This window comes from Meles meles, chromosome 2, assembly GCF_922984935.1.
Source record: "Meles meles chromosome 2, mMelMel3.1 paternal haplotype, whole genome shotgun sequence".
NCBI classification, from domain to species: domain Eukaryota; kingdom Metazoa; phylum Chordata; class Mammalia; order Carnivora; family Mustelidae; genus Meles; species Meles meles.
The window spans coordinates 22,083,167-22,155,255 of record NC_060067.1 but is presented as its reverse complement, the minus strand read 5'-3'; the positions used below and the strand labels follow the sequence as shown (position 1 = coordinate 22,155,255).

The following is a 72,089-nucleotide window of genomic DNA, read 5'->3' as shown; positions in this document are numbered from 1 at the left end:
TAAAAAAATGCTACTTCAGAGCAACTTTTAATTTTTAACTTGTGGGTAATAGGTATTGTGTAAATCTTGATGTTTCTTTTTTGGGTTGGCTGAGCATGTAGAGCTAATTTGGAATTCCTACCAACATAAGAGAGAGGATCACTTTGATAGAGCCATTGGACCAAACTGCTGGCTTTCCTATGTCCCCTCTCTTCCTTCCTTTCTTCCTTCCTTCCTTCCTTTCCTTTCCCTCCCTCCCTCCTTCCTTTCTTTCTCTCTCTCTTTCTTTCTTGGTATTTATTATTTCATGATACCATCATGTTTTCTTTTAGGTATGATTTTGTGTGTATATATAATAAAATGATAATAATAGCTACCCAGCATTTACTGAATACTTACAACTTGCCAGGCATTGTTTTCAGTGATCTCTTATTTCAAAAAAGAAACCAATGCAGTAGGTACCGTCATGATCCTCATTTAACAGATGAAGAAACTGAGGCAGAGGAAGGTTACTTGCTTTGCCAAGCATGGTTGCACAGTTAGGACATGGCAAAGATGTGCTTCTGGGCCAGTATATTCAATCATTTTGCTATCCACATGTTTTGGTTTTTCTAAGTTTTCAGAAATGAAGTGGGATATGACTAAAAGCCACTAAAATGCTGTAGGGATTCAGGGATTCACTGACCTGCATGTTTTATTCCATTATCCTTGAAAAATATTTTCTGATTCAGTGATTTAAAAATATGTTTATTACATATTCTTTTCTTTCTTTTTTTTTTTTACATATTCCTTTTAAAATTTTTTATTCTTCTGCTTCTTTAATTCACTTGAAACATGTTTGGTTTAAAAATGTTATATATGTTACCCTACTGGGTATTTACCCTAAAGATACAAACGTAGTGATCCGAAGGGGCATGTGCACCCGAATGTTTATAGCAGCAATGTCTACAATAGCCAAACTATGGAAAGAACCTAGATGTCCATCAACAGATGAATGGATAAAGAAAACGTGGTATATATACACAGTGGAATACTATGCAGCCATCAAAAGAAATGAAATCTTGCCATTTGCGACAACGTGGATGGAACTAGAGGGTATCATGCTTAGTGAAATAAGTCAATCGGAGAAAGACAACTATCATATGATCTCACTGATATGAGGACGTGGAGATGCAACAAGGGGGGTTAGGGGGATAGGAGAAGAATCAATGAAACAAGATGGGATTGGGAGGGAGACAAACCATAAGTGACTTTTTTTTTTTTTTAAGATTTTATTTATTTATTTGACAGACAGAGATCACAAGCAGGGAGAGAGGCAGGCAGAGAGAGAGAGAGAGGAGGAAGCAGGCTCCCTGCCAAGCAGAGAGCCCGATGCGGGGCTCAATCCCAGGACCCTGGGATCATGACCTGAGCGAAAGGCAGAGGCTTTAACCCACTGAGCCACCCAGGCGCCCCCCATAAGTGACTCTTAATCTCACAAAACAAACTGGGGGTTGCTGGGGGAAGGTGAGGTTGAGAGAGGGGGAGAGGGGTTATGGACATTGGGGAGGGTGTGTGCTATGGTGAGTGTTGTGAAGTGTGTAAACCTGGCGATTCACAGACCTGTACCCCTGGGGATAAAAATACATTATATGTTTATGAAAAAACAAAACAAAACAAAAAAAACCTGCAACTCTTAAAAAAAAATGTTATATATGTTACCAATTTTCCCAATTTAGTACCCTTGTCTTTTTCATTGATTTATGTTGCCAAGTTTATCAGATAACGAATTATAGCCTTTTGGAGGGCAATAGGCTTCAATTGATTTGCCTAGCAATTATTGTATTCTTTTACTTTCTGTTGATTTGTATTATTATCTCATTGGCATTTCATGTTACTGCATTGATTAGAAATTACAGAAAATGGTACATAATCATGATGGTATTGCTTTAGTGTTTCATTTTTAATTAAAATAATAGTTCTTATAACTCAGTTATAATGTTAGCATGATGCAAGTTGAAAGCGTTCTATTCCTTTGCCTAAGGTAATGGAGTTAGTAGAGGCATTCGTGGGACTTAGACCCATGCCTGCCTAGCTCCGAAGTCCCCATTTGTAAGTGGTCTTCTCTACTTCATTCAGGAGTTTCAGCACGACTACTACTTTGCTTCTATTTCAGTACTTTTATGATCATCTCAGTAGAATGCAGAGTATGAGTTAAAGACACAACATAGCAATCCTTTCAATTTTTTTGTCATATTTTTAAGGTTTTGAGAAAATATTTATACATCGCTTATATGTTTTACTTATTGTAAACTGTATCATCATTATTGCATTATATACGCTATCAAGTTTATTAAACACTTGCCTAAGTATAAACGAAAACTCTTAGGGGAAAGCCACTCTCTTTCCTACCATTCTTTCAATAGGAGTAGATTAGAGCATGCTGTCTCAAAAGGTATGTTTACTTGTAATATATTTTGGTTTCTCTAAACCCATTCTATAGCTTCTTAAAACTGCATATATTAACAAGCTATCATTTTTATTTTACATGTGCATAGTATAATATTATTAAAATATCTGTGCAAGTGATTCTGTATGTACCAGTCATAGGACTGTCTATAGGCACCTTGGACTCCTACAAATAGAAATTAAAATTAGACTAAGAAAATAGAAAAACTCTAACTGCCCTAAATTGTACAGTGTTATTGTTATTGTTCTGTGAGTGTGCTTATACAAATAAAGGAACCCAGAAATGATGATCTCAAACTATCTCTAAGTATTTTTAACCTAATCATGGAGTATTTCTAAACTGTATATTGTACAGCTTCCAGTTTTAATAGTGAGAAATCTGCACTGTGCACATCTCCAAATCAGTTCCTATAGCCTTACTGTTATCTGATTTGTCTTCTACTTACTAAAGGCATTCACCTTTTGCAATTCTTTTTTCAGTGTTCAGTATTGGTTCCTTTATTTTCTGTGTATATAATAGACCACCTACCATTATTGGACAAATATTCTGTTTCTGGCAGTGAGCTAATTGGACTATTTTCATTATTCCATTTAATCCTCATGAGCTCCTCAGGATTTTGATAGTATTATTCCAACTAATAACAGACTTAGAAAACTTAACTGCATAGGACATGCAAAGAAAAGGCCCATTGCTGCTTTTAAGAACTTAGTGCCTCCAATGTGCCCAAAGCCATTTTAACTAAACCCAACCTTGCCAAAGATGAAGTATCCCTGTTGGCAAGGGTCTGCTCGAATATTCTATAGACATTAGACTCAATTACGAGGAACACAGGGGAACCTCTCTTGATATGACTTCCTTGAACTTGCTTTTTGACTGAAGCTTATTTATTAACGCCGTCATCTAGAAAGTTTGGGAAACACACTGGATGCGTAATACCATGCAAATATCGTTTGTCTCACATAAGACACTGTTGTTGTTTGTTTGTTTTTGTTTTCCTAATGTTTCCTACCCTCACTATCCTCTCACATCTGGATTATCACCATAAATTAAGTTATGCTGATCATTCTGTAGCAATTCATTCTGGATAGTCATACATGTTTACTACCACTCCATCATTATTCTTTATGGCCGTATTTTTATATTCAGAAACTTAATGTTTCATTTGCCATATCGTATTATCCATTCTCAAGATGAAGACTAGGATTCTAAAATGGGAATTGAAACTACTTCGCAGTAAGATTGGTGGCCAACTTCTAAAACCTATTCTTTTCTACTTGCTGGTATTAACTTTAAAGCAGGTATGTTCTTAAAGCAGACTTTATACTTTGCCCTTTTCCTGTCTTCATTATTAGTATTTTCTCCTTATATGGCCATTTTCAACCCATTAATTCAAGATTTATCTGGGTCCATTTCCTCTATGAAGCCTTTTTCTGGACTACAGTGGTCTTCCATCTTAACTCTTATAATTCTTTTCACATGTGACATTAGTTATTCTTATATCTGTCAAGTAACCTACAAGTGTTTAGAAGAGAGACATCATATATGTACTTCTCTGTATTTCCTATAGCACCTAATGCACTACCAGTATATAGTAGATTTTCATTTTATGTTTATTGGTTGATCAACTAGTTGATTGAACAAAAGCAATATAAGTGCTACTTCTTGACCTTTAAGACATAATTATAATACTGGATTAATTTTTTGGCTGGAGAATCCTCGAGGAATTTAGAAGTATTCTTAAATCATAACTCATATCGATGAGTTATGGACACAGCTCAGAATATTTTCCTATAAAACGAGGGTGTTTGTCTATAGTATCCATTACATTTCTTCCTTCTCTTACCTTCTATTCTGTAGGAATGCAGAGAAGAAAGATATTAACATGGTGACATGGAGAAAATGGGACTTTTTTTTTTTAAGTATTAAGGAACTTAGAAGGTCATTGAGCAAAAGGAAAGTATTCTAGGTGGTAGATGGTAAGAGTCCCACAATAAATAGCTGAAAGGAAACAACCAATAGTCTATATTTAAGTTTTGTAAGGAAATTACCCCAATATAGCTACTGACTTTTCAAGTTGCTGTGATGGGACATAAGCTTGGAGAAGAACTGTTGAGACAGATCCATATAGTACTTCCATCAGAGACATGCAATGGGGAGGTACTTAAGATGTAAACTTGAAGGGTTTAAGTTTAAAGATGTAAACTTTAAGGGTTTAAAAGAGAAAGGCTAAATATAAGCCACAGTACCACTCTTAGAAAAAAAAAGTTTCAGACATTACTTCATGGTTTCCTGCTTTGCAAACCTAGTATGTATGGCCTACATAACTGAAACAATCATCTTTCTTCCTTTTTTCTCTGTTGAACTCCTCCAAACTATTTAAAAAAAGAAAAACCCCAGAACTTATAAATTATTTTAGCAAGTACGCAATATGTCAAAGGTCCCCAGAGTTGACTTGGAGAAAGCTCTGAACATGACTTCAACTAAAAAAGAAAGATTTCACGTATTTTATAAATGCTGCTATATTACCTGTATCAGCAACACAGCTGGAGAAAATTACCACAGAAACAGAGTAAGACCTGGTGGCACAGAGAGTGATCTGAGATTGATTGTCCAATAGTTCATGCAAGCAGTATCGTCTATGCTGGGATGAGCTTGCACTGCTAGGAAGAATATTATTGAAAACTGGCAGAATCATTATATCCATTTTTATGAAAAATGAAATACTTAGGTGGAAGGGCTCACAAGGAATGGCTAGAAACTGAAACATATAAATTTTGCTTCATGAAGCTGTTTACTGACTACATTGTATATATATATATAAAGAGAGAGAGAGAGAAAGAGAGAGAGGGTGATGGACTTTACCGATGTCATATCTAAAATGGTGATCTATCCAATCACACGCATTAATCGGGACATGCTCACAATTTTTATTTCCTCAGACAGAAATAGAAGATCTATGTTTTCCTGTAAAGAGGTATTTATTCACCATCAAGCACTCATTTCTGTGCTTACGGGATGAATGGGAAATACTGTGCTTCTTAGATTGTCCTAAGTAAGAAAATACTTAAGAGAAGATTCTCTTCTAATGAAGAAGATGGAATCATGACTTTAGTCTCTTTGCTTAAGCAAGTTCCTCCTGGATCCACCTGTTTTCGCTGCACAGCTGTTCCCAGCATCCAAGTGCAGTTAATCTCTCTGTTTAGTGGACATGGCTATTTTTGCAGTGCCTTAAGAGTTTTGTTGGTTGCCAGATCATTAATGGGCTATGAATTATGCAATAAACTTCTCCTGTACCAATAAAGAAGAAGCCAGCAGTGAAGTCTGGCCTGAGAATAGATGAAATGCAACAATAAAGGCCATAAACACATTTTTTCATTTGGAAGTCTTATTAAGAATTAGAAATAATTCATGTTCAGATGGTTTTGTATGGCAGAGATGCTGTAATGAAAGAGTTGCAGGACTTTTAAAAAATTGAAAAGGAAAAAAGGGAGATCATTGGACTTGAAACAGAGGCTGTGACTGGGAAACAGGGAGCTCTTTTCTTTTGTTTTCTTCTTCTATTAAAGTCTCCAGCTAGTAAAAATTATACCTACAATCACAAGATTATGAACCCATATACAATTTACCAGGCAGTTACTTTTTTAAAAAACAAACAAACAAAAGAAACAAAAGCTTGTTTTTTTCTAAAACACTTTCATGTAGTGTCATCTTAAATTCACATTAAAAGATCTAAAAATGTATTCTGTGTTTGAAGCTGCTTCCACTGATGATTGAGCTCTTTGTGAGTCTGAGAGTAAAAGAATGAGGGATGAATAGCATTTCCTCATCAGCAAAATACCAATTAGGAAGTTGTGGCTGGAACTGCAGTTCATTTTGAGTGAGTCTGCTCTTACATGAAATCCAGTCATTTTATTTTTAGGTCTCTACACAGTAGGAAAAGCACTGGGAATAAGTACGCATAATGCTTCAAAATACTGTTAGGAGATACATGTCATTCATACACTCTGGTTCTTATACTAAATAATTAAGCTTGGGATAAATTAGTTATTCTTTTATGGGTTGAATTGTTTCCCCTTCCTCCAAATCACGTGTTGAAGTTCTATCCCCCAGTACATCACAATGTGACCTCATTCAGAAATAAGGTCACTGAAGATGTAAATGGTTAAGGTGAGGTGATTAGTGTGATCCCTAATCCAATATGACTGGTGTTTTTATAGGAAGAGGACATTTGGACACAGAAGTACAGTCAGGGAAATAGAACTTAAACTTTTCTCTGCACTCAAGAACCCTTCCACAGAGGTAGTATGAAAAGAAAACAGTGTTATTATCGAATGTAATTTAAACTAGAATGTGAGGTGCATCATAGACAATCCACTAAGAGATTGCAAAAATGGAAAGAAACCCTCACATTTTTGTATAACCAGGCAGATGTAGTCCATTGCATACACGTTTTTAAGATAAACAATGACTAGTCAAGTAGGAAGACTCGATGGCACATTCTGTCACACAGAGTTCCTGCTAACTTTACCTGGTAATTGGGGTGACTGTCTGTCTTAGCTAGTTGGCTTTATCTAGAAGGAAAACAAACTTCTCATATCTTTATGACAGCAGGTAGTTTTGCAGCTTGGAACAAGGCTTCCTGCAGAAATTGGGAGATAAGGGTCTACCTCCCTTGAGGATTCTCCTTTATGACACTCAGTAGAAACCCACCCTCCTGACACACTGATCTCGAACATCTAACCTCCAGAATTGTGAGACAATACATTTCTGTTGTTCTGGCCACTCTGTTTTTTTGGAACTTTGTTATCTCTAGCAACTAATATACCCTTTATATTTCAGTTTCCTCCAGCCACCTGGGGTGGGGGGCAGTTTGGGAAGGCATGAGAATTGTACAGTAGATATGGTGACACCATCTACTTCAGTGACGTGTTAATAAAATTAAATAAGGTGAAGTACATAAAATACTTAGCAAAGTGCCTGGAGCGTAGTACTCAATACTTCTTACCTGATATTACCATTCTTTCCTTGAGCAAATTACATAGCATTTTTGGATATAAAACTAAGAAGTTAGACAAAATCCTCTCACTTATTTTACATCTTTGAAATCCAATTTTTCTATTTTTTTCTGTTTTAAAATCATAAACCTCTTTTGTTCATTTGACTACAAATCAATACAAAACTATATTGAGTATCTACTATCCACGGCAATAAATACTCATTGAGTAATTCCTATGGAATACACATGTGAAAATTTAAGTAGGTAGACTAATGGAAATAAAAAGGAATATTTATGATATGAGGGAATGTGATAAAGAGGAAGCATAGAAGAGGGAGAAAGTCCATCTGGGGACAAAAGGATTAAGTGAAGACTGAACAGATTAGATGATGTCTACAGTGGGATTTGGAGTTTGAATTTATCGCCAAAGAAAGAGCAGGAATAGTCACTCCAAGCCCAGGGAGCAGCAAGAGAGGATATTTGGGCCTGAGTATTCCAGAACAAAGGGAGAATGGCGAGTTAAAGATGGAAGCTTAAAAACAAGACGAAAACCGAGACAGCAATGCAGTAGGCAATAGAATTTTGAATACAAATAATATCTAACATGTATTGAGAGCCATATGCAGGGTCCTATTCTAAGGACTTGGATGTCCATCAACAAATGTAATATATATGGCAACAGTATTTGGTAAATATTTTTATCTTCACTTTACAGGACAAGACACTCAGGCACTGAGAGCTTAGGTAATATGTCAATGATTATATAAACTTATAGCAGAGGTAGAATTTGAAACTATATGGTTGTGGTTCCAAAGCAGAAAAATGTGCTCACATCTATTATACTAAAGCAAAGGGTATCAGGTGCCTTCCTCAGACTACATGGAGAGAGCTAGACCAGAGTAGATGGTAATCCTCACGGAGGAATCCTGTCTCTTTCATGGTGCAATTCAGATGCACATTTTCTGCAATTTTCCCAGAAGCCCTCCACCGGAAGTCATCTCCCTGGTTGTAAATTCAGTTAGTACGTTAAAAAAAAAAAAAAAAAAAAGAATGTGTGGTTTTTAAAACTTCTAAAATCTGTGCCAAAGTGACCATATAATACCATATGTCTGCCTTAGCTTCTTTACACGAGTTAACACTTTAACAGAATGAACTGTACGTGTACAGTGTTTTGAAAATAAGAGGAACAAAATGAGTATGTGGTAGATGAATGATGGGAGGGGAAGAAAAGCAAGTAAGGCACCAGCAGTATGTTTTGGGAAACTGTGAAGGAGCTGAAAGAGTGGTCACGGAGTGACCTGAGGCATTTTCCGAGTAAGCGGGGAAAGCTGGAAAATAAAATGATTTCCATAAGTAATTTTCCATAGATTTAGAAACTGATAGCACTGGGATTTGGGATTAGGAGGAGGGGCTGTAGTCAGCAGGGAAGATGGGATAGAGCTAGTAATTGCCGTCTGGTATCCTGATGGGCTGCGTAAGTAAAGGTGGGTATATTGAACTACAGGCAAAGAAGGCATAGAAAACACATTTTTTTTAAAAAGCAGTCAAGGATTTAGAGACTAACTTCATCAAGTGTGTGGCATTAGATAACAATGGATAAAATTTTGCTAGCAGAGTGGCCAGAGAAGATTTTGTCTGATTATTTAAGAAGTGCTTAAGAGAGGATCTGATTCTTAGATTTTTATTTCCTCTCCTTTGCTACGCATTCTCTAATTCTTACTAAAAAATTCTGTTGTTGTTTGATCTAAATGAACATTCTGACCATCACAGAGGCTTCTAACTAAAGCAAAGGTCAGAAATGATGAAGAAACATTGTCCTTTCATAAAAATCCAAATGTCTCACTTGGCTGGAAACCGTGTTTTGACCTTTCCTTAGCACATTTTTCTGTGACCAGCCCTCTTCAGGTTCCTCTCAAGTCAGCATCCCACTCGGAAGTCACTTAGAGTCCTTGCTTTCATTTCTTCTTGGCACACTGCTCTCAGTTCCTGTGCACGGTCTTCCCTAGTGCATTAGTTCCAGTTATCTGGCTACTCTGTACAGCTTCCCCTCAATTGTCATCAAGCACGAATTATGCATGTGAGGTGACACTAATGAAATTTGCTACATGTCAAGAAACACGTCAAGATTTTTCTGGAACATGAGATTTCCACACACTGATCTGCCCTTTCTTTGCTAATTCAGTGTCAGTGAGGAGTCTTTGAGGAAATCGATTGAGAGACTCTTTCATGATTACATGGTAGATTCAAATCTGCATCCTCAGTGGACAAATAAAACACATCCCTTAACTAGGAGTTTTTATTCTTTATCTCTCACTTAGCTCTATAATTTTTTCTTTTAATTTTCCAGGTGTTTACACAATTCTTCCCTATGTTCTATTCTTGAAGGTTTTTTTTTCTTCTTTTTTTTTTTTAAAGATTTTATTTGTTTATTTGACAGAGAGAGATCACAAGCAGATAGAGAGGCAGGCAGAGAGAGAGAGAGAGGGAAGCAGGCTCCCTGCTGAGCAGAGAGCCCCATGTGGGACTCAATCCCAGGACCCTGAGATCATGACCCGAGCCGAAGGCAGAGGCTTAACCCACTGAGCCACCCAGGTGCCCCCTTTTTTTTCTTCTTGTTACTTGTTTTACTTTAAGACATAATGAGAATGATGGGGTGCCTAGGTGGCTCAGTGGGTTAAAGCCTCTGCCTTCAGCTCAGGTCATGATCCCAGGGTTCTGGGATGGAGCCTTGCATTGGGCTATCTGCTCAGCGGGGAGCCTGCTTCCCCACTGCTGCTCTGCCTACTTGTGATACTGTCTGTCAAATAAAAATAAAATCTTTAAAACATAATGAGGATGAAATTGAGGGAAAATGAAACGATATATCACATTGGAATGAAGTCATGATTTTAATTTAACAACTTTTCAATATGGGGTGCCTAGGTGGCTCAGTCGTTAAGCATCCAGCTCTTGGTTTGGGCTCAGGTCCCGGGATGGAGCCCCATGCTGGGCTCTGTGCTTGGTGGGGAATCTGTTTCAGTATTCTCTCCCTCTTCCTCTGCCCCTCTCCCTTCTCTCAAACAAATGAATACATTTTTGAAAAATTTAAAAATAGAAACTTCTCAATATCAAAACAAACTTCTATAAAGGAAACAGGTAGAATACACATATTTTGAAGACTTCTAATAGGATAGCAGCTTTAGGACTCTTATTTAAGTCAACATCTCCATAAAGTGGTTAGTCTATCTCTATTTACAGATGAGATTAACCTGAGAGTCATAAGATGAAACTGTATAGTCTTTTCAGAGCTATCCAAGTGACATAGGTATGATTTGAACCCGGCTGCCTGACTTCAAAGTTTTTCGGTTTTGTTTTAAATGCCACCTTGTTTTCTATCTTCATGAGGAGCAAAGTACTATTATAAAAGAGAATTAGATGGTAGTTGTATGCAGAAGCATCATAAGTTAACAGAAAGGTCCTAAACCTAGAAGACCTGGTTTTAATTTCCTTCTCCATTTTCAACTGTTGGCAGGACCCTGAATGGCTCAGTTTGGTATAAAATTAAGATGGCAGGGGCACCTGGGTGGCTCAGTGGGTTAAGCCACTGCCTTTGGCTCGGGTCATGATCTCAGGGTACTGGGATTGAGCCCCACATCGGGTTCTCCGTAAGCGGGAAGCCTGCTTCCCCCCTACCTCTCTGCCTACTTGTGATCTCTCTCTCTCTGTCAAATAAATAAATAAAATCTTTTAAAAAATGTTAAAATTAAGATGACATTATTATGCACACTCTTGATGTGAGAATTTAATGAGGGAATGTGCATGATCATGATTTATAAATTCTAAAGCTTCATATAAACTAATTTTATTATTGTACAAATTTTAATATAGGTAATTCCTAAGGAGATTAAATCATCACAATAAAATGTGAAGATTCATATTTAAATCTGATTGATAATTAATTTTATAAGTTATTATAACATAATATTTAAATGAAACATATGATCTCAAACTAATCTTGTTATCCCTAAGGACTACTCCCTTTTTAAAAAATATTGGCATAAGAATTTTATTGCATTTGAGGTATGTGTTTAATTTTTCATGTATTTTCTCATTTTGAATTTGTTTTCTCTTTCTGAACTTACATAAAATTAAATCTTTCTTTTTTTTTTTTAAAGATTTTATTTATTTATTTGACAGAGAGAGATCACAAGTAGACAGAGAGGCAGGCAGAGAGAGAGAGAGGGAAGCAGGCTCCCCGCTGAGCAGAGAGCCCGATGCGGGACTTGATCCCAGGACCCTGAGATCATGACCTGAGCCGAAGGCAGCGGCTTAACCCACTGAGCCACCCAGGCACCCATAAAATTAAATCATTAATGTTCTCAATATTTTATAATTTATTTGTTCAACCACAATTTAAGAAAACACCTTCATACCTAAGAAAAATATCCTTATAACTGCCATAGATTTTACATTCTTTTAATAAGGAAAAAAAGAGAATGAGTGTAATAAATAAAAATCACACACACACACACACACACACACACACACACACACACACCCCAGATAACAGAAAATGGGGCAGGGTATGGACTGTTCTATAAATCAGTTACTATTCTTTAGAAATTTGCATTTACTGTAGCTTTTTATTACATGTTATTTATTGCTTTCAAAAGTAATATGATTTATTATTAATTCAACAATTGTGTCCGTGGACCATTATATACTTTTATTTTCTTAATGTAACAGTGACAAGAAATCTTAATCAGGGATATTTTGAGAATACAGGATTCATTAAGTGATAGATAATGATCTATAGATAAAAATTAATATATAAATATCATTATGGCAGTTATTTTTAACAATGTTTATGAGATTATATAACCTACATGATTATATTTTGCTTGCTACGTTACCTAATTCCACATAAGGGGGCATGATCTGTGGCTAAAAGCCAAAATCTAGCAGATATGCCACTGGGCATGTGGAACCTTCCAGCTGACTCTAACACATAAGAGGCCCTCAGTAAGTGTTGAAGCCAAAGAAAGGAGAAGTTTTAAAGGATTTTCTATGTGTATGAGAAGAGCTTCATCTTTTAAATTTAGGAATTTGGCAATGGATGTGCAATGTACATTTTAGTGAGTACAGTCAAAAATAGTTTTAGTGAATAATAACATTGCATCTTAGGTACCATTGACGCATTCTTTCAGGAAAGATGATGACTAAGAATGAACTCAGATGGATAGAGAGTTTGGTTTGCTTATGGTTAAATGGGCTTTAATGCAGTGGCAGGGGACCCTCCACTGGGAAATAATTTCCAAGGCAAAGGGGGAGGGGAGTCAGTGACGAGGACACTGTTTTTCTGTCATGTTCCGTATAGGATTTAAGAGTACCACAAGGGTAGTGTGTTTTTCCAAGTGTATTTCTTGGCTATACCTAGTGCTTTATACCACAAGGAGCCATTCAGGTTTTGGTGATACTGTTTTCTAAATAGCCTCACTGTCATTTTATCTTGCCAGCCCCTAAACCCTCTGAGTTTGGCTTATGCTTTTGATTTTCATTCTAGCATCCAAAGTATTTGCCAGCACAGGCTTCCAATGGTTCCTTCTACTCTGAGGCCCCCAATACATTCTTTGAATTTTATCTTTAATTACAGTTGGACAGAGTTAACATTTTTATATATAATGCAAAACATCTTTCTTTTTTTTTTTATAATGCAAGACATCTTTAAGAGAAAGGAAGCAAGTAAAAATAATGAGAAATAGAATTACAAAAAATCTCGTTATGTGTTGATTCTCTATCAGTATAAACCAAAACATAGTGAGTATGTATACGAAAAACTATACTCTTTGAAATTTTGCATTTCTGAAATGCTTACTCCTATATTGATTAGCTGATTAGTGTTAATAATAAGTTATGGAGACTTGGGAGATATTACTGGGGAATTTATTATTCATTGTATAATATGTGCTTAAGGCACACACGTCTATTAGGCTAGATTTGTAATGACTTGCTAAAAGGATGGGCTTGGGGGAGTGGAAAGAATTACCTCCTGGGTCCTCGTCTGATTAGTTGGAGAGACTGATCAAAATAATGAATTTTATCATATTTTTTAAATTACCCCGAAAAGTAGAATTCCCTGCCTTATAGAAATTTTAATATTTATTTTTCAAGTTGAGATTAATAGGTGAATTCAGGCAACTTTTTGTGTATGTATATATGATTACTCATTTATAGTGAAATTTAAAATTCTGTATTAATTTAGTTTGCTAACTGTCACCCTTTCCTGAATTCGGACGTCTTTAGAGGGATGCCTGGGTAGCTCAGTTGGTTAAGTGGTCCATTTTTATTTTGGCTCAGGTCATGATCTCAGGGTCCTGGGATTGAGCACCCCCCAACACCATAGAGCCCCTATTGAGCTCTGCCTTCAGCATGGAGTCTGCTTGAGATTCTCTTTCTCTCTCTGCTCATCCCCCCACTTGTGCTTACTCTCTTTCTCTCTAAAATAAATGAATAAAATCTTAAAAAAAAAAAAAAAAAGAAGTCTTTGGGAGGAATCTGGTACCTGCCAACAGGACTGATGTCAGCCTCATGGTATCTCTGGGGTTTTATTCAAAGATCACAGCTTCTACTTTTCTGCAATACCATAGTGCTTCTGATTCCTAGAACCCACTTTTATTATGGCATCTGCATGTTTTCTCAAAAAATTGTATTAGAAATAATCATTTGTGGGGACCATCAAGAGCCAAATATTGAGTATTCTAAACTCTAGTCTCTTACTTATCCTCTCACTGACAAAGCTGTTTTTTCCAGCCATTAGCATTTGAAGTTTGTCTTTGATGACTTGATAGTGTGACTTTCAGTTTAATCATTTAAGAAACTTAAGCAGTTTAAAAATTATTGCCACTCACTAAGAAGCTGCCATTCAAATTTAATCATTCATTAAAAATATACTGATAACATTTTACTATTAATCGATACTGCTTACATTCTGTACATAATATGCTATGCATTCAACCAAATGTTCTGCATGCATTGTTTCTAATTCTTATGCCTGGTCTGAAAGAGAAGTGTTACTATACTCTCTCATTTCACATATTGGATAATTGGGACTGACTGAGGCTGGGGAACTTTCTCACTCTGTTAATTTCCTGAGAGTACCACATACTGAGCAAGACCTTGGGGATACATTAGGTGCTTAGGGCAAATTACTACAAAACAGAGAGGAAAACATGCCATCATTGAAAGTTCTGGAATTTTTGTTCCACCTTTCTGAAAGAGCAGCTAAGATGTTTTAACCTTCGACTTTGTAACTTCCAAATGTCTATGTTGCCTACCTTGTATCTGTTTTCTTTCCTTACCAGTTAAAGAAACACAACTCAATGTGGTTGAAGGCAGAAAGAAGATAAAACCAAATAAACAAAATTGAATTTTATCTGAAGGACACTGAAACTGTTCAGAAAATTGAAGGAAGAGCCTTAGAATCCTAGAAAATTGTGGGAAAACTGTAGTTGAAACCATCACTCACAAGCCAGTATTTAAGGATCTTTGCTGTAAAGTCAGGGTACTCCTAAACTCAGAAGCTGCTTCAACTTTTTTTTGCCTCAGTAATCTTTTCCCGCAGAAATAAATGCACTCAGAGATAAGTAATAATAAAAAGAAAACAACACACAATCTATGCATAACATAGTAAATTATTATAGCCCCCCCCCAAATTAGATGATCATTCAAGCAAAATATGTCACCTATGAAGGGGAAAAGTTCAGAAACTCAGAGTACAGCAGCAGCCCCATGCTAGAATGTGATGGCCACTATATCTACAAAAATCTCCAGGGAAAGGAAGTGTGGTGACATTTAATAAAAGATAAAAACAAGAATCTCATTAAGAAGAGCCATCCTAATATAAAACAGTTTATCAGGACTAGGATGAAATACGTTATATCCATAAATGTGAATGAACTAAACTTACCTATTAAGAGAAAATTGTTTTGGGCTCAGATCTCAACAAAAATCTCAACTGTATGTAATTTGTAAGAGAAATATTATGAAATGGACTCAGTGGTTGAATATGAAAAGACTAAGGAACAAAATAATAAAAATAAAGAAGAGTAACTATCTTAATATTGTAAGTTAATTTCTGATGTAAAAACCAATGTACATGACTAAGAAAGATTAAAGAAGAATCCATAATCCAAACTAATTATCTTTTATGGTATATATGTACAATAGTTTATTACATCAAAATGCACAGGGAAACTCCTGAAAAAATCCAAGGTAAAGTCATGCCTAAGAATGTATATATTCTCATCTCAAGTCACTTTTCCCTAAAGCCAATGACCCGATGCACAGGTTCAGCTGTTGGGAACAATTCCCTTCTCCACTATCTTTCAGCGGTACCCTTAATTTTGCCAGCAATCCATTCACATCTGGTCTGGACTGTGTGCACATAGTGAGCTAACCTAGGCGCAAAAGAAGCTCAGTCTTTTTCCTTCTCATTTAACTGGTTGGTGACACACTCATGGTTCTAAGTACAAGTCCGAAGAGGGGTACTTCTCAGGCAAAGCTTACTTGTATACCTTCTAGCCCTGCTCAGGCTCATTCCAAGGTGTATTATTTCTATTTTATGGTGGGCCACTACCGAGCAAACCCAACTTTATGATGTGGCAAGTGCAATGGAATCTAGTTTATAATGGCCATGATAGGTGAGTGGTCACTTTGTGTCTTATGGTCAAGTATTCCATTTCTCCTAGGACTCATTAACATGGCAGGTGCAGTTTCTCAAAGGCCATATAATTCTCCGTGGGAGAGGCCATGGCCTTAGTCCAGAATCCCATGAACCAGTGTTGTGATTCTCACACTGAGGCTTGCCATAGTTCCATACGGCATCTTTTCCCAGCACTTACCACCAACACCATAGTGTCTGCTGGATAGGATGACTCAAGCAATAATTCCTTTTACACCACAGTCTGAGTTTGTTGCAGAATTCTTCCCTCTATGGGACTCACTCAAAGCTGGGGACTTCCATGTCACTCAGTGTGCAGGCTGACTGATTATTATAAAATATGTTACTTCCAGAAGCCAAGAGTGCATGCTTCTTCCTTCACTGTGGTAGAAAATGAGTGCTGAAGTAATTTGTCATTTACTTTGACATTTTATCTGATGATTGGAGCTCTAAAAATTTGACAGAAGTTCAGATCTCAAGCTTTCATAGGGTTTATCTCCCACTCCCTGCAGATCCTGTATTCACCAAGGACTTCAAGCATGCCAGCTACCTCTTGCTCATTTTATCAATAAGTATGATGTCATTGCTGTAATTTTTTTCCCTTAAATTGGATGGTTTACTCTTCAGACTGTATTATGACACTGGGCAGGAGACCTCAAAAACTCTGAGGCAAAAGCCCTATAAATAATCCTCTCTTCTAATGGAAAATAATGCATTCACTAAATCAATAGCTTTATTAATTTGTTCGGGCAATGATACCAAATTTAGCATAGCAGCTCTGATAGGGGCTACTATTTGGGAAGCATGCAGTCGTCTGCACTCCTTCTCCAGAACCCATTCAGTTTCTTCAGGGGCTAGATTTGTGAATTAAATGGAGATATGGTAAGGGGCTGCGACCCAGGCATCTTGTAGGTCCTTAATCACATCACTGGTTTCTGTTATTCCCTAGGCTTGTGATACGGTGTTTCATTCATTATTTGGGCAAGCTAGAGGGTTTAGATTTAGAGATTTTCACTTGACCTTTCCTTGAGCTCTTACATCACAGTACAAGAACACAAGGGGGGAGGTATGTCAACTGCCAAGCTTATCAATTCCAGTGATATATTTGGAGTCTGCAGAAATAACCCCTATGTGAGTCTGCAGATTCAGTGAGCCACTGGGAGCGGGACTTTTGCGAGGACTCTAATATTACCTGACCCCTTAAATCCCTATGCTAAGAGAGGAAGGGCCATGATGATATCTATGCCAAATCGGACCCTGTGTCTTATAGTCCTTAAAATAGCTGGGTAATCCTTATTCCTCAATGCAACCTGAGTTAATTACCATAGTTCCTTTCGAGACTCAGGGAATCATCATGGGTGTTACAGAATATTTCCTCTTTTAGCCAGTGGCCTCCAGATGTGAAAATTGGCCTACGAATCAGAACTAAGCAAGGGATCATAATCTGGCATTGCAGCAATAACCTTTAGCCTCCCACTCCTCCATTCTTGCCGCTTTCTGTTTGCAGATGTTGTAGAAGTCATGACACCTTTGTTGGCTACCCGGCCTTTTGCCTTTATGGTTGCCATGCTCAATAAATCACTTCTAAAATTTCCTGCCTATCAAGCCTCCTTATCAGCCTTGTCTCCTTTAGCAACTTTGCAGTAATTATGACCTCCTGGCTGCTGGTAATTAAGTCTTGGCACTTGACTTCTACCATTTTGAGGCCATATCATCCCTATAGATTTTCACGAGCCCAGCTCTGTGGTCACCACTCTTACTGTCATCCTTGGCCTGCAGCCTGCCTGAAATTCTGTGTCAAGCTGATGTCTCTGTCACCAACAGTTCCTAAAAGCTTTGATGAAAGTGTGTCCTTCGGGCCCTCCTGTGGAACATAGTCTGATGAGTCTTCTGATCTCACGTATGTATTATTCCAACATGCCTGTAACCCTCAGCGTCTTTACTTGTTTCTCTCCCATTTTCCAGGGAAATTCAGATCTTCACTCTTTTCTGAGTGCTTTACATCACCTTTTCCATGTTTTAAAGAGCCATACCAACAGAGTTAGGCACACCCCTGGTATCCTTGCTGGGCTGTTAATCCCATGTCCTGAGAAAACAACCCTAAATGGACTCTTACCCAGTCTTAAATTCTAAACACCTTGATCAAGAACCAATGTTATCTATATTTCCCTGATTCCTGCTGGTACATGTTACCTACCTAATATATGTAATCCTTTTAATGTAGTCTATTTTCTTTCTTGTTAGTCACAGAATATTCTCATAAGAGCCAGTTACTCCATTTTAGAATCTATTGTTCACTGTAGGCCAGTCCCAAATCCCCATCTAACTGCCCATTTTCTCTGACCATTCTGGGGACACTTGTGATAGTCTTGAGTTTTCTGAGAAATGGATACCAAAATGGGATTTTATATACAAAATATTTACTAGGAGACATGAACGTGAAAGAGAATGGGAAGTGAGTCAAAGTTGCTGGCCAGAGCCAGGAATCTGCCATGCATATCAGATCCTTACCAAGGAGAGAGGGAAATAGAGGTTGGAAGGATGAGTCTTAGATTTCAGCACAGTTCTGAAGAGCAAGGTCAGCCAGGCCAAGAGAAGGCCTTTGAACAAAGTCACTGCTATATCCCTGCTGTGCCCTGTTGTTGGTTGGGAGTAGCCCAGGGAATGTGTGGCTCCAGAGCAAATGCCATGCTGGATTGGAGAATGTAGAGCTGGGGCCATGACTCCGTTACATTCCTTAAGTCAGAGATTTGCTAAGCGAATTTCAGGTCTGGCACGGACTCAGCACATGTGTACATCCTCACAGATACATGCATCCTCTCATACAAAAACACGTTGGCAGAGCAATTGCACTTACGAAAGTTTATTAGAATATCAACTACTTGGGCGCCTGGCGGCTCAGTGGGTTAAAGCCTCTGCCTTCGGCTCAGGTCATGATCCAGGGCTCCTGGGATGAGCCCCACATTGGGCTCTCTGCTCAGCAGGGAGCCTGCCCCGCCCCCCCCAGCCTGCCTGTCTGCCTACTTGTGATCTCTGTCTGTCAAATAAATAAATAAAATCTTTAAAAAAAAGAATATCAACTACTCACTCGTGTTTATTATGCTGCATCACAATATACTCTATAATATTATTAAGTGGCATTGGTAATTCTGGCTCACAGCAGGCATGTAGTGATGTTTGAATGATTTAAATTTAACAAGTAGAAATCTGTTAATTCACAGTGTTAATTCAAAATAAAAATCAGGATCGCAAGGATGCTAAACTTGCATTAGCTGAAAAATCTGTTTAGCTGTTTTAGATTTAAAAAAAAGTTCTTAGTAAAATAGAGATAGGTTGTCTTTCTGTGTAGCGCTCTATCCTTTGCATTGTAACTTATAATGAAATACTGGAATTTCACAATCAAGGTGGTGCAAAAATGTTTAATTTAATTTTAGTTAATTAACTTAAAATTGTTCTAGAGCTACTAGTACTGTAATTTGTTGTAGAAAGATAAGATAGCAAAAGAAAAAAATATTTATTATTGGAGATACAATTATACAACTCAAGAGAATGACATGGGATATTATGATGATTAATGAGAACATTCAGTTGTAGTTGCATCCAGTATTTACATGGAGAAGTATTTATCTTTCTATATACAAACAAACCCAATGAGAAAATATAATGAAGGAAATCACCTCATTTACAATAGGCAAATAATACATAAAATACTTAGAAATAAGCTTCACAAAAAAGCGAGACCTATGTGTAAAACTAATTATAAAGCTACTTAAGGTCATAAACTAGAGCTTTAGTAAATAAGAAGACATAATCTGCTATTGGCCTGGGCATGTGTCACTTCTCTCAAATAATGTATTAATTTAGCAAGATACACCCCAAATATAATCTCAGGAAACAAACTGAGGGTTGCTGGGGGCTGCGGGAAAGGATGGGTTGTCTGGGTTACAAATATTGGGGAGGGTATGTGCTATGGTGAATGCTGTGAATTGTGTAAACCTGGTGATTCACAGACCTGTACCCCCAGGGCAAATGATAATACATTATTTGTTAATTAAAAAATCAGATAATCTTTTAAATTCTTATCAATAAAAAAAAGAAGAAAAGAAAAAAAAACTTGTCTAAATAACCAAGAAGTTTCTGAAACTGAAAAATAATATGGGCAATTCACAAAAGACCTTACTGCTTGTCCAGGATCTGATTAACATAACTCTCAGTGACAAAACTGACCCTTGTCCCATTTCTACAGTTATCTATAAGATGTTGAGAGTGATGGACAAAGAGTTGTTTTCAGTCAATGTATAGTATGTTCTTTCTCCCAGAAATCTTTTCATTCATTTTTTCAACATTCAGCAATTGTTTATTCTTACTCCATTCCAGGCTCAGTTCTTGATGCTGGGAATAAAGTAATGAACAAAACAGATAGTTCCTGCCCTCCTGCTGTGTACATACTAGTGGGGATCAAGCAGTACATTGCATAAGTTTAAGGATAAAGAAGTGCCCTAGCCAGGGACACCTGGGTGGGTGGCTCAGTTGGTTAAGTGTCTGCCTTCAGCTCAGGTCAGAATCCCAGGGTCCTGGGATCATCAGTCTCCTTGCTCAGTGGGGAGGCTGCTTCTCCCTCTGCCTGCTGCTTTCTCTCTCTCTGACAAATAAATAAATGAAATCTTAAAAAAAAGAAGAAGAAGAAGAAAAAAAAAAAAAAAGAAGTGCCCCAGCTAGTGGCAGAGGTTTCTAGCAGGAGACCTTTCCAGACAGGATTGTAGTGTTGTTACCTTTTGCATGTAAGTCTGCAGCAGAAAGGGGGGTAGTCGAACCTCCTCCTATTCTGACTCTCAGCTCTCCCAGACTTATATTTAGGATCTGCAACTGCATATCTTTTCTGGAGACCCCAAAAATTAATCCTTCACCTCTCACTGGAGAATAGTTCTGCCCCCTCTCTTATAAAACCTACTGGCTCATTTCTTTGTGTATTTTTAGGCAGATTTGTTTGATTTACCAATGGAAGTCTCTGTCTTGGTGTCTTTCAAAATGAACCTCCTACCAGCATTTGTCAATTAAATGGTTTATGCAGGAAACTATTCTTAATGAATGTTAGAATAAATTTCAGAGTTACAATACATAAAAGAGTATAACTGATTCAAGAAATAAAAAGTCGTAACAATGGAACACAGTGGAGGTCAGAAATCTATTCAAATAAATATGTGGTACAAGTGGCATTGATTACAATGGGTCAGTCATTTAAGTAGCGTTGCTAGAAACGTTGAAATAGCCCACAGGAAAACAATAAAAAGTTGTATTACTTTTTTATTATTACTGTCAGATAATTGTTATCCCACAGTAAATTTCCAATAAACTAAATATCTTACTATTTTTTTATTGTGGTAAGAACACTTAATGTGAGATCTATTCTCTTAACAAGCTGTAAGTACACAATCCATTGTTGTTGACTGCAAGTACAATGTTGTACAACTTACCTCGGGATTATTAATCTTACTTAACTGAAACTTTACTTGATTAATAACACCCTTCCCCCCCTACCCCGCCATGGCCTCTGGCAACCATCATTCCAGTCTTTCATTTTATGAGTCTATTTTTGATACCTCATATAAGTGGTATCATGCAGTACTTGTGACTGGCTTATTTCACTTAATAAAAAGTCCTCAGGGTCTACGTATATTGTCCCATATTGTAGATTTTTCCTCCTTTTAAAGGCTGAATATTATTCCAGGGTATGTCTCTATATCATGTTTTCTTTATCCCATCATCATTAGCTTGTTTCTACAGCTTGGCTATTGTGAATACGCTGCAGTAAACATGAGAGTGCTAAAATTTCTTTGAGATCTGAATTTCAATGATTTTGGATATATACCCAAAAGTGGGATTGCTGGATCATACTGCAGTTCCATTTTTAATTTTGTGAAAAACCTCCATACTCTTTCATAACAGCTGTACTATTTTACATTCCCATCAACAGTGTACAAGAATTAAAATTTCTCCACATTCTTGCAAACACTTGTTGTCCTTGTTTTTGTTTTTGTTTTTAATAAAAAAAAAACATTCTGAGGGATGTGGGGTGATATCTCATTGTGGTTTTGAATTGCATTTTCCCGATGATTAGTGAAGATGAGTATCATCATATAAAATGGAAGCCATAAAAAAGTACAAGAAGAAAATATTGGAGAATTTAATTGTATTTATTTCTAAGCATTGCAAAATATCCAGAAGCAACAATAGGGATAATAGTTGAGTTGAGTTGCATTACAAAATTTCTTCATAAAAAAAAACAACAAAAAACAACTCCTTAAATAAAGTCAAAATGCCAGCAAAACTGGAGAGCCAAAATATTTGCAACACATATGAGGGCAAAAGTACTAAAATAGAATGTGGTGTTTTTTACTTCTGATATTTCCTTCTTGTGATCCCTTTGCTTTTAATGGCTGCCCTTTTGAGAGTTCAAGTGTATTTTGCTATTATGTTTACTTTGATACTCTTAAAAATGATTTGTAGTTATAAAAAGAATATTTGCTTCTTCCTTTTAAGTAATTTAATTATAGTAAGCTCAACTTTGGTTAAGATGAAAATAGAACAAGTTCACTCTAACTTTGGCCTTTACAGTTTTTCAGAAGTTTAATTTAGAAAGTTAAGTAAAAAAAAAAAAAAATCACTATTTCATATTTAAATAAAGGTGTGGGAGATACATTTATATGTATATGAATCTACATAAGGTTTAATCATCTTCAGAAAAAGATAAGTCTTCAATGAGAAATAACATGCCAAGTTATGATATACTTAAATGTCAATTTTGTGGACAAAAAGGAAAATGCACGCTATTTAGAAAATTGAGATGTGGTGTGCTATTTATTTTGCTCTCCTTTCCATCCAATCAGTACTTTGGCAAAATATTATTTTTTTAAAAATCACCTAAATATTCTGTAAATTCTGATTTTGTATCAAAGCATCATATGAGAAGAAAGAAACTGGGAAATCCACAATAAAGAAAGGAATATTTGATAATCACTGAAATAAATACCCATTTCTCCAACCTAAAGACGTGTTGTGTTGGCATGCTAGGACTACTGTGTTCTGACCAATATAATTTTTTTTTAAAGATTTTATTTATTTATTTGACAGACAGAGATCACAAGTAGGCAGAGAGGCAGGCAGAGAGAGGGCGGGAGGCAGGCTCCCTGTTGAGCAGAGAGCCCAGGACCCTGGGATCATGACCTGAGCTGAAGGGAGAGACTTTAACCCACTGAGCCACCCAGGCACCCATATAATGGGTTTTGATTAGGTAAAATTACTGTTTTTTTAAAGACTTACATCTTCCTTCTTAGACAACCCTTTGTCACTGGTCCTTACCAGATAATCTTTGATATATCTGAGTGTTTGCCTATCACTTTATTTTTCACAAGGTACATTGTACTGTTAATAATCATGGACATTTATAGGCAGTCCGCAAGTAGTTAATGGTATTACTATGAAGAAAGATGCATATTTCAACTTGTAACATAGAGATTTTTCCTTTTTGTTTTCAGAAAAACCCAAAACATGTTTAACCTATTTTAGTTACCTTGTTTACACAGGAGACATGTTGATATAATTCCAGGAGTGACACATTTATGCTGAAAGATTATGTACATTGTATATAATTGGTTTAATTAATAATTTCTTTACCAATGTCAACTCAGCCATCAGATTGATATTTCAAAATAATGAACAGATCATGTTTTTTTTTCTGATATTTAAAAATTCCTACTGTTCACACAAAGTTTCTAATGTTTAACCTAATTAAAATACCTTACTATCTAGAATCTGCCTACTTCCACAATCTTTAATGGTTGACACTTTCTGTCTCTTACTTCCTCACTTCCTAACTTTAAAAAATTCTAATTACAGTAGTACTTCTTACCTCTTATTGTATGGTTCTTAGCCTCCTTCTCCTTACGATGATGTGAGATGATAAAAATGCCAACATGTTGAGATGAAGTGAGGGAAATGACCAGCATTTTGATGTAGAGTTAGGCCATTATGGACCTTTTGACAACATGTTGGAACCAGGATCACCCTCTTCCCTAGGCGACTGACCATAGGTAACAAACCTTGCAGTACAAAACCTTAGATAAGTGGAATTGTTGTATATTGTTCTTCTTCATCTTCTATTTTGCTTTTGTTTTCTTTTTTAATTTCTTGAACTGGTCACAGACTCTCTTACCTCAGAACACTCACACAATCTCTCCAGAATTCTCACTAAAATAAATGCTCATCTTGATTTTTATTAAGGAACTACATGTTCATGTCTCTGGTCACCCAGACTTGAGAACTTTGAGCTGAAATTTTTTTGAGTTCTGTTTTTTTACAGCTTCTCAGTCATGTCACATCCCAAATGTTCTCACTTAACCTTCTTCTTTTCTTTGTCACTATACTTCTTCCCCAATTGAGGATCATGTCTTCCATTATTTCAGCAGTGTTCTACCTAGAATCCTGCGTCAAGACTCTTTCTTTCAATCCCATATTCCCAGTTAGATTTTTTCCTCCCACTAACTATTTTGGTTATTTTAAACATTTGTTCAAAAGTCTTTCATTTTCCACAGAACCCTTCGAAAAAAACTAAACACCCTTTTTAAAAAATATTTATTTATTTATTTTAGAGAGAAAGACAGACAGGGGGAGGGGCAGAGAGAGAGGGAGAGAATCTTAACCAGACTCCCCACTGAGTATAGAGCCTGATGTGGGGCTCATTCCCAGGACCTCAAGATCATGACCTGAGCCAAAATCAAGAGTCAACCACTTACCTGACTGAGCTACCCAGGTGCCCCCAAACTACTTTTATTTTTATTTTTATTTTATTTTTTAAAGATTTTATTTATTTATTTGACAGGCAGAGATCACAAGTAGGCAGAGAGGCAGGCAGAGAGAGAGAGAGGTGGAAGCAGGCTCCCTGCTGAGCAGAGAGCCCGATGTGGGGTTTGATCCCACGACCCTGGGATCATGACCTGAGCTGAAGGCAGAGGCTTTAGCCCACTGAGCCACCCAGGTGCCCCCCCCAATACTACTTTAGAAAAGTATTTTAAAAAATTCTGTAACTTATATCCCGCTGTTCTAGTATTTCTTTACATAAATCATTTATTCTACATCTAAACCTTCCCTGGGTTTTTTTGTACACATTTCTTCACCTGCCTTCACCCACTCCCCACATCTCCAATTATAGTCCTTTCTAATTTTTAGAGGAGTCCAGATACTGTAAATTCAGGTATTACACTGCTTCACTGAAAACTCTGAGTGGTATATAATCACAATTTGCAATGGCTATTTGTTTCAAGGCATGTCTAATACCTTGACAAAAATTTTTATTTCACATAAGCTTTATCAATTCTGGTTCTATACTAAGATAATGTTTTTTTTGCTTGCCAACTGCTAATCCCCTCTTCAGACTTTATGTATTTTCCACTTGGTGGTTTGCTTCATAGAGGCCAGTTTTTCTACTCCTCTATCCATAGTTTTTACTACCTGACTTTGCAGTTCTTCAGATTTGGGAGTCTAATATACTTCCATCTCTCTTGACTTTGAGTTTGGCTCTATGGCTTGTTTTGGCCAACACAATGAGGTTGCTGTGAGAAGAAGCAGAGCTTTGCAATTGTTGAGGTCTAATGTAGAACTGCCCAGCTGAACACAGCCTAGGTTGTTATTGAGTTTGGGGGTAGTTTTTAATTCAGCAATACCAATCAGATTCATCCATACTCACATAATTTTAGTATGTGCTTCTGTTACTGCAGTTATCATCTTACTCTGACTATATTTGACAGAGGTAATTCATTCAAAAATATTACATGCCCTGATTATTATATTTAGATGAATTAATTAAATGGAACATATCATGTATATTTATTTTTTTTTTTTAATTTTTAAAAAGCTTTTATTTGTTTATTTGAGAGAGAGAGAGAGAGAGAAAACACAAGCAGGGGGAGCAGCAGCCAAAGGGAAAAGCAGGCCCACTGCTGAGCAGAGTCCAGACGTCAGGCTCAATTCCAGGACCCTGGGATCATGACCTGAGCCAAAGGCAGATGCTTAGCTGACTAAGCCACCTAGATGCCCCTGTTTTTAATATATGCATATATACCCTATCTGGGGAAAGGTGATTGCTTAATCATCACTGAATTCCTCCAAGCACCTGCTATACTCAGTACTCTGCACAAAATAAGCATTCCTTAGTGCTTGTGAAATGAATGGACTTTAAACTCATAATATGTCAAATGATACAAATGTATATATAAATTTAAAAATAATTTTGATTACCAGGGGCATAAGAGTTTTATAATTTGATCACTGATTCAAAATGTAATTAAAATGGTTATTTTTAGTTAATTTATATAGTGAATTTTGAGGATTCTCTTCTGCACTTAGATTGGGAGAGTACACACTTGTTCGTGGCAGCCCTGTTCACGATACCTAGAAGGTAGAAGCAACCCTAGCGTTCATTGACAGACGAGTGAGTAAACAATGCAATCTATCTACACACAGTGAAATATTACTCATGCTAAAAAATGAAGGCAGTTTTGTCACACTACAACATGGTTGAGTCGGAGGACATTATATTAAGTAAAATAAACCAGTCACCTAAAGACAAATTCCGTATGATCCCATTTCTATGAGATACACAGAGTAGTTAAATTCATAGGGACAGACAATAGAATGGTGGTTGCTTAGGCCTGGATGAGGGGAGGAGTGAGGTAGTTTAATGGTTAGAGTTTCAGTTTTACAAGATAAAAAGTTCTGGTGATGGATGGTGACGGTGGCTACACTACAATATGAAGGCACTTACTGCCTCTGGATGGTATATTTAAAATTGTTAGAATGGTCAATTTTTGTGTATATTATAGTAAGAACAATGGGGGGAAAAGAGTAGAATAAAAAATTTTATTAGCTATTCATAATATGTAAGTCAATGGATATGGCAAGGCTTGGTTAGATATTTAAATTATTTAAATCTTGAATTAAGTTTGATGCCACTGCCAACATTGGCCAACTTGTCAAAGGTCTATGTGGTGAATGAGGAAAAAGAAGCTTTACATAAGAATTGCCCTTGAGTGAAACCACATATCTGTGGTCCAGACTGTGCCCTGTGTTTGACACATGGCTAAAGTATGTTGATCCCTATAGCAACAGTTTTGCAGGATGGTTGAGAGCCCAGGCAGGGTTTCCAGTTCAAACTCCAACACTTAGCAGCTGTGTAAAGTTGGGCAAATTGTTCACTCTCAGTTTCCTCATCTCTGTGTAAACTAATAGATTAACATTCATATACAGCACTCAGGAAACTGCCGGGCATGTTGCAAATATCACAATATCAGCTATTACTATTCTTGCTGAGAAATCTTGGAATTAGAATCTAAACTCTATCATCATTCCTAAAAGTCTGGCAATAATGATGTTTTAATAAAATATTACCTCTTCCTTCAGGATCATGTGGATTCTGAAGGAATGACTGTTGTTTTGGAGGAGTGAACATGCCAAACTCTTCTCCCTTTGACTTATTTCTGTGCCATGCCTAAGTAGGTAGCTGGAGCTTCTAAGTGCTTATCCAGTCAAGCCTATGCAAAGTAAAGGGACAAGGATTTACAGCTCAGAGCCTCTTGATTTCTGTGTTAAATGTGCCCAATCTGGAGTAAAGGGGGGAATGAATCTTTTACCATGATATGGGTATTTTGGCCTCTTTCTCTCCTTTTAAGTGTACTTTCCAATAGTCATCTCTCCTCCTTAATCATTTAAATAATTGGCAAGCCCTGCGGCCCTTAGCAGAAGGTGGGAGCTTATTTATGTCTCCTCTTTGTCTGTAAAGACAAAAGAGAAGAACAGATGAGATCAGATCAAGGAGTACTTTGTTTTATAATCTCTCTGGAGAAATCTAGGAGTTCCCTCCCTCCATGCTCATATTTCTTATTGTGAAGCACTAATGAAGACACTAATTAGTCGTTCAGCATGGGCTCCCCTTGGATTTTTTCGAGACCTACTTCTTTCCATTTTGCGTATGCTTCTCTTGTATGTTTCCTATTGCTTTTCCTAAATTCTGTTTGTGGGATAGAAGAGAAAACTAAAGCAATGGCAATTCTTCCTCTTTTTTAAGATACAGTATATGTGTCTAAAAACTCATATTGAATGCATGTCAAAGAAAATTTACTGCAGTCAGATAAACACTAAATTGACAACCCATCAGGTAAAAACTAAGTGCCACTGATTACAATAAAGCTCAAAGATGAGAAGTCCAAATCTTCTCCTGATACATGTCCTAGCTAGAATATTTATGCTCTCATTAGCATATTGCAATGCTGAGTGCAGAAAGTGATATGACAAAGGAAGTGTTCCCAATGATTAACACCAAACCTGTGATTCCGCACAGCTCTGATTTCCTATTCATCCTAAGTTTGAACTGCATTGGATCCATCATTGATTTCATTAGATTCACTGATTTCATTAATTCAAAAATATTCAAGAATACTTCTTCTATCCAATATATTCTTGTATAAATGTCATAATAGGTAAGAGTTTACCAAATTCATCAAACTAAAAGATAAATGTGTTGAACAGTAATAAGAAAAATTAATATGAAAAATTATTACGTAGTTAATATGAAAAATTATTTTGAAAGTCTGGATAAATGGATCCAATTTAGCATTAGGGATCTTGATATAAAATATTATATATATAAATATATTATATATGTATAATATATTTATATATAAATATAATGTATTATATATATTATATTTATATATGTGTGTGTATATATATGTATATATACACATATATATATAAATACCTGCATAAGTACAGTTTTCGAGAACATTCTAGCGTTTTAGCTTACTCTATATGCATTTTGATCAACAATATTATACACAGAAATATACAGAAATACTTTGCTGCTGACCTCAATAAACAAAAAAGAATACAAAACAAAAATTAGTAGGACCTATAATGAAGTCATAGAATTATAGAACGATATACTTCTGAGGAAACATTAATAGATTAGAATGGATCCTTAGAAGAACAAACAAGATAGTGAGGAGTTTGAGTAACAGTTTGAAATAAAAAACTTTTGAACTTGAAAAACTGAAGCCTTAGTACAACAGTTATTTTTCAATACTGGAATTATTCTGCATGCTCTCAGAGATCATATATCCATCTGTTTATTTATCCATGCATTAATTTATGATCTCATTTATTCAGAAATATGCATTGGCACGTATAATAGTCTACACACTTACTATGTAATCTTAATACAATGATGAACACAAGAGACTTGGTCCCTGGTCTGTTTGAGATTATAGAATGAAAGGATAAATACCATTGGCCAAAACAAAGCCAATATAAGCAGATATCAGATAAATATAAAGAAAACTTTCTGAAACAGTACTGCTCCCAAATGGAATGGAGTCCTCAGGGCTGATGTTCCCCTGTGTTTGTTACTAGAGGGATCACATGCACCAAATGGCCACTTATTTGGAAATTTAAACCCTGAGTGGAAGTCCTATACCAAGTCTCTCTCTCTGTATCATTTTATGAATATGTCTTTACTTTAGTTCCTTTGTTGATGACAATTTAGTAGGCACAGCTCAAAAGGAAATGTTATGATAATAAATTAATCAAATATGAAACTTTTTTTTCATGAATAAGCTTGGGCTCATTGATCAAAGCATATCCTATTTTTAGGCTTCCTATATACTTATGATATTTATAGTTGATCATTTCTGAGTTTTCAGAAAAATTTAACTATAAAATTCCCAAATGACAAAGATTATTATTATACTTTTTGATAGGGAATGGAGGAAATGAGGATGGAACAGAAGATTTCTATTCCATGGCAAGTAGAATTTATAAGAAGGTATTAGTCAAGTGCAAATTACAAAACCCAACTCAAATTCATTTAAGATAGAGGCAGTGGATTTACACATAACTATGTGGAAGTCTAATGATGGTTAGTGGTTACAAGAACAGATATCAGTGCTTTCCAACCATGCCATCAAGTATTTGCCTTTTTCTCTCTCCATGTCTCAGATCTGCTTTCCACTGTGGTGATTTTATTCTCAGGCAACCTCTCTGTATGTGGCAACAATGAGATCCTGTAATTTAGTCTTATAATGTCCAAGGGACTTTGCAATATTTGATTGAAGGAATCTTTCATCCATGAAATATGCTTATTGATTCCCCCAACAAGCTTCTGATGGGACCTCCCTGGGTCATGTGTACACTTGTGTGCCCCAGCTTATGATGAAGATTATAGTAAAGGTGGGAATGTGATAAGTAGCTGTGGGGGAGGGATAATTTCCCCAATAGAATGATTGCTCAGGAGGCAAAAGTATGTCAGAGAACTATTAGAAATACTCTGCTGCTGACCTCATTAATTTTGGAGTTTGCATGATTCAACTGGATAAAATAATATCAACAAAGTTCATCATTGGATGAGAAATTTTACATGATATTAGTTCAAGCCTCACATCCTTTTCCAAGATCTAAAAACAGGTAAGGATCCAAGTCATCCTAAAATTACTAAACCAGTGAGATAGGTGTAGTAAAATAAAATAAAAAAATTATCTCACAATTTTCTCTGAGTATCTTTCTGTATTCAAGCAGATTTCTGTCTATGTGAATAAGACCTCAATGATGTTACTTCGTCTGTGCTTAACCTGCTCAGGTATCAAATGACAATACTTCATATAAAGATTTTTTTCATGTAAAGATGGTATCTAATCTTCATAGCATCCTCTTGAAGATGATAGGCATTATTCTCATTCTCTAGGTGGAGAATTGGAAAGCTTTCAAATGGCTCCAAATCACTAGCTAGTTGAGAGTGAAGTATAGTAATTCTAACTAGCACTTCAGTGTTCTATCTGCCAAGCCCAGAAGGCAAAATGTTATGAAAATTTCTTTTTTGATTCATTTCAATTCAGTTCAGCTCAATTTGATTCACTAAACAGTATTAAAAACCTACAATGTGCTCAATGTCATTCTACATACTCCGGGCAGTGCAAAACATGCATAAGGCAAAATCCTTGATCCTTAAGTGTTTCATAATTTAATTGCAAGTACAACACATAAACTCAAGGAATAGTTGCATAATATTTTCAGTTATCATACACTCTAATTCTTAACTAGAAAAAGTGGTGGAGATAATAAGTGCAATTGTACTTAACACATTATATAACAAAGTTCAACTTTCATTCTTTTACATACAGAAGTCCTCCGTAACACAATTCTTGAAATTTTCTTTTGTAATTTATCCTTCTTAAATTAGTTTGTGTATACCTACAGGAAGACAGCCAAGGCCTTAAGTGCTGCATGCACAATAGTGACTAAAAAAAATACCATTCTGGTCCTCATGGAAGTACAATTTACAGGAGGAGATATATTAAGCAAGTATGTATATGGACCAACAATACAACTTACTATATGTGCTCTGAAGGGAGAATCTAACTTGCTAGCAAAAAGTATATCAGGAAAACTGACTTGGGTTTATAGAAAAGGATTAAAATGGTTAAGGTGAAGGCATTTAAGCTGAAATTCGAAGAATGAGTAAAAATTTGTCAAGTAAGGATTTGAGGCGAAGGAGCATCCCTGGAAGAAGAAAGAACTTGAAAGATACTGTCCCAGGGAATAACTTAGAACAGGTAAAGAAAACAGACATATCTAGATACACAACAGTGTGGTTTCTTATAACTTGTTCTTTCTATTTCTGGGGCAAATTAGAATCTGATATTATGTTTGTTCAGAAAATTAGTGGGTGTCTGGGACTAATGAAAATGAGGCAAGTTCAAGTTCAAAGAGAGAAAACAGATGATTAGCAAGATTTCTTGGATAGGATTGTGTGAGAGCTCCAGGAATCAGAACAATGAGATATAAGGGATCCATAAGGCTGTGCTCTAACGAAGGACTTTGAAGTTACTTGTGAATATTTTAAACTCAATTCACTAGCTGGTAGAAATGTGCCATAGGATGTTAAAATACCTTCCTTATGGTATATTTTCTCATTAGCAACTTCAACATACATAAGAACGCATCTTATTTCATGTTTTCCCACCAATACTTAGAACATTGCCCTGTACAGACAATGTATTCAGGTAAATTTTGTGAATTGGTTAAAACAATGATTTCATAGGATAAGCTTAGTCAAACCTGATCTAAGTAACTATGATGTCTGGAGTAGGTATATGCTTTCAAGAAATTGGTTATAATGGTTTTCCATTAATTGATCCTTTTGCCTGTTGCATCTTGGGCATCACAGCCCTCAACCTTCTGCAGCAGAGTAAGTCTGTCATTGTGAGCCTAGGTAGTGACTGTGCTTGATTCGTTTGTATTCACAGTATGTGGCATGAAATAAGTGCTTTATATTTATTGAGTGGCAGAATGAGCAACTAAATGAACAAATGAATCAATGGAAGAATCTAGTCAGCTTGGATTATCAATTGGTTAGAACTGATGCAGATGAAATACAAGAGAAATACAAGAGAAATACAGACTGTATGACCCATATTAGTCCCAAGAATTGTGTGCTGAATAAATAAAGCTTCACTGAAAAACGTGGACATGATTTGACCATGTAATAGATACGTGAAAAGCAGTGATGTGTTGAAATATACAGAAGATTCATACTTACAACGGATTTTGAGCTTTACATGCATCAGAATCACTTGAGTTTTTTGTTGTTGTTTTTCTTTCCTTCTTTCTTTTTTTTTTTTTTAAAGATTTATTTATTGGACAGGTAGAGATTACAAGTAGGCAGAGAGGCAGGCAGAGAGAGGGAAGGAAGCAGGCTCCCAGCTAAGCAGAGAGCCCGATGCGGGGCTCGATCCCAGGACCCTGGGATCATGACCTGAGCTGAAGGCAGAGGCTTTAACCCACTGAGCCACCCAGGCGCCCCCTCTTTTTTTTTTTTTTTTTTTTTTTTAGCACATTTACTGAGGCCAACTCATAAAGGTTCAATTCAATAGATTTAACAAGAATACCAGCACTTCTAGTGCAGGTGGTCTGGGACCACACTTAGAGATATTCTGCATTAGATATAAATGGTAGCATCATTTACTCTATTTGAAAAATTGAAAGGAAGATTATTTTGTTCCCTTTGAATTGGTAAAGCAGCAATTTAAACAACTCAAATCTTCTGGTCCTCTATAACAAAAAATTGTTGGAAGAAAGAAATAATGTATGATGCTAATTTCTACCTTTGATTCTTGACCCAGAGAAAATCAGCATGATTTGTAAGCTGACTCTCGGTATCATTCATTACTTACACACCTTTAAGTGTGTAAGTATTTTGGATATATTTCAGCAGTTTAAAAACTAATGCTCTACACAGAATCCTGCTGGAGCTTTCCTTATACCTATGGTTTCACCAGCAATTATGTTCTTAACACCAGGCAGAGGTGATCAAAAAGAGATCATGGAATCATTATAAGTAGCAAGGCTAAAGGTATACCTAGCATGGCCAATTTATAACAGAATTTCTAAAAGTGCTGCTATTTTCTGTTGAAAGGAAATAGGTGATAGAGCCATATGAAAATGAATTGTGGGTCTGTTTGGCATTCATTCTCACATCTTCTGGGAAGAGCTAGTTTTCTCACTATAGCCATGTGGTTTTAGTGGGACTTCTGTGTTTTCATATGACTCCAGGTTTCTGGTGATAGTTAATTTCAATAAAAATAGCCACTCAGCATGGCTTGGATCTTCAGGGGCATGTCTTGGGAGTTTTCAGCTAGGAATGGAGAAATGTGTTCCCACCTCATAGCTAATAGTGAGATGGATATGCCATAGCAGTTTTCTGCATTAAAGACTGGCTTTGCCAAGGAAAACCAGGAACATATGCCTAGGTATGGAGGAATGAGGACTGAAGGAAAGAGAGAGGAGACAGACAGATCAGTAACAGTCTAGTCCCTTGGTCCTGGTGTCTTGAAGACCATTTGCCCTTATCGTGGCTACATGCACTCTATAAGAACTCTCCCAATCTGCCTAAATTAATCTGAGTCAGATTTAAAAAATATATATATACTTTATTTTTTAGAGCAGTTTTATGTTCACAGAAAAATTGAGCGGGAGGTCTGGAGATTTCCCATACACCCCCTTCCCCATGCATGCACAGCCTCCTCCATTATCAGCATCCCAAACAGAGTGGTACGTCTGTTATAAGTGATGAACCCACATTGTCACATCATCTTCTCCTCAAGTACCCACTTTACGTTAGGGTTCACGCTTGGTGTTATATATTCTGTGCATTTGGACAAATGTAGAATGGCATGTATTCATCATTATACTATCATTGGGAGTTGCCTCACTGCCCCTAAAAATCTTCCGTGCTCTGCCTAGTCAATCCTCCTTTTCCTTAAGGTGGGTTTTTGACATTGCAACCAAGGATTTCTAACAAGTTTGTGTGTGAAGTCATTCATCGTTGGTTCTGTTGAATTGGACCTGTTACGTGGATTGTGGAAAGTTAACTCTTTGGAGGTTTACTTCTTCTATTGTAAAACTAATTTAAAGTTTGATATAATTATACACATTGTGTTATATGGGAAACTCCTTGAATGAAAGAAAAGATGAAAGTCTTGAGGTGCCTGGGTGGCTCAGTTGGTTAAGTATTCTGCTCTTGATTTCAACTCAGGTCCTGATCTTGGTGTCCGGATTTGAGGATCAAGTTCCACATTCAGCGGGGAGTCTGCTTGATATCCTCTCTCTTCCCTTTCCCTCTGCCTCTCCTCCCAAGCTCTCTCTCTCTCTCTCAAATAAATAAATATATTTTTATCCAAAAACAAAAAAGAAGAGAAGCTTTTTTCCTTCTGCTTCCTTCCTATACTATCTTTTTTTTTTTTTTTTTAAAGGTTTAAGTAGACTTTATTATCACAAGGAGGGCCCTGCCGAGCAGGGCCTCATAAACCAATATACGTGGTCCCAAGATGTCACCAGGAGAAATGGAAAAGTCACGATTGAGGAAGAGGTCACTGTAATTGAAGGACATGATCCGGCCAGGAATGCAGCAGACATGATCAGGAGAGGCCAGGGGTGGTCAGGTCACAGGGTGAGGGACAGGACAGCCCCTTTCACTCCCGCTTCTTGTAGCTCTCCAGATGCGACAGGACCCAACCCGCTGGCAGGAGGCAACACAGGAAGCAGGCGGTGAGCCCAACAGCACATCCATGGTCCCGAGCTCCTCCCGCGGCGGCTTGGAATGCATCTGGGCACGCTGCACCGGGAGCCTCCGGGTGAGACCCGTCAGGCCCCTCAGCAGCTGCACCGCGGGCAAAGACATAGCTGCACGGAATGACTACGGACAGTAACGCGCAGCAGCCCAAGGTCGGGAAGTCAAAATGGCCGGGCCCTTCCTATACTACTATCTTAAAAGTAAACATTAAAGAGACAACATTATAGAGGCCTTGGATAAGGGAACAACATACTACTTTAAAATCCCATTTTCTTAGATATGCTTCTATTACACTTCACTGGCCAGAAATTACACTTTTAATTCTAATGATTCTGGACCAAGGTCTATTTTAAGTGTCTCCTTATGTTGCAGAAGTATTTTGCTCAGATCTTCTCTGGATTATGTATATTTTATTAAGTTATTCATGTTTTCCTGTCTCAGTAACAAATGATCCACAGTGTTTTTCTAACAATCATAAATAATCTGTTCACTAAATGCCCAAACTTTGCAAAATTCAATCCCTCAAATCTCATTGTCTTAAATTTAAAACTCACTCAAGCAATTATCTGAAGTTCATACATCATCTTTGATGATGTTCTGGTTCCCTTGCCACTTGGTGAGTGATGCTTACCAACTTCTCATTGTCTTCCTGCTTTTATTGTTAAGATTTTTTTCCTTCAGATTTGAGGTTTCCCTTTTATCAGAAATTCCTATTAATTGTTCCTTGAAACTTTCTTATCTTTGAATCTTGAAACTGTATTGCAATTTGACATTTTGCTTCTATGACCCAAGGCTACCTATTACTTTTTTTCAAAGTTTTGGGAGGAAGAACATGTCAGAGAACATCATATTATGTAAGCCCATGAGAAGAAACAGATTATCCCCAATGTTTTAGAAAAAAGGAGCTCTATTCCTCTGTAGACTTCATAAAAGAAACAACAATACAAAATAACTGGGGAGAATGGAAAGAACAATTTGGAACATCAAAGTTTCTGAAAGAATGAACTTGGCCTCTCAGAATTCAGTAACTGATGGAGATGATGTAGCCAAGGTAACATTGATTTTAAAAGGCATGGAAGCCTAAAAGGTGAGGCTTCAATATATGTAAATTTTTTATATACATACAGGTTTGGAACACATTACTATTTTGCATAAAGTGGACATGTACTCTTTAAACCCTAATAAACTAGCCTGTGAGATATACCTGAGACAATTTCCCATTATTGATAATATTAGGAAAGGGTAAAGAAGGAGAAGACTTTCTCATGTAAAGTTTATTACATGTGAACATGTTTTATCTTTAGAATGAGAAAAAATATTAAAAGAAAGGTTTTTATCATTACTTTCTAGAAGCTATGCCTGTCAGGTTCTTACTTACATTGGTCTCCAGATATTCAACTGCTCAAACTCAGAACACTAAAACTCTGACAAGCTTCCCTTTGAGTTTTCTAAGCTTTTGAGAAGAATAATATTTCAATGGTTTGTTGAATTTTAACTGCCATTTATTGAGTGCACTCTAAGTGAAGACTTTTACACAATATTTTTTTTACACACTTTAATCAGGAACCTATAATTATTCTCATTTTTGTTACGGAGATTTCAGCACTTTGGGAGGTTGCTTAAATTGTCCTAGTTTTTGAAAATGGGAAAAGCCCACTAGAATACCAATCCCTCTATTAGCTTGTATGCTCTTTGAAGGGAGATTCTAAATTTTACATCCCCAATTTAAAATAGGTAGTTATGGGGGCGCCTGGGTGGCTCGGTGGATTAAGCCGCTGCCTTCGGCTCAGGTCATGATCTCAGGGTCCTGGGATCGAGCCCCGCATCGGGCTCTCTGCTCCGTGGGGAGCCTGCTTCCTCCTCTCTCTCTGCCTGCCTCTCTGCCTAATTGTGATCTCTCTCTCTGTCAAATAAATAAATAAAATCTTTAAAAAAAAAATAGGTAGTTATGTTTACTTGACTCACAGTCTTTCTATTTTCCTTAGATTACAGGTCAACTATTAGAAGGGTTTTTCCCAAAGTATGGATGCCAGATGACATTTGGAATGGAATTTCTTTATAAGTATACTTATTTTGAATGAATTTATAGATGTAAAGCATTTAAGGCATTCCTGGCTTGGTATAAAGACATAAGTGTCTTATTCTTTTGCTATTATTATTATAATATGTCTATTTATGATTTCAATTTACATAAATGCTGATAATAGCCACTTTGTACAGAAGAAACATTAAAAATTTTCTTAAAGAATCAAACCATTCTCTGGACTGTTAATGCTACTTTTCTCTTGTGAGAACACCCTAATTCATATCATAGATTATGAATTTATTCATGCCTATTTGATTAAAGAAACATCACTTTCTGTTTCTGAACATGATGAATGGCTCCCGCTCATTTGAAAGGTGACAATGCAACATTAGTTTGATTTTTGTGTAGGGCTGTAATGATCTTTGCTAATGGCCTGTAACAATAGATTCAGATGAAAAATTAAAATGTTTACTATTCTTCCTCTGTATTATGTAAGGAGAGTTCCTCAGAGAACATCGTTTTCATTATCGGGGATGATTTATCCTTTGTGATTTATTTTGCTGTGAAATCAAGAGGGCAGACACATTTCTGATTTTATATATAGTTTCATCTCTTCATGAGGCAGCAAGAAGTGAAATAACCTCTCAGGAAACATTGAAAGCAGACACTTATTATGTGAAACAGTTTGAACTATTCAACATCCAAAGCTAATTCTGTCGTGCTTTGCTAAAATAGTGCAGCATTTAAATACTGAAGAAGCAATATACTGATAATGAAACCATTTCCAGGCAAAGAACTTAGAACAGGTATTTAGTCTGGATAGTTTCATTATAAATGTCTGTGTCTCCTAAAAACATTTCAGGCTAATGTAACGCAGGGAACTGCATCTGGAGGGGAAGGCATATACATAACTGTTTTAATCAGAACTTCATATGAGAAGGACCTTTTTAAATGAAGATTTCCTTAAATAGAAAAACAGTGCTTTGTTGGGCAATTAGTACACACATCTAACTAATTCAGCTGCCAATATTATTCACTTAACCCAAAGTTATAAAATGACTTCAGGCATTTCTTTTCTTTTCTTTTTTTTTTTTTAAGATTTTATTTATTTATTTGACAGACAGAGATCACAAGCAGGCAGAGAGGCAGGCAGAGAGAGAGGAGAAAGCAGGCTCCCTGCTGAGCAGAGAGCCTGATGCCTGGCTCCATCCCAGGACCCTGGGATCATGACCTGAGCCAAAGGCAGAGGCTTTAACCCTACTGAGACACCCAGGCGCCCCAGGCATTTCTTTGATACTAGAAAATTCTGAGGTAATAAATAGATCAGGTTAAGTGTATTAATTAGCACAGTAGAGCCCACAAATACAAACTTATGATAAAAATTAAAGTATTAATCTTGATTATAGTTGAATGTTTTACTGGTTCACAAAAAGGAGTTTTTGATTTAGAACACTGTCTTGTATTCTTCTTTTGTGTGGCATCCAATTGTGGTGTATAAACGTTCAATATAAGCATGATGTGCAATTAGTTCACAAGAAAGAAAGAGTAAGAAGAAACAGCTCAGATTTTAAAGTGAACTAACTCTTGCAAATTAGGTGATGGAAGGATGTTAACTGCACTATAACCAGATTGTAAAAAAAACATTAGTGTAAATGTCTTTTTTTATAATAATGATTATATTTTCCAATAAATTCTTTTTTCCCCCAATATGCTTTCTCTTTCCCTGCTACCTCCTTCCCCTTTTCTGGTAACTAAATTAAAAAATGATTATTTTAATGGAATTTACCAATTTTGTTTCTTTGCCTTAGATCTTTACGGTAGTGGTTAAATGGCATCAGGCACATCAGCCCTAGTCCTGTGTCAGTAGGGGCTGCAGAGGCTAGTACTTAACATTTCTAAGCTTTGACTTCCTCATCTGCGCCTAGAGATAGTCAGAGTGCACATTCCATTGTATGAAAATTAAATGAGATAATTCCCATAAACTCCATATAACGTATGTATTCAGTATATACTATTTACTTAAAATCTTTGATTTTCTCCCATTCTTATTTTAAAATTGTACAGTCTCAAACTGAATTTTAGGAAAAGGCAATTTTCATTAGGCTCCAATGGGCCCTATCAGATTAATGACCACACTGCTTTGAAGTCTGTCCAGGAGAATTACATTTTATTCTTTGAACAAGGTACCAATGGGCAATTGTAGGTGAAGCCAGGAAAAAAGTCTATTTTTACTCAGTGCTTTGGTCACAAGTGGAGAAAATTTGAAATTAATTTCTGAGAGCTATATTTCTGAGCCATCTACCCTCCAAAAAAATGAGTATTTATGGAGACACAATAAAAATGAAAATGTTTGTTTTCTACCCAGTAAAAGTACCACAGTTTTTTTTTCTACTTTTGTGTCAGATTAACTTCAAAATTCTGCTCACAGAATATTAGCAAACTTAAAAAAAATTGCATTTACAATTCAACAATTTTTAAATATCAGGGATGTCTACCAAGTTACTTGTGGTAAATTCCCAGTATGACTGAGCAGAGGCATTTGCTTTTTCCTAAATATTATTCCCTGAAAGTTACCTCAGAGTCTGGTTTGGGGTGTTCTCTTTAGACAATGCTTTGAGTTTTTTGATATGTGAACTCTGAATCTATAAAAATGGTCAGATTATATCTGTGCTTATTTTTATAAATTCTGCATATAGGAGTTTTCCACTTCCATAAATAAATATCCATTATTGGCTTATCAGGTAAGGTGGATTTTGACACATAGATGAGTTGGTTGCTAACAAAGCCACTGTCCCCATGGTTCAGGGACTATGAAAAATAATAAGTTTTATTATAGACCCCAAAGACCCCAGTATATCAAAGTCTTCCCTAAGGGTTTTCCTAGATTGCAAACATCACATAATCAAGAAAGTGAGGGATATCTGACAGTTGTAGAGTTCAGTGGGATTTACCTTCTGGACAAGAAATCACTTGAAAGAATCACTCAAAACTTCACTTCATGAAAATAAACAGTAGTTTATTTTTGGTCAAAAATACTAGGTTTCCAAGACTGAATTCATTTTCCTAGGAAAAATGGGTGTTTGAATACAAGAGTGTTCTTTGGTAGATTAAATTAATGTTTAGCTGGTACATGTATAGAGAGGGTAAGATGGTATCCAAACCATAATTTACCAGTTGAAGTTAAGTCTGCCTGTGTTTATTGCCCTCATGATGTTATAAATAGCTGTTTCTAGTACGATAGGATGGTGGTACCCATTTTCAGTAGATCTGAAGTCCTGTTTCACATCCATTTTGCCAGCACCAAAGCTATGCTTGTTGCAGTTAAACTCTGTTGGCCTGGATTAGAAATAACTCCTTTATGGTGACTCAAAATAGTTTACTAGGCTTGAAAACTAGTTAGAATGAGAAATTCTCATAAATTTTTTTTACCAGTCTTTACTTTTCTTCTATCATCTACCCATCATCTCTTTATCAATCAATCAATCAATCAATCATTTATCTATATTTTCCTCTCCAAATAATTTATATGTGTGTATTTGGTATGGATCTTTATATTGAACACAGATGGAGATGCAAAATTAATCATTTATTTGTTTAGTGGGTTGCAAAATTAAACTCAATCTGCAACACGATAGTACAGAAAAATATCATATCTTTATTTGGGGTATGAACAATTGTTCTTCCTTTTCTAAGCCCTTCTCACTCATTAACACTGAAAGCAAATTTAAATTTCCTACTCTGTTTAAGTCATAGCCCAATCTGATCTTTTAAATAATATCCTCAGATAATATCAGATTCTTCAAAAGTAGACATTCTCCAACACCATCTGTCATTAAGGAGGTTTTGTTTGGGGTTTGGGTGATCTTAGCATGGAAGAGATGAGTTACTAGGTAGAGTGATCCCTCATTCCTTTAATCTTTAGGAGACGTTTCTTGTCTACTTTATGACTGAGCTGTCTACTGGTCATGAAATTAAAGCCTACTCCTTGTAGGCTTTGGACTTGATGATAATCCTAAGGCATTGCCTGGCTCAGCAGATTTCACTGTCTCCATTAGGATTTGGAGACTCCTTGAATGTGTCTGGCTGTGAACTTCATTCAGTCCTGATGTGGGTGATCTGCTCTGTAATTCTCAATACACAGCCATCTGTTCTTCTAGTAAGTCCTCCACCTGGTTTCTCTACTATTTCTGGGTCCCCTCTACTCGCATATCCTGAACGGTGACACAGGAAGGTAAAAATTTGGACTGTCAATCTGGATTGAATGACCAGACTACAATAACTAAATTGATAGTTCTTTACTCCATCTAGGTGAGGAGGCAATCTGAAATATAATCTCTTTGAGGATATACAGGGAGAAAGAAGACAGAGGTGAGGTGAGGATGGCAAAGGGATGCATTATCTTTGCTCTTGACATTATCCATACTGCTCCAATACAACTGTCACTTAGCCAGTCTTGAAATGGGAATGTTGGAGTACATATAAAAGGGAAATATGGGATACATATGAATTTCTTTCTTTTTTTTTCCCCCCCTCTCTCCCTGTAAATCCAAAGCTTGAAATAGACAGGTCAAAGGGGTTTGTTTACCTTGGGAGATTTCTTTCTTTTTTAACCTCTTAATTGCCTTCACCTATTTTGCCTATCTCCCTGTTCCCCTCCCTTCTGGCAACCATTGGTTTTTTTCTCCATATTTTTGAGTCTGTTTCTGTTTCATTTTGTTTGTTCATTTGTTTTGTTTTTAGATTCCACAGATAAGTGAATCATACAGTATTTGACTTTCTCTGACTGACTCATTTCAGTTAGCATCATACCCTCTAGGTCCATCTATGTTATCGCAAATGGCAAGATTTCATTCTTTTTTTATGGCTGAGTAACCTTGGGAGATTTATTTAGGGAGAACTCTGTGTACATAGATATCTCAGGCTTGATCGTTTAAATGCTAATGAGGAAATAAAATAATTTAGAAAATTTTCTTCCGACACCGTAATCTGCCATGTGTAGTACTGTAATTGGGATTGGTAAAATAATTCTGAATAAGAGTGCGTCACCTTGATGATTACTCCAGTCCTCATACTTCAGATTGACTTACTGGAGGTCTATTAAAGAATTTAATGAGGAGCTGGAGTTTCTCCCCTCACATCTTAATCTTAATTGCCTGAAGTACCTTACAATGAAGGAGAAGTCACAATCATAATTGGGGGACTAATTTTCTCCTCTTAACTCTCAGTAATTCTTATGAAAATTGGAATGACTTACTGTTCTACCCAGTTCTTATTTGCCCTTTATCTTGTTTATGGATCATGAAGAAAAAAGATGCAGGTATAATGACTTTTGAAACCAACTGCTAGAGCTGGGCCACACCTCCCAGGTTAAGGGCACAGTCTTCCACCATGAATTTACAGTGGCCACAAGTTTATGGGTCCATAGGTCATCCTAGCTTCTGACCAGCTGGCTATAAATTTATGAGTTCCCACTACTCTATCAGTTTTGATAATTTGCTGTAATGACACACAGAACTCAGGAAAGGGCTAAGCTTACATTTAAAGTTTTATTATAATAAGTGATACAAATCAGAACTGACTAAAGGAAGGAATACAGAGGGTGAAGTCTAGAAAGGAAATACAGAGATTTGTTGCCCTCTTCCTGTGGATTCCTGGATATATTACCTCTTCCTAGCTATAATACTTGGTACTGTGAACTAGGTACTCTTACCTAAGCCTCTGGTGTTCTGAATTTCTACTGGGGTTCGAGCATATGTCGCTCCTGTGGTTGACCTTTAGTTTCCAGCCCCTCCTTGAGGTTCAGTCTCTAGTTCCTCTGGAGATCACAACTGAAATGCCATATTCCAAAGCCCCTATCATAAGTCACATTGTAGGACTGCCTAAGCAATGAAAGCAGCCAGGCAGACAGAAACATTCTTATCAGGCAGGGCATTCTGGGGGCCTAGAGATCACCTCTCAGCAGTAGCCCTAGGCAAATGTCAGACCTCTCTGTGGCAGGAACTCAATTCTCCACTACACAGCTGGATCATTTTGTAAACAAATCCAAGGACTTTTATGCTGGACAGTGCTTGTAAGCACATCTGAACTTGTACACGAATCTGTCCTTGTCTTCAAGAGTCTCAAGTAAGTTTCTGGTTAAACTTTATCTGCTTCTGTTACTTTTACTTCTCTTTAAAAAAGAACATTCATCCACATTAATTGCTTGGAAAAGTTCATTTTATTAATCTAACAATGTATTTGTAAAATGCTTTTCAATTTCAAATTCCATTTGTTAATGTAATTAAACACTGACATCTTTAAAGTAGTTCAACTTCAGTATGTTTTATGAATATGGTTCCTTGTAAAATGATGGCCTTCTTGAGGGCAGGGATTATACATCTTTTTCATTTTTGATTCCTAAGGGCCTCAAGAGTATGTGCTTCCTATTATTGTTATTGGTACACATTTATTTGAGTGTTAGTGAATGCAGTCAATTAGCAAGAGAATTACATTACAGCCTACAAAAAAGAATTGGAATCTAACCACAATGCTCAAAGAAACTTCATGTTTCAAATTAACCAGATTATTACAGTGACAAGTCACTACAAAATGGGAATCCAACTGGTGATAAACATTGCCAACTCTTATCACCACCAAAGACATCACTACCATTCCGCGTATGATGCCGCTTTGTATCATTTAGTGTTGTAACACATCCACTTCCGATAAAGCCAGGAGACACTTCCAATGTATTCTTTCTCATTTTCTATCTGATACTTTCTTTGTGTGATGGGAGTTTTAGCTTTCATTTAAGCTGTTCCCAACATAATCAGACATGTTTCACCCAGAATCGAATTTACATGAGGATATTCCAAAGAAAGTCTTACAAGTATCCAAGGAGGGGGCGTTGGGAGCTCAACAGAGAAGGTCATCCCCAGATTCTAACACTGTAGAGAGAACTGCTTTAAGTGGGAGCTGAAAGGCCTTATCACCATGGGAAACTTGAGCTGCTTGTGGCCCAAGAACCCCTGCACTGGGTAGTGATGTGTGAGTCATGGTAAGGTAGAATCTTTTGTTAAGCTTTTTTTTTTTTTTTTTTTTTTTTCCCCACTTTATGAGGATGCAGTGAGGCTTCTCTGCACCAGAGAAAGCAGGCTACTTCAGGGATTTGAAGGGTCTGCTGTAGCAATAGCATTGGCAGTAGCAGTGGGAGATTGGAAATGCTTTATGGGAAGACCTCAGAGTCAGCCAGGAGATGATTCAGAGGTGGATGCTCAAGGTAGCATGAAGGTACCTTTGCCCTGCATCAGGGCAGTGGAAGACACGGGGACAAGTTGGAGTTATCATCCCTGATGCTTTCGTGGTAGAGAGGGCTTCTGATCAGGAACTGTGTGACATAGACTGCAGAATCTCAGAAACTACTGTTGACAAGAAGCTAGAGCTCCTGTGTTACCTAATAAGGGAAAAGGTAGACTCTGTTAATATGTTTTCACTTTAAATACCATGATGATGAAATATAGGTTATTTTTTTCTAGCTTGTATTGTCTGTAAAAATGATACAAATACTGTCTGTTATTTCAAAGTTTATACCAGATTTATGATCATTTTTTTATGCAAGGCAGATCACCAAGAAATCATCAGCAATTCTACATAGCTCATTGACACCACTCGTCTCCATCCCACTGAATCCCCTTTGTTCTCACTGAACCCCCCTGCCTAGGAAAACTCATTCACCCAAGGTCCTGATTCTTAAATTTCCCTTGGGAAAGGGATGTATTTCCTGAAGGCAGGAGTAATGGAAGGAAATAAAAACAAGATGAGAAGAGAGCAAAGGAGGAGGCGTGCTGAGAAGGCTTTTGAATCTTGAGTTTTCTCTTTTCTCCTCATAATGACAACTCAGAGTGGATTTCAAGTACAGGAGCTGCAGGGATGAGCTGTGAGTTAATATTCTGGGCTTAAGCTAGAGGGGAAATAGGGAAGCTTTTGGCGGAAAGCAGACAGTGGCTGAGGGAAATGGAAGCATGTTGTCCTGCCACCTATTGAGGCAGAGGGAGACTTATCAAGGGCTAATGATGAGGTCACTATAGGCAAGGACTGAAGCTCTTATAGTAGTCAAGGCTCTCCAGAGAAAAAGAATCAATAGGATATACAGAGATACAAGAAGAACTTCATTACTGGCATTGGCTCACAAGATAATGGAGGCTGAGAAGTCCCTCAATCGGCCATCTGCAATCTGGAGAACTAGGAAAGCTAGTGATACAGTTCAATCTGAGCTCAAGGCTTGAGAATGGTTCCAGTGGAGGCTGCTGGTGTAAGGTCTAGAGTCTGAAGGTCAGAGAACCAGGAACTCTGATGTCCAAGGGCAGGAGAATATGGGTGTCTTGGCTCAAGAAAAGAGAGAGAGAAAATTCACCTTTCTTCTGCCTTTTTATCTATTCAGGTCCTCGAGGGATTACTTAGTCTACTAATTCAAATGTCAGTCTCTTCCGGAAACACCTTCACAGACACACCCAGAAATAACACTTTATCAACTATCTGGGCATCCTTTAACCCAGTCTAGTTGATTCATAAAATTAATCACCACGACTCTTTTTGCCTTAGTACCTAAATCCCATACTTGCTCTAGTCTCTTCACCCCAGTCCTGATCATGGATTTAAAGTTGCTGAATTTTGCAACAATTCTTAAAGCTAAATTCGGTAAACATCTTTTGGCACTACACTTTCTCTGTTTGTTCATTTAGTGCATTTTTATAGTTGAGATATATTATGATTTAAATAGTTTGTAAATTTTTTGTGGATTTTAATCAGATATCATTCACAACTATGTGGCAGAATGACATCCCAAAGGTGTCCACAGCCTAATCCTCAGAAGCTGTAAATATATTACCTTATATGGCAAAAGGGACTCAGCAGATGTGGTTAAGGCGAAGGAGGTAGAGATAGGGAGATGATCCTGGATGATCCACGTGGGCCTAATCTAATCACCAATCTCTGAAAGTAAAAAACCTTTCCCAGCTAAGTCAGAGGCTGTGGTCAGAGGAGGATGTGATAACTCAAGTGTGTCAAAAAAGATGCGGTGTTCCTCCTTTGAAGGTAGAGGAAGGGACCCAGGAGTTAAGGCACGTGGGTGGGATCTAGAAGCTGGGAAAGGAAACAGATTCTCCTCTGGGGCCTTCAGAAAGGAACACAGCCCTGTCCACACCCTGATTTTAGCTCACTGATTACCCATTTCAGACTTTGACCTCTAGAACTATAAGGCAATGCATTTATACTGTTTAAAGCCACTAAGTTTGTTGCAATTTGTTGTTTCTAACATAACAAACAATTTATAGAATATATTCAACTAGTAAGTTGAAGACTGCTTGCATTCCTTGCTTCCTTCAGGTTTAAAAATACGGTATTTCTTTTCACAAAGATCCTGCCGCCTGCCCTACGTGCAGGTACATACCTGCACGTATACAAACAAGCACACACATTCTGCTACTTTGTGAATCTATTTAAGCACAGTACTGAGGGTTTAATGTATGTTCTCTCATTTAATCTTCAACATCCCTTCAGATAGGGACTAGATGGTGATTTCCTTAAGGTTTTATAACTACTAAGTGAAGGAACTGGAAGTACTCAGGCCTGCCTGACTCCAAAGTATGCTTGCTCTATGTACATTCACACAATGAATTCAAAACTAAAACTCACGTGCAATGGTATTTGTGTTTTATTTAAATCTATTATGTAAAACTCAAATATTATAAATCACCAACAGGCACTCCTAATGATAAAGTTAAATGATGCAAACATAATAATAAAGGCTCTCATTGCACAGTGGTTTCCTTATCCCAAATATTCTTTTGTAACCTTAAAATGACTTTTTTTTTTTTTAATGGGATACCAGAATGTGTTCTTTTCCAGAAAGGCTCTGCCTAAGCATTATGTTATTAAAATCATTTTGATATGTGCAATCTCCGATCTAAGAAACATTGTGAAATTATGGGCTTGCTTGTGAAGAGCATTATCTGAGATGCAGATGAACAAAATCTTATAATACTTGTCATATGTTCCTCTCTCGTGTCTTATCTCAGCGTATCCCCGCAACTCACCCTGACAGACGTGCTGGGCTTGGCATTTGCATCCAGCTTTGGAGTTCTGTGCTCACTCCTGAGACAAAGGTCTGGAAGACAGGAAGCTCAGCTAATGATTTGTGTACATTGAGTGACCAAGAAAGAGGGAACATTAAAATTAAAATAATAATCAAATAAAAAAACAGAGTATTTATGGTGGGAGTGAGGTGGTGTATTTTTTTTTTTTTCCTTGACTCTCATCCCAGTCAGCAGAATGGTCCTAAGAAGGATTTTAAAGGCATTATAAAGAACTCTGAAAGACTGAAATATGAGGCCCTTGTTAGTACTTATAAAAGCAGTCTGCTTCTGAACTCACATGAGAAAGAAAAATTGAGTCATTATCATTCTATAAATTAGTCATTTTGAGAACTACCTAGCTCTTGGATTGCCCTCCTTATAATAGAATCTTTTGCTACTACTTAATAAATCTTTATTGTAAAGCCAAACAATGTCCAACTTGAGAATTTTGCTGTCAGGAAGAGAACATCTCATCGATTCAACAGGTCCCAGTATTGTTGCAATTGAATCTGAAGAGAATATAGTCTAACCCAGCGGAGTATATATGATGTCTTTATTTTTTTTTTAAGGCTTATTAAAGTAGACCAGTTGGTGCCTGTGGAGTGCCAAGTGTGATCTAGATGCTGAACAGCACAGGGATGAAATAGTGTTTCTTGTCCCATGAGCTAATCTTTCAACACACATTGGTATGATAGGGGGCTAATGAATGAATAAAGTATAAAAAAGATAAAAGAGCCTTTGTCATAAGTGTTAAAGAATTTTTCTCCTTTGAGGTTTAATTATATTTTGCTTAATAAATTCTTTCAAAATATTACATTTGGAGCTTTATACTCTAATGAATTTTATCAGGGTAGTTGTCAAAAAATAAACCTGAGAATCAGTGTCTAGAGGAAAGCAAAAACATCATGATTAAGACAATACACTCCAATACAGATATATCTCCAGGGTCTGGGATTCATTGTCCTTTTAATTTGGAGAAACAATACTCATTGCCAATGGAATTATTTCAAAGAGTTTTTCAAAGCATATTAGGAAAATAGGAATAGAAGTCAGAAATTAGAGCCTTTGAAGAAAAGCAAACAGGTACCAGGAAATGAAGACTTGGCTGGGGCATTCTCACTGTCATTGTTTACAACTGGAACTTTTTCCAGAAAGAATTCCCTGGGACAGGTGACTAGTAGCATTCTTCCCATTTCCGTGGGTGCATTTGTGTTCATTTAAGCCAATCTCCATGAGGTCAGTATCTTTATCTGTGTTTCCCTCAAATGCACTAGGAGAGTGGTTACCACATACTGGGCACAGAGCACAGTAACTCCTGTTGTAATAATAAAAGAATAAGAGGGATGAAAGGCAAGGACAAAGTATCTCCTGTATCTGAAAAGTATCTGAAAGCCGCAAACCCTAAGCCTGAATGTAGGACTTGAAAATCTCTTATTAAAAAGTCATTCTTATTATGAAATACTTAAAACGGTTTGGGTGACATTTAAATGAAATGGAACCAAATTGTTACTGCTTTTAAAGCTCTGCATAGTGAGTTTGCAATGTGACCTACTCCACAGCAGTATTTTCATTTACACTTCCCATTCATTTCTTATGTCTACTGACATTGTTCTCTGTGTTGTGTCTGCCAGAATGGATCGAGGCCATCCAGAAAGAGACAGATATTAGAACCAGCAGAAAGTGATTATAGGGGGCATCTGGCAGGAGTCATTTTCTCTTAAGGCTTTGACATGTCATTCCTGGTAAATCGGTTCTATTAGCTATCTAAAGGCACCAGATGTACCATAGGAGATTATGCCAATAAATCTTTGGTGGATTATATATATTTTTTGCTATTGCTGATTCATTGCAGTTCACATAAGCTCAACTATGTTTGTCCAGAAATGGATTCCAATTTAAGCTTCTTAGGTGCTTCCTTCCTGAATACGTATTTCTGAAAGTTGTTCTTGCATGATATGACCCAATACTAGAGATAGATTCTTTTAGCAGATATTTATATATTGATAAGCTATACTATCTGCTTGACTTTGAATTTTTCAGTAGATTGTTATCTTGGTGAATTCAATAAATAGTACAAATATATTTTGTAAAATATTTTCATTGATTCCATCTATGTAAAATGACTAATGCCAGAAAGTTCAAGCCACATAACAAGAAAATGAATGTATTAAGGTTAGTATTTGGGGACCTACGTTTGTCTGATGACAGACTCCGATTGGAGTCAGGATATTAGATAGTGCTATACACCCTCACTGAGTAGCTTTTCTTCACTTTAAGAAACTAGCCACAATTAACCTCATTTGTAAATAAGTTTGTTACATAAAGTCATGCCTACTTTGTACCTGTATTTATTTACATTCTATACATTATGAGTTCAATTAATGTTTGATTCTCAAAAATTCTCATTAATTTGCAGTAATCATTAATGCCTCTCTGTCTTAGTACCTATGGCAGTTTGCAGAGCCAGAAAATAGTTACCAACTTAGATTCTCCCACATAGTAACTGAATTTCTACTCCTGCCTCAAGATCCAGATCAAGTTCTTCCTCTTTGATTCATCTGAGAAAACTGATCACTGCCTCCTTCATGCCACTCTTGTGCCTGGTATAAACCCTCCCCTATGCAGGTATGTCATACTGTACTAGTATTTTCTATTTTTATTTTGGTCTCACTTACCCTTCTTTTTGGAACTCTTTTGGCATTCAATACATAGTATAATAGAAGGCAAGAATAGAAGAGACTGTGGGAGAAATATGAGCTTTTCTATAAATGGGTTTTTATTTTACCTAATAGCACTAAAATCTATTAATATGTTGATGTGTTTTAAACATTTGCTTAAGCACTGCTCTTAAGCAATTCAATCACTCAGTTTTCATTGGTTTTATAGGTATTTTTTTAAATAGCGACCACAGTGCTCATTTCTCTACTTGGTGCTTTAGAGATCACATAGTATTAAATATTTACCTCAAAGGGATTTCTTACTCTTTAAAGAGACAAAAGATACATTCCTGGAAAACACGCACTAAACAGAACCCGAGTTAAGTGCCAAATTGAATGAGGCAGCAAATTAATGACGTGGGATTTTTGGAGACAAAGAAGTAGATCCAATGGCAAACATAATAAACTGAGGTTGCGGGGTGGGGGGTGATGTAGAAGACCTTCAGGGGCTCAAGTTTGCTTTTACATCCTTCCCATCCCAGGATCCATTGCTTTGCACAATATTGGGAGTAACTTAATTTTTGTCTGGAAATTCCTTGACCTTTTAATTTTTACACTGAAGTTGAAAACACATCCTTCCACGAAAACTTAGAAGCAGAAAACGAGAGCTAATAAAACATCTCTGTAGAATAGTGTGGTCATTGTCACTATTCATCTCTAGCTCTCAGTCAGTCTGTGAGATTTAATACTCAAGAACCGGTGGATCCGCTTACTCAAAGTTGTCTCATCTGCGGTGAAGTCATCATTTTCAAGCCTGACTTGCTCTTCCAAGAGTCAGGGCAGGAACACTACCACAGTTAGCTTCTCCAGTGCTTTCTTACGTAGTAAGAGGAAGGGCCTGACTCTCCTATTTTTTTTGCTTTTGAGATGTTGATACATGAATATAGTGGTTGATGATGGCTTTAGGATGTCAGAGAAACTTTCATGTTACTGAATCCGACACTATTAACTTCTCTCCTATAATTGTGTCAATAGCGTTTTGTAATTTAATATTAAATCTTTTTTTTTTTTTTTTTTAATAAATAACAGATCGGGCTTCAGTCTGCCTTACTCTGATGTCTATGGGACGCCTGCCAAGGATATGGCTGATGAAACACAACCTTAGACAAGCTCCATCTGTCCCATTTAGACGATATACAGTGTCAGATCTCAGTGGTGGAAATAATAACTACAAGCTGCTCTCTGGACAGACAGCAAGAAAGGGCTACTGATCACACCGATTAAAATAAACAAACCCTTAGGGTGCATTGTAGTTAGTGTAAATTTAAACTAGATAAGCACTTTGAAACAGACTTCTGCATCTAGGGCTAGTGTCATGTAGAAAAATGAAGTGAATATAGGTCAGCTCATTTCAAATATATATAATTTTGATTTAACCATTAACAAAATATTTTGGAGGTCACATTGTTTTCTCCCTTTTAGAAAATAACATTTAAAGGGCATATTGCTGTATAAAATGTTTCCTAAAAATATCAGAATTCAAGGGCATCTTTGAGCTGGGTCAGAAGCTTATGATTCAGTCAGGCTTTACTGAAAAGTTGCCAAAACCAAGGTCAGGATGGAGGAATGTGTTTTATCCGGGGTCAAACAGAACCCTATCATTCCATTCTGAGTTTTAATGGCAGTTTAAATTACCACATAAAAGCCATTAATGCAGATGGACCTCTTGGAAACAGAAAACTTCTAAAAAACCTAAAATGCATTGAATGATGTGAGAATTCTTCCCAAAAAGGTTTCCATTTGAGGTTACCAGCAATTATGTAGAAATAGTTCAAGTATGGACTTTTTGTGATATCATTTTACTTTATATTTCTAGTAAATATTAAACTAGTTTATATGTATTCTAGCTATCTAGTCAGTCCGTAGAAATAAAATTTGAGATCCTTTTGAGAAAACTGAAAATGAACACAGGTGATTAAGTCCAAACTGGGAGTGAATATTTTTTTTTGCCGTCACAAAATGAAGCTTGATTATCCATTTGTGTGTAATTGAGGTCAAAGTCTGTTTTAGTCTGTTTTTTTTTTCTTCTTTTTTTACATTTCACTTCAAATCTGGTGAATAAGAATGCAGGTGCATTTGTTTTACTCAGTGGTGATGGTTCATTTTCATAATCATCAGCAACATTTACTGAAGATCAACTAAGTATCTGTTTTCTCTTGACTTCCAATGAGGATTTTATTCTGTAGAAAGGAGCATTTTACTTGCTCTGAAACAGAAAGCTGTCTAGTAAATTGAACTGTAGTGACACAAGATGCTAACGTAGCTCTAGAAATAGAAGGCATTATCATAAGGAAGGAAGCTGAGATCTAAGTGGGCAAATAACTTAATCATTTTTAAGCTTCATGTTTCCTTAACCATCAAATAAGAAGGCTGAATTAGATGATTTCCAACGTTCCTGCCAGCTCTGACATTTCATTTTCTTTGATCAATGAATTTTCTTTCTAAACCAAAATAGCACAAACTCAGTGTCATCCATGTGTACAGCTTTTAGCAGCATAGAAATTTTAGGGTCAGATTCTACTAGTTCAGAAATTTTAGGGTCTCCTCTAAGTCAGAGTTTCTCAGCCTCAGCACTATTGACATTTGGGACCAGATAATTATAGGAGCTGTCCTGTCTACGATGGGGTCTTTAGCCCCATCTCTGTTCTCTGGCAACTAGATACCAGTAGCAATCTCCCCTCTCTCACCCTGCTCTTCCCACACTTCAGTAGTAATCAGGGAAATACAAGTTAAAACAATGAGGTTCTATTACGCACACAACAGTTTTGGTTAAAAATAAAAATGCTAGATATTATCAGGTGTTGGCAAGAATATCAAGCATTGAACAATAGGAGTTCTGATTAAAAAGGTAGTGGAAATGTAAGTCAATTACACTGAAATCAGTTGGATGGTATCTACTAAAGATATTTCAACCGTTTGATGAGCAGTTTTACTTATTTTACACATTACTAAAATGAGTGCTTAGTTTCACCAGAATGTGTATGGTCAAGAATGTTCATAGCATTTTTTTTTTTTTCTGTAAAAGCTCCAAACTGGAAATGTCTTGTATTATGGTGGAATGGTTAAATAGAATATGTATACATTTAGAGTACCATACAGCTATGAGAATGCGTTAGCTATAGATACACAAAACCAACAAGGATGGGCAATAAGAATAGGTTTGAACAAAATAACTCAGATATAAAAGAACATATACTTTATGATTCCATTCATATAAAGTCCAAAACAGTCAGAAGAAAACCATATAGCTTGAGGATATACCATAAGAATAAAACTATAAAGTCAGGTTAACTTTGGGAGGGAAGAGGTATTGTCTGGAAGGAGTGTTTGGAGGCTTGGCAATATATTTTTCTCTTTTGCTCTAGTGTTGACTGTATGTGAATTCATATTATAATAACTCATCTGGTCATATATTTATATTTTAGCTTTTTTCTTAATGTGCATTACTTTTTAAAAATCAAAATAAACAAATTACCTTATTTGTACTAATACAGTGGAACTGACATATTGATAAATTATTACTTTTGAAAAATTTTTAAGTTTTCACTAAAAGGAAACAGTTGCAATTAAGAGTTCAGCTGGTAGGCTCACCAGAATTTCAAAAATTTTAAGGAGTGTGTTCTACGGAGATTTTGAGGAAACATGCTTTCACCATTAAAACAAAAGGATTAAGAGTGTATTATAATAAATTGAAATTTTAAGACCTTTTAAAAGAAATCCAGAGCCTTCATATTCTACTCTAAGCGTCCTTGAGATATTTCTTGTTCTTTCACATTATTTTTGGAGTTGCCTTTTTTGACAAATATCAAAAATGAAGTAATAAGGCCAGTTATAAGTATTTTCCATTAGCTGGGCCACTAACTTCTCTAGTTATCATTTTATCACCACTATCTATCTCATTCTCTAGCCAACCCACACTTTTTCAAAAAAGCATCGTTCCTTATCAAGGCTTTCCTCCTTCTAAATTTCCTGACTTCCAGCCACTAGCTGTAACCTTTCTCATTTCCATTAGTCAAACCTAAAGTCAAAGCCTTTACCTATACTTATTTTCTGTGCTTTTTGTTGTTCAAATGAAAGAAATAAATCTGTTCAGAGGAAATCTAAATCTTTTTGTTTCTCATGATTCCATTGACTTCTTTTTAAAGACTGTGCTCTTTCTTAATTTCCAGTATTTTTCTCCAGAATCAATCGTCTCTATCTCTCTACTCTTTCTTTTTTTTTATCAGCCTATAATACATACCATTATTTCCCATCTTAAGAGAAATCATTAATTTGCTCTATGTTTCCTTTCAGTCACAAGCCTTTTTTTCTGCATCCTTTCCCAGCAAAATTGTTCAAATATGTTATTTACACTGTTATGTCTCTACTGCTTCAATTCTCATTTATTATTACTCCATCCCTTCTTGGTTTTCATCTCTATATTTTTCTCAAACTGTTTCTGTCAGGGAAAACCAAACATTCCTATTTTCCAAATATAATGGATACCTTCACATCCTTACTCCTCTCTAACTAAAGTTCATCTAAAAACATTCAAAGTTGACCATTCCTCCCTGAAACACAGTCTTCACTTGCCTTCTTTTATACATTTTATTATATTCCTTTTCTTAGGTGATTTTGTTCTTTGCCATGGCTTTAAAATTCATCTATAGACTGATGTCTTTCAATTCTATATTTTCATCTAGTTTATCTCCCAATAGTCATATTTTTATTTCCATAGGCCTACTTGATATCACCACTTATACATCAAGCTGGAACCACTCAGATTCAGTATGACCAAAATGGGGTTCTCTATTTCGTCCTCTGCATGCCTCCACTTCCCTTAATCTTCACCATTTCAGAAGTGGCTTCACTGCCATCAATTCGTAAATTAAAAATCTAGATAATTCCTCTGCCTATCTCATCTCCCTAGCCACATCTGAAATGTCAACAAGCCTTTAAATTTAGCTGCCAAAATATCTCACTTCTGTCTACTTCTCTCCACCTCTTCCACAACACTTCCAAACTGCCATCATCTCTTGTCTAAATTTCTTCCCTAGCCTCCTACTTACCTTCTTTTATTTAAAATTTATTTTTCAATCTATTTAGGTACAAAAGAGTCAGTTTGTAAATTTAATTTTTTTAAAAAGATTTTATTTTTATTTATCTGACAGAGAGAGATCACAAGTAGGCAGAGAGGCAGGCAGAGAGAGAGGCAGGAAAGCAGGCTCCCCACTGACCAGAGAGCCCGATGCGGGGCTTGATCCCAAGACCCTGGGATCATGACCGGAGCCGAAGGCAGAGGCTTTAACCCACTGAGCCACCCAGGCACCCCCTGTAAATTTAATTTTTAATTAAGTTATGTAACTCCCTACTTAAAACCTCAGTGGTTGCCAGTTATTCTTTCAACAAAATTAAAATCCCTTACCAGACTACATGAACCAGCATAACCTAAATCCTGTCTCCCTCTTCCACTTTATGGGTTGCTACTTGTTGTGCTTCAAGAGTGGTGATGATTCTGTTACCTCCATGAGCATTCCGAGTCTTTTAGTATTCAGAGCCTTTGCACTGGCTCTTTTGCTCAGAAGCTCTTCTCCCAACTCTTCCCGACTGGCTAATTTTCAGTCTTCCAACTGTAGCTCTTTAAAGCTGCTTTTCAGAACTATCCAGACCTTCCAGTTTCTTCTAAAATGACACACAATTCATTCCCTTTATAGAAATGATCACAAACTTTAATTATCTTGTTTGATCATTTATTAGTTCAATATAAATTTTCCACACTAGGGATGTAAGCTCCAAGAAACAAGAGCCTTGTCTGTCACTGTACCAATATCTAGGGAAGTACCACACACTTAGAAGATTCTCAGTCAATACCTGCTGCACCTATGATAGCCTGGCTGAGGGAAGTAATTACCTAAATACCTGATTAAGGAACAAGTAAAAGAAACATCCAATTTCTAGAAGTATGAGATCCTTCAGTTTTTAAAAATTGCTGCTGGATATAATGAATATGCAGTATTTCCCAAGAAGACAATAATCTAGGAAATTCCTGATCTGAGTTATACATTTTTGCTCAAACTTTATATTCCTTTGAGTACAGATAGTTTGGAGTGAAATGCAGAGGAAGACGAAACATTTTGCTTTGAAGATGTTATTAGAAGCAATTAAAAGAGAAGATGTGGTGTAGGATTTCTTTTCCTGAAGGAAAATTAGATTGTTTTATATTTCTTGAAATATTTTGATCAACAGTGATTTAAACTAAATGTTGATGACCTTGTCCCTTAGTTCAGTCCTTTCATTTCTCACTCATCTAAAACGGGATCAGATTTCAAAAGTAAGTAAGGCTCTTAGAGCATTGATTTTCTGTGAACCAAATTGCCTTAAAAAAATTTTTTTTTTTTTTATTATTTTGATCTCAGATCTTTTCCTGGATATTCAGGAAGTGAAAAGGAGAAACAAGAACAATAACAACAACACACAAACCCTGCAACCTGCTTGTTTTAAATAACTGTGTGAGTTAATAGTGTAAAACCTCCCTACTATTTCGTACATAAAAATGATTTTAGATATGCAGAGAGGAAATTCTAGAGCGTTCTGACTTTATATAGCAAACACATGCAATAAATTAAAAAAAATAGCTTTTAGGGTTTTTCACAATCAAGGAAATCATCAGTTACAAAATTTGTAGTTCTTTTGATTTTCTATGTTTTTGAAAAAAATTCTGCCTTTTATCTCTCCAAATGTGGCAGATTTGTGATACTTTTCTAAAAGGTCATCAGTTTTATAGATTCATTTATGGACTCATGAATTTTAAAGATAAATCTGAGGAAGATACTCTATTTATCTCTATTTTACAAATGCAGAAACTAAGACTCAGAAAAGTTAATTAACTTACTTTCGGTCACAGAGTTGTGACAGATCAGTCTCACTTTGGAATGTCTCTTACCTTCTGTGCTGCAACACTATTTATTTGTTCCCCATTTGCTTTTCTGATAAATTTGATGTCATAATCAAATATTTAGAGAGATGTTTTATATAATGGAATTTTTCAAATTTCGCATTTTGAAGTTTTTCTATGAAATCACATGAATTAGTGGATACAGTACGGGATTTGGATTCTGATTGTTTTCTTCAATATGAAATGAGAATAATAACAGTGACACTTGTGCAGAATAGGACTTCGTAGGTGTTCAAAATGTAAGATCTCTTCCATCACCTTCAATCAGGGATATGAATTGTCTTAGGTCTGATTCCCTAGCAAGAAAGCCCGAGATGAGATTCAAGTGCAAGTGATTGAAGATGTCCTTCAGGAGAAAGCAACTGAAGTAAGCAAAGTAAGATTAGGGAAGCTTCTAAGCAAGAATGTGAATTTAACCTTAGCCTGATTGCAGGGGAGCTCTGGAGCACCAGCTGCACCAAGAGGCAAAAGGAGCAGCCATTTTTAGAGCCTTGTCTGTGATGACCAGTCCTGGCTCCCAGCTACGAGTGCACGACAGGGATGAGGAGCAATGTGATTTTCCCATAGGGCAAGGTGGCTCCTGTCCTGTTAATAGGAATTCTCTGGAGAAGCGGCAGCTGTGTACCATTGAAGAGACAAATTACCCAGAGCGGGCCCAGGCCAGGAGGTCCCAGAAGATGGAAAGTTACTAATGATAAGCTAGAGATAACTAGAAGTCCTCCTGGGAGCAAGATATAGCCAGCCATTTCTGCATCTGTGAACAGGTTTCCTGCCACAGGCTCCTTGCACTACTGTTCCCGCCTAAAGCAGCCCGCCCCCCTCCCCCCACTTTAAACCCACCTACCAGCAGTCAGTATAGCTCTTGGAACGTGACTGCTTGGAGTCTCCTATGAAAACACTGTAACTGCCCTGAGAGGCCCGGAACCTGGAGCACAAGCTCACCTGGTCCGCGGGGATAAAATAAATCCGAGTTCTCCGACCTCTCCGAGCATCACTCGGTCTCTTGCAGAATGGGGGATGCCTGCTTTAGTCCCATTAAGGGGACTTGTGTGGGACCTCTAAGAGTATCAACTATAAGGGTGTCTAGAATTTGATATCTCAGTTCCTGTGTGTCACAGGACCTTTTAAGTCGCGGATAATCTATTTGAAGAATTTAAATTAGCCACTGCCTGTGCATTTGTTCATTAGCATAGGGGCATTGCTAAAGTTTTCACAGGTTAATTCGAAAGTAAATGAGATTTTCTAAAATATTCCTAGACTTGGAGCTTTGAGTTCTAACCTTTAGTTTTTGCAGTTAATGAATTATTAAATAATTAGTAACAGTCTTCTCCCATGTAACAATGACACAGTTGCTGGTACTATTATGAGCATCACATGCTTTAGAAATAACATGAATTATACTGTAATTACTAATATAAAACATGAATGCCTATAATAGCTTGCTAACTGCAGAATTGTGGGGGGTTGTCCTATTAACAAGAGCAGTAGCTTAAATTGCCTTCATTTTTTCTATTGCAGTTTACTTTTCAACAGTCAAAAAACTATAAGAAAATTCAGAGTAGGTGTGATTTTGGGAGTGAGTCAAATTTTAATAAAATCATATATTCCTTAGACATCTTTCCAGTCAATTATTTATCTTTAAACTTAGGCGAATATGTCCCATAATAGAATAATCAACTCTGTGGGCCCTCTTTTACTCCTTGAGTTCCTGACTCCTTACTCACTTCCCATGGTTCTTGCATGTCTTGTCTTCTGTCATTCCTCAATTTAGCTTCACCAAAACGGTTTTAAAGATTTCAACAAATATATTCTCCCTCCTCCCTAGCATGTATCCCATAGCTGCCTTTTTTTGTTTTGTTTTTTGTTAGTTTGTTTTGGTAAACAAGGGTGATTTATTAGCAATACAGCTGTTCAGATGCACATATACTATGCTAGTTATAAGTAACAAAATGCTGGTATTTTTGTTGGTATCAAACATTGTTTCAGTATTTAAAAATCTGAAAACTGAATCACTTATATCTTGAGAGATACCCAGAGAATCATAAGCTACATTCAATTTTTGTCGTTTTTTAAATTTAAATTCAACTAATTAACATATAGTGTATTATTACAGTTTCATCAATCTTATGTAGTACCTAGTGCTCAGCACATGCTCTCCTCAATATCCATCATCGAGTTACCCTCACCCCTCCACCCCCCTCCTCTCCAGCAACCCTCAGTTTGTTTCCTATGATTAAAGTTCTCTTATGGTTTGTCTCTCTCTCTGATTTCATTTTCTTTTATTTTTCCCTCCCTTCCCCTATACTCCTCTGTTTTGTTTCTTAAATTCCACATATGAGTGAGATCATATGATAATTATCTTTCTCTGATTGACTTATTTTACTTAGCATAATGCCCTCTAGTTACATCTACATCCTTGAAAAAAGATTTCATCTTTTTTAAAAAATATTTTATTTATTTAACAGAGAGAAATCACAACTAGGCAGAGAGGCAGGCAGAGAGAGAGAAGGAAGCAGGCTCCCTGCAGAGCAGAGAGCCTGATGCAGGGCTTGATCCCAGGACCCTGAGATCATGACCTGAGCCGAAGGCAGAGGCTTTAACCCACTGAGCCACCCAGGCGCCCAAGATTTCATCTTTTTGATGGGTGAATAGTATTCCATTATGTATAAATACCACATCTTCTTTATCCATTCATCTGTTGATGGATGTCTGGGGCCTTTCCATAGTTTGGCCATTGTGGACATTGCTGCTATAAACATGGGGGTGCAGGAGTCCCTTCAAATCACTACATTTGTATCTTTATGGTGGATATCCAGTAGTGCAATTGCTAGGTCATAGGGTAGCTCTATTTTCAGCTTTCAGAGGAACCTCCATACTGTTTTCCAAAGTGGTTGCATGAGCTTGTGTTCCCACCAACAATGTAGGAGGGTTCCCCTTTCTCTGCATCCTCCGCAGTATTTGTAGTTGCCTGACTTGTTAATCATAGACATTCTGACTTGTGTGAGGTGATATCTCATTGTGGCTTTGATTTGTATTTCCCTGATGCCTAGTGCTGTTGAACATTTTTTCGTGTGACTGTTGGTAATTTGATGATGTCCTAATAATTCATTTTTGCCTTTGTTTCCCTTGCCTTTGGAGATGTGTCTAGCAAGAAGTTGCTGCAGTTGAAGTCAAAGAGGTTGCTGCCTGTGTTCTGGTCTAGGATTTTGATGGATTCCTGCCTCACATTTAGGTTTTTCATACATTTTGAGTCTATTTTTGCGTATAGTGTAAGAAAATGGTCCAGTTTCATTCTTCTGCATGTGGCTGTCCAATTTTCTTAACACCATTTGTTGAATAGACTGAGTTTTTTCTGTTGGACACTCTTTCCTGCTCTGTCATAGAGTAGTTGACCATAGAGTTGAGAGTCTATTTCTGGATTCGCTCTTCTGTTCCATTGATTTATGTGTCTGTTTTTGTGCCAGTACCACGCTGTCTTGATGATTGTAACTTTGTAATAGAGCTTGAAGTCCAGAATTTTGATGCCACCAGCTTTGACTTTCTTTTTCAACATTACTTTGGCTATTCAGGGTCTTTTCTGGTTCCATACAAATTTTAGGATTATTTGTTCTAACTCTGTGAAGAAAGTCGATGGTATTTTAATAGGGATTGCTTTGAATGTATAGATTGTTGTAGGTAGCACAGACATTTTCAAATATTTGCTCTTCCAATCCATGAGCCTGGAATGTTTTTCCATTTCTTTGTGTCTTCCTCAATTTCTTTCATGAGTACTTTATAGTTTTCTGAGTACAGATTCTTTGCCTCTTTGGTTAGGTTTATTCCCAGGTATCTTATGGTTTTGAGTGCAATTGCAAATGGGATCATTTCCTTAATTTCTCTTTCTTCTGCCTCATTGTTAGTATTTGGAAATCCAACTGATTTCTGTGCATTGATTTTATATCCTGCCAATTTGCTGAATTCTTGTATGAATTCTGGCAATTCTGAAGTGGACTCTTGGGCTTTTTATATACAGTATCATGTCATGTACAAAGAGTGAGGATTTGACTTCTTTTTGCCATTCAGATGCCTTTTATTTCTTTTTGTTGTCTGATTGCTGAGTCTAGGACTTCTAGTACTATGTTGAGCAGCAGTCGTGATAGTGGACATCCCTGCCATGTTCCTGACCTTAGGCGAAAAACTCTCAACTTTTCCCCATTGAGAATGATATCCACTGTGGGTTTTTCATAGATGGCTTTTATGATATTGAGGTATGTAGCCTCTATTTCTACACTGTAAATAGTTTTAATCAGAAAGAATGCTATACTTTGTTATATACTTTTTAACATCTGTTGAGATTGTAAGGTTCTTGTCCTTTCATTTATTTATGTAGTGTATCACATTGATTGATTTGTGGATGTTGAACCAACCTTGCAGCCCGGGAATAAAGCCCACTTGGTCGTGGTGGGTAATCCTTTGAATGTACTGTTGGATCCTATTGGCTAGTATTTTGGTGAGAATTTTTGCATCCATATTTACCAGGGATATTGGTTTGTAATTGTCCATTTTGGTGGGGTCTTTTTCTGGTTTGGGGATCAAGGTAATGCTGGTCTAATAGAAAGGGTTTGGAAGTTTTAGTTCCGTTTCTGTTTTTTGAAATACCTTAAAAGAATAGGTATTAGTTCTCCTTTAAATATTTGATAGATTTCCCTTGGGAAGCCATCTGACCCTGGACTCTTGTTTGTTGGGAGATTTTTGATTACTCCTTCAATTTCCTTGATGGTTAGGGTTCTGTTCAAATTTTCTATTTCTTTCTTTCTTTTTTCTTTTTTTTTTCCTTTTTCTAAGATTTTATTTATTTATTTGACAGAGAGAGAGAAGGAGAGCACAGGCAGGGGGAGCAGCAGAGGGAGAGGGAGAAACAGGCTCCTCACTGAGGAGGGACCTTGATGTGGGGAGTGATCCCAGGACCATGGGATCATGACTGGAGTCAAAGACAGTTGCTTATCCAACAGAGCCACCCAGCCCACCCCTCAAATTTTCTATTTCTTCCTATTTCAGTTTTGGTAGTTTATATGTTTCCAGGAATGCATGCATTTTTTTTCCAGATTGCCTAATTTGTTGGCATATATTTGCTCATAATATGTTTTTATAATTGTTTATATTTCCTTAGTGTTGGTTGTGATCTCTCTTCTTTCCTTCATGATTTTGTTTATCTGGGTCCTTTCTTTTTTTCTTTTTGATAAGTCTGGCCAGGGGTATATTGATCTTATTCATTCTTTCCAGGAACCAGCTCCTAGTTTCTTGCAGAAAGTTGTTACTTTTCTATTTGTGGAATTGCAGCAATTCTTTTCTTAGATCTCTGGTTATGTTCACAGATGTTTAGAATGATTGAAAGCTTTCTAGCTGAATTCCTGGGCCCTGACAAAGCTAAGGTCTCCTACTGCTTTGCCATCTTGGGACGTTCCTAAATTCAATTCAATTTTTGAATGGAAAAAATTACCTTTTCTTTGAAAAATGTTTGGAAAACATCCCTCCCAGGTATCTTACTGTTATTTGAAGCTCCATTTCTCATTATTATTGTATTTTTACTTTACATCATATGTAATAGTACCATTTCTGTCAAAACAAGATGGGAGAAACATTCTGAAACAACAGAGTAAAGACCTCCAAAATTTTTCTTCTTTATAAAATATAGGAAAAAGTAAAACTATATCTATTTGCAAATGACATCATCTTGTACATAAAAACCCTAAGGAATCCACTAAACAACTATTGGAAACTATAAAGAAATTCATCAAGTTTGCAGGATATAAAATTGATATACAGAAATTAACTATATTCTTATACTTTTGTAATTACCTATGCAAAAATGAAGTTAAGAAAATAATTCTATTTGTAATAGCATCAAAGAGAATAAAATACTTTGGAATAAATTTAACAACGGAAGTACAAAACTAGAAACTATAAAATATTATTGTTTGAAATTGGAGAAGACCTACATAAATGGAAAGACATACTGTGTTCATGGATTAAAAGATTTAATATTAAGATGACAGTATTTCTCAAAGTGATCTATAGATTCAATACAGCCCCTATCAGAATCTCACTGTCTTATTTGTAAAAATTGACAAGTTGGTCCTAAAGTTCATCCAGACTTTATGACTGAAAAATAGCCAAAACAACCTCGAAAAAGAATAAATTTGCAAGACTCACTCTTCATGATTTAAAAACTTACTACAAAGCTATTACAAGCAAGGATAGTGTAGTATTGGCATAAGGATAGACATAAAAATCCAATCAATAGAATTCAGAGTCCAGAAATAAACCCATGTCTGCATAGTCAACTAATTCTGACAAAGATTCAAGGACCATTCAGTGGGCAAAAACAGTGTTTTCAACAGCTAGGCACCCATTTGTAAAAAAATAAAACTGTACCCGTACCATGTGTGTGTGTGTGTGTGTGTGTGTGTGTGTGTGTGTGTGTTAACACATATATATGCATAGATTAACTTAAATTGGGTAAATTAACTTAAAATGGATAAAACACTGTTGTGTATTTTTCTCATTCTATTGATAACCAGTACTGTGGCTGGAGCATTCCTATGGTTCTTATTATGATTGCAAGAAGTCCTCAGCTGTAACCATCAGGAAACTTTGAAAGAGACAACATTTGCTACTTATAGGTTCTAGAAATTACATAGCACATCTAGGGCTACCCTGTGAGATGAAGTGTAGAGACAGAGAGAGAGAGTGTAGGCAAGGGGTTCTGCTGTTCCTGGGGTGGAAGTGAGGTCCTAGTGTTTCATGAGTTCCCTCTATGTTGGTGAATTTAAAATGTAAGAGTGGGAATTTAAAGTGTGGTGAAAGAAAAAAACAAGCCCAAGTGGTCAGTTATTGAAATTAAGCAAGATCACTAAAACAAAGGAGTCTGGGGTCAAGGGTGTAGGCCTGATTCTTTATTTATCTTTATCTGGTCCTGTGGCTGGCAATGTTTTTATTCCAGATAGCCATCTTTGAAGTTGAAGCCTCTTTGAAGTGGATGCCTCAGTAATCAAAGCTTACATCAGTCGCTTGCATTACAAAAAGAAAAGCCAACTGTCAGGGCTTACACTACAAACAGTGCTACTGAAGATCTAAAACTATAAAACCCTTAGAGAAGACAATATCTTGGTAAATCTTTATGACCTTGGATTTGGCACAGAATTCTTAAATGTGACAACAGCTCAAGTAAGAAAAGAAAATAATAGATAAATTAGACCTTAACATTTTAAAATCTTGTGCATCACTGATACCATCAATAAAGTAAAAAACAACCAGAATAGGAGAAAATATTTGCAAACTGTTTATCTGAGAAGGGTTTTGTAACTAGAATATATAGATAACTCTTAAAACTCAACAATAGAATGATAATTTAATAAAAATAGGCAAATGATTTGAGTAGATGTTTCTCCAAAAATATATGCAAATATCCAAAAAGCTCATGAAAAGATGCTCAACATCATCAGTCATTAGGAAATACTAGTGAAAACCATAAAGAGATAGTATTCATCCTCAGCAGGATGTCTAAAAAGACAGACAATAACAAGTGTTGCTGAGGATTTGGAGAAATAGCATTGCTGGTGCAAATGTAAAATGATGCAGCCACTTTGGAAAATTGGCAGCTCCTCAAAATGTTAAACATGGAATTACTGAATGTCCCAGGATTTTCACTTCTAGATATATACTCAAGAAAAAGGAAAATGTATTTTTATGCAAAAACTTGACAACAAATTTCCCAACAGCATTATTTATAACAACCAAAAAGTAGCAAGCATCATAAATAGCTATAAGGTGATTAATGGATAATAAAATTGGTGTATCCACATAATGTGAGATTATTCAGTAATAAAACAGAATAAAGTACATGTGGTACATGCCACAACATAGATGAACCTTAAAAACATTATGCTAGGTGAATGAAGCCATTTGTAAAAAACTACTTATTTTATGATTCCATTTATATGAAGGGTTGAGAATAGCCAATTTACTGACACAAAACAGATTAGTGACTGCTGGGCACTGGGGAGAGGAGAGAATAGGAAATGACTGCTAATGGGTAAGGACTTTCTTTTGGGGATAATGAAAATTCTCTTAAATTAATTAGTGGCAATGATTGCACAACCATGGAAATACACTAAAAACCATTGGGTCATGCATTTTCAAAGAGTGACTTTTATTTTACGTGAATTATATTTCAATAAAGTTGGTATTTTAAGAATCAGTTTGGGCCCTAATCCACATCTGTGAGTTGTGGATAATGAAAACAGTTATCTTGAAAAAGAGTGGGGAAGTCATGATGGCTGTGCCCCTTCCCTCTCAGGGATACGTTCCCATAGTTCCCACATCACACCACCGCCTTTCTCCTCCCTGATAAAAAGTATCTGACAACAGAGAGTAGAGGATGTTTGCGTTAGAGTTTTTTAAAGTTATGTTGCAGCAGGAATCAACCCGAAAATCTCAGCGGCTTAAAACAAAGCCAAACCAAGCCATCCACCTGTTTTTATAAATAACGTTTTATTAAAACACAGCCATGCCCATTATTTGCATATTGTTTACAGTTGCTTTCACATTAGAATGGAAAGAATGAGTTGTTGAGACAGAGTGTTTGGCTCATAAAGCTGAAAATATTTACAGTTTTACTCTTTACAGATAAAGCTTGCTGATCTCTGTTCTAAAACAAGAGACTTATTTCTTGCTAACACAGAGTCCTTGTATGTCTGAATGACTCTCTGGGGCGGCTGTCCTCCATAAGATGGCTCAGTGCTGCACCTCCAAATCAATATGCACTTCCATATTTGTCAAGACAGGAGAAGACCAAGAATGGAGGATTGCACTCTGCTGTTAAATGTTTCTGCTCAAGTGTGACACATGTCAGATTCACTTACGTTTCATTGGCCAAAACCAGTCATGTGCCAATGCCTAACATCAAGGTTGCAGGGAAGGGCGGTTCTAACGATTATTCTGGTAGTCGCTGATATTTTGTTCATTTCTTTACCCTAAGCAGTTCAGCTGAGTGTTTTCACGTATGTGATTTCAAAATGATTCAACCTTACCCAGGCTCCTTTGGTTTTCGTTATCTTCATGACTTGTCAGGCTTTTATAGTAATTTTTCCGAGATTGTGACTTCTATGTTCTCTAAGAACTGATAGAGAATTTTAATACAAAAGTTGATCATAGGGGTGCCTGGGTGGCTCAGTCGTTGAGTGTCTGCCTTTGGCTCAGGTCATGATACCAGGGTCCTGGGATTGAGTCCCATATCAGGTTCCCTGCTTGGCAGGGTGCCTGCTTCTCCCTCACCCACTCCCCCTGCTTGTGTTCCTTCTCTCACTGTCTCTTTCTGTCAAATAAATAAAATCTTAAAAAAAAAGTAAAAGTTGATCATATGCAGATTCTACATAAGATAAAATATCTTATGCATGTGTATCTAGTTATATTAAGAAAACATGTATGCAGGAAACTTACATTAGAAAATGACTGGCATTTTAAGGAAGAGTTATTTACTTTGCAAAATAATCCACTGTTGATTCATCTTTTTAATTGTTTGATTGTTTACTGCATTTGAATTATTGCATTACCAGTTATTTGATTTGGAGGTGATTTTCAGGAGCTAAGTTATTGTAAAAAGCAAATTGCATTTTCCCCAAGTGACACGGAAGCTCAGCTTTCATTTTGGTATTTTTGAAGTATGAACAAATCCCTTTGAAAAAATATTCAAGAGAAAATTTACAATGAGAAAGAGATGGGAAGGATTGTTTCCCTACCATTCTCAAAGTTAGTATTCTGTGACTACAAAATCAGACTCTGGGACCAAATAATTTATAGACCTTGCATTTATTTGTTGTAGAATAAATGCTAGTAGAGGCGTGTCATGGATGTACCAAATTATTTAAGCTCCTCTTCACTCATATTTCCTGTTGTCATTCATTGCCTCTACCCAATCTAAAATTCATTTGGAATAAATTTGAGAATGGTATTACTCTTTTGAGCTTATTAGCTCTATTAAAAGGCTTAGAAATTTAGAAAATATGTTTGGTTTTATGTTTGTGTTTTCCCCAGGCTTTATGAAACTACAAAGAGTGACTTCTTTCTCTAATATTTAATCTGGAAGCCATTCAAACATAAACAAACCAAAATTAATACACTGGAAAATATTTGAATTTCTTTAAAATTTGCCTGTGAAATATCCCTGGGGGTATCGCATGTCAATACCCAGAAAGATCTATTATAAATGCTGTATATGTAGTTAAAATGATCAATAATGTTGCTCTGATAAGGTATAAGGTAAAACAAAGCTCATTCACACCTATTCAATGAACAGAATAAACAAGAAGTTGCATCTTCAGAAATCACAAAATCCATGATTTCTAGGATAATATCTCCTTTTGTTCTTTCTTTTTGCTCACTTTTCTGTTTCTTTTGTTTTGTTCCCAGCCTATAACAATGGTAGTCTTTTCAAACTCTGTTTCAATGTGTTCTCACTTTGGCATGGATCCATTTCATGGTTTCACATATATTATTCTTATGCAAATATAAAGCTCTACCTCTCTAATTCTTTATTTGTGAAGAAATTACTATAAGAACACTTCTCCTTGTCTCCAGATTCTTCCTGTTTATACCTTCTCTCATTTGATTAAGTTTTTGACCATTTATAGCATCCTGGACACTGTACTAGCAATCTGCCTTCTAGACCAAGAAGCTTCCTGAGCCTCAATTCAGTGATCCCCAACCCCCAGCCCTCATTACAGGAATGCCCATTCCTGAAAATTGCTGTTTCAGATGATTAGCGTAATCATTTAGTTAGGAGACAGCAGCCAGACCACTGTCATTATAAGGTAAGTGGTGGGAAGTGACATCCTTACAGATGTTAGGAGTGTATACTACTAGAATTTGAAGTTGTAATTTGAATTGTATGCCTGCTCTCTCTCTCTTTCTCTCTCTCTCTCTCTTTCACACACACACACACACACACACATACACACGCACAAATTCACATGCACTCACAATTATTTGGTTCAGTAATATTAGTGTATTACAGTGTGATGTGTAATATTAAAAGTGTAAATTTTGGGGTCTAGTATTTTGTGTTCATATCCAGCAAAACCCCTCCTGAGCTTTATGGTAACAAACACTGAAAACTGCAGCATGGGTTGGTTACCTTATCTACAGAATCATAGTTTAACAGTAGCCACTTCATGGAGTTATTATGAGAATTAAAGGAGACAATATGACAAAGATGGTTAGTGGAGTGATTGTGTCCTCAAAAGCACCAGAAATCAAATGTAGTGAGTTAGAGATGCTTTGTAGACTACTTTAAAATCATAAAATATCTGAAGTGAATTTTATTGAAAATGTATCATGAATTTCAATTGATATATAATCATCTTCTCAGAAAACATTTTTTTTTTTTAAATAATTGAAGGTTGTTTAGCTATCTGGAACTCGGAAATTTCATAATCCTCCAGACAGCCATGTTTCCCATAGCCTCCATCCTGAAAGCGTAAGAAGTTTATATTTTCCTATTTTTTTTTTCCTAAGAAGTTCTTGGGAATTTCCAAGCAAAGGTCGTGGTTACATGTCTTCTACCCTACTCTCTTTAAGTATCTACTTTCACTTTCCGTAGGTCACCTTTCATCACCATGTTGTGAATTTCTGTTATAGTGCCATCCCTTCTCCTCATGTGGACACCAGCCACTCTCTTCATTCTTCCAATGCAGAACTAATGAACTTTACTGAAAACTTGGGTTTAAATGAAGGAAAGAGGAAACTTTAAATTCCATCATTGCTCATGTGGTCCTTAGGTTATAACTCTCAGAGAGGTGCCTGCCTTCTACTGGCCAGCCCTTTCTGTGGCCCTCAGGGTTGTCTTCATGGTATAGAGTTCAACCAATCTCCCTTCAAAAAGAGTGCCTCTGACCACATTCCCCTGTCTAGGGTCCAAATGAAATGTGTCCTCACCTAGAAAAAGGAGAAGACTTTCTCTACTCTGGTTCAATGCTAGACTTCTTGACTGACCCAGGATGACTGACAAGGAAAACATCCAGTCTGAAAACCTCACATGCTGGAGAATGGTGCCTTTGATATCTTTCCCAACAGTAAGCTTTTAATTATTTCATATTTGTTATTATTTTATTCGCCTACTTGTTAGGTGAATTTCTCAAACTATTTTAAAGGTAAAGTGGTGTATACCACTTAATCAGTGATGGAAACTGCTAGTAACCTTTAAATCAAATCCATTTTTTCTTAAGCTAAAATAATTAAGCTTTACCAGGTCCCCCCACTTTCTAAGTATAATATGTAACCTTTATTTTTGACTTCTACTTAGTGGAAGTACAACCACGACCACGATTTAAATGTCACTTAAAAAAATTCTTCCCTTTTAAGCACTCAAATTCTATGTGTTTCTCTGACTACAACCTCCCATCCTTCTATCCCCTCCATCTTCTCAAATCCACTGAATCTATTTATTGCTTTTATCATGGCCTCAATCTTTTCAATTCTCTTAGCCAATCATTTCGTTTCAGATTATCTCCTTAACCCCTTGAATCTGGTACCTCTTTTTTCCACTCAACAGAAAACGTTCTCTAGAATATCTGCAATTCCTTCCTAACAGGCTTCATTTAGTTCTGAAACAGTGTGCCCTGCACTGTATTATTGGGTTCAGTTGTTCTGGTTGTGTTTCTTCGTGAAAATCTATTGTGAACCCTGAACGCTCTACTCTTAAATTGTACTCTGTTAAATTGTCTTCCTCTTCTCTGGAGATTACTTCTCTGATGCTTTCTTTCCTATTCCCTTTCCCCTCTTTGCTCTTTTTCCTGTAGCTTCAGTTAACCTTTCCATTTAGATGTTAACCTAAACTCAATTTCTAGCCCCAGTATCTATCTCCAGCTTAGTATTTTCAGTTACTTGTGGCATTTTCCTAAGTATTTACATTGCTAATACCTCCTGGAGTACATTTAAATGTTCAAGCCACACAAGCCACAGAAAACAGTCATGCTGCTTCTAATTGTTAAACTATTCACCTCCCCTCCTCTTTCCTCTAGGCCCTCCCCCTGCCCATGTAAGGATCCCAAAGCCAGTTTACTTGTAGCTGTTGACTGATAACTAGCAATCTCAAGAGGTTAAGAGATAAAGGAACATGGTCCTCATGAGGCCAGAATGTACAGCACCACCAGGCAGCTGTTAAGAAGAAACTAACCATGTTTACCAATGCAACATAAAAGCTCCTTTTAAGCCATCTTTGTTTTTTCGTATCCTTGTTCCAGAGGTATACTTCTTTAGCTCAAATTTATAGTTCTCCTCTTCTTCCCAGACCTCTTTACTGGAGCCGGGCCTTCCAGGTCTTCTCTCTCTGTCTCTATATATACATATATCATATCACACATGTGTATATGCATATGTGTGTATATGTATTTCGTTCTATTCAAAGTCTCCTAAATCATCTACTTTTTGCTACCTGGAGTTCTTCATGAAAATTCTACTTCCTACGTAGCATTCTGAGGATGGGGTTGCTGGCCTATTTTTCCTCAGCTCACATCTCACAATCAGGAAGTAGGACATGTCTTCATTTATCTTTCATTCAAAATACATTTAGTGTATTTGCAAGTGTCCTGCTATGGACAGGGATTTCCACTATCATAATGCTGATTGTTCTCTGTCATCTCACTTAATTCTCCCCAGGGGGAGGAAACATGACTTATCTCTGAATCAGTAGTAAAAATGGGCCCTTCCTACTTCTTCGTCCAGGAAGACAAGGAACATGAAGGAAGCATACATTGCGGTCTATACCTCCAGTCCATTCACTTTACTAGAGAAGGTCTTTAGCTGGAGAAGTCTGAGATACCTCAGTGGTGTTTATAGCCGAGAGAGTCAATCTAGTTGACAGTTTAATTTCTGGGAACCATTCTTGTTACCTGATTTGAGAACATTCTCTAATAACAACTGGACTCAGACAGCCTTTACTCTTAGCTATGTTATTAATCAGCTATGTAAATCTCAGTCTTTTCATATGTTGCCTGGAGTGGATAATAATATTCTACACCATAGTGTTGTGAAGATTTAGCACAACTTTCAAATACTGTGCAATGTGCTTGGCTCATAGCGATCGTTAACTGTTATCTAAAACCACAGTGGGGGCACTTGGGTGGCTTAGTCCTTAAGTGTCGGCCTTTGGCCCAGGTCATGATCACAGGGTCCTGGGATGGAGCATCTGGCTCTCTGTTCGGCGGGAAGCCTGCTTCTCCCTCTCCCACTCCCCCTGCTTGTGTTTCCTCTCCTGCTGTGTCTCTCTCTGTCAAATAAATAAATAAAATCTTAAAAAAATAAAAGTAAAACAAAACAATACAAAACAAAACAAAACCAGGGTCATCCTTGGAGTACCAGCCCACAGAGATTCTCTGCTTCTTTCCTGCTGGAGAGAAAGGAGTCTTGCGGTGGGCGAGGGTTGCAGGGTGTAACCACCTGTTGACATACAGTGGGTAGAGAAATAAATGTTGAGTGCCTGGGGCAAAAAACCAAAACAAAACAGTGTGATCCTTTGATCTTCATAAACTAAACTAAACTCCTCATTGCTGTGAAAGTTGATTCAGGTGGAGAAGATGCGTGATATTTATTTGGCCCCTCTCAGACCCTAACACAGATTATCACTTCTTCACCCTATTAGTAAAACAAACAAAGAGGGCCCTGCTCCTTGGAGGACCATGCTATTTAGCTGTCCCATCTTTAGTTTCTTCTTACCACCATTAGACTCCAGCTTCCTGGACTCTCCCTGCCTTCCAGTCAAGGACTTCTTGGTCTGCTTTGATACTATTACCAGTGGTATTTCCACACTCACCTCTGTGCTTTCACACCCGATGAAATGTGTTGTATTCTGACCATTTTCTCATAAGCTACTACCAACTGTTCCTTCTTTATGAATTTGTTAACTCATGTCTATTCTACCTACCTAAGAATTATATCAACACTTAATAGAATTCTCCATCTAAGAAAA

At 36.7% G+C, this 72,089-nt stretch overlaps 1 pseudogene; it reads right to left on the bottom strand.

Annotated features, from left to right (window-relative positions):
- Nucleotides 1-35,022: 35,022 nt before the first annotated feature.
- LOC123937188 lies at nt 35,023-35,468 on the bottom strand (annotated as a pseudogene).
- Nucleotides 35,469-72,089: the final 36,621 nt, after the last annotated feature.